Source organism: Euphorbia lathyris, chromosome 10 (assembly GCF_963576675.1).
Source record: "Euphorbia lathyris chromosome 10, ddEupLath1.1, whole genome shotgun sequence".
In the NCBI taxonomy this organism is placed as follows: Eukaryota; Viridiplantae; Streptophyta; class Magnoliopsida; order Malpighiales; family Euphorbiaceae; genus Euphorbia; species Euphorbia lathyris.
Window position 1 is genome coordinate 45,855,665 of NC_088919.1, and position 72,089 is coordinate 45,927,753.

The 72,089-nt window shown below is 35.2% G+C and overlaps 3 protein-coding genes across 3 annotated transcripts; 1 reads left to right on the forward strand and 2 right to left on the reverse strand.

The window, feature by feature from the left end:
- Positions 1–12,774: 12,774 nt before the first annotated feature.
- On the reverse strand, positions 12,775–19,806 carry LOC136208420 (beta-1,4-xylosyltransferase IRX9). The gene is made up of 4 exons (XM_065999281.1): positions 19,286–19,806; positions 17,272–17,577; positions 15,851–16,106; positions 12,775–13,079 (listed from the first exon to the last, which is right to left on the reverse strand). Exons 1-4 carry the CDS (start codon positions 19,663–19,665, stop codon positions 12,918–12,920), a joined length of 1,104 nt encoding a protein of 367 aa, XP_065855353.1. The 5' UTR covers positions 19,666–19,806; the 3' UTR covers positions 12,775–12,917.
- Positions 19,807–24,328: 4,522 nt separating this feature from the next.
- Positions 24,329–32,957, reverse strand: LOC136209756 (importin subunit alpha-9). The gene is made up of 11 exons (XM_066001339.1): positions 32,731–32,957; positions 32,339–32,564; positions 31,067–31,220; positions 30,600–30,702; positions 30,059–30,243; positions 28,147–28,226; positions 26,406–26,556; positions 25,828–25,909; positions 25,680–25,738; positions 25,292–25,597; positions 24,329–24,892 (listed from the first exon to the last, which is right to left on the reverse strand). Exons 1-11 carry the CDS (start codon positions 32,780–32,782, stop codon positions 24,728–24,730), a joined length of 1,563 nt encoding a protein of 520 aa, XP_065857411.1. The 5' UTR covers positions 32,783–32,957; the 3' UTR covers positions 24,329–24,727.
- Positions 32,958–52,111: 19,154 nt separating this feature from the next.
- Positions 52,112–57,071, forward strand: LOC136209573 (lipid phosphate phosphatase gamma). The gene is made up of 2 exons (XM_066001072.1): positions 52,112–52,930; positions 56,750–57,071. Exon 1 carries the CDS (start codon positions 52,252–52,254, stop codon positions 52,918–52,920), a length of 669 nt encoding a protein of 222 aa, XP_065857144.1. The 5' UTR covers positions 52,112–52,251; the 3' UTR covers positions 52,921–52,930; positions 56,750–57,071.
- Positions 57,072–72,089: the final 15,018 nt, after the last annotated feature.

Sequence of the window (72,089 nt, forward strand, 5' to 3'; positions counted from 1 at the left end):
AAGTCACAATGGGAAGGAACCTAACACACAGCAAAATGAAGTGCTGAGGAAAGGAGAGAAAACGTCCACTAAGGGCAAAAAAATCTATTTTCATAATATATATATATATATAACTTATATTAATTAAGGGGGTAAATTACATCTATGGCCACTTAACTTTATCCATTTTAACATTGTGGCCACTAAATTTTAATTCTTAACTATATGGTCACTGAATTTTACATTTTTTAACATCAGTGATCATTAAATTTTTAACTAACTCCTCAAAATGACTGTTAACGGAATCAAATTGAAAATATTCAAGAATTAAAGTTGTTCAGGACGATATTTACCATGAAACCACGTTTTTTATTTTCCAAAATCACATTTTTTGGAGATTTCTCTCTCTAAAAATTCACTATCTCTCCTAACCAAACAACACCTAAATGACTTCAAAACGAAATTTTTTAAAAATTAAAGTTCCTTAGAATATCATTAACTCTTCAAATTTTTATTTTGAAGCTGTCAACGGTCGTTTTGAGGCGTTGAGTGGCCACCGGTATTAAAAAGTGTAAAGTTCAATGGCAATACCGTTCAGAATTGAAGTTCAGTGGCCACAATGTTAAAATAGATAAAGTTCAGTGACTATAAGTGTAATTTACCCAATTAATGAGTAAATTATATACATGGTCACTCAACTTTACCAATTTTCACGTGATGACGGTTAAACTTCAAAACGTAACATAATATTAAAAGTATAAAATTAATACCACAAAATAACAGTTGATAATCTCAAATTAAAAAAATTCAAAAATTGCTTATAATTTAAACAACTTTAATTCTTTTAAAATTTTAATTTTGAGATCATTTAGGTCGTGGAAATTATGATTTTGAAAAATAATAAAAATGGTTTCATGTTAAATGTCGTTTTAAACAACTTTAATTTTTGAACATTTTTATTTTGAAACATTAGTTAAAGTTTAGTGGTTATAATGGTAAAAACTATAAAGTTGAATGGTTTTATGTTACATTTTGAAATTTAATGGCGATATCGTGAAAATGAGTAAATGTTCAGTGTCAAAAAGTGTAATTTACCTATTAATTAATTGATGAAATGTAAATATTGCAGAGTTTATTGAGAAGAGGGATGGCCTTTGGATTAGGGTATCATAATTATTTTATGATATTTTTTCTTAAAAATATCATTTTATGCTAATTAATACTAGTATATTCAATGTAACTAAGGTTTTCCTTAAAAATAATGTTTGTTTTTAAGAAAATTCCTTAAAAGGTCTTGTTGGAAAAAAAAATCAAAGCTCATGTCTGGATTGTTAGAGATGAAGTTAATATTGGGTAGAGTTTTTTTTTTAAGTAATTGTTCCATTTATAAAAATAATATTGCATTTCGATATAAATAATTAAAAAATTATAAGATAAGTTTGAATTTGCATGTTCAATATCATAAAATAAAGTAATGATACTTCTTCTTTTTTGAAATAATAATGCATTAATGAGTCATAATTAGGTAAAAAATGTTAATTACATCAGCTAAGAAACATGGTAAATTCTCAAAAACAACAGAACTAATAGTAAGGCGGAACTCTCTAACTAGGATATGAGCAATCATGTTTGCCTGTCGCCGAATGAAAGTGACCAAAAAAGAGTCATGACTGAGTTCAGGTGGTAATACTTTCCTTTGCTTCGGCATTTCTTGAGTTTAGGTGGGTATTCAATTCGTATTCTATTGTCTTCGATCCAAAAAATAATCTCTTTTTTAGGAGAATTAAAGGTGACATTAGGCTTGTCCCTTTTCTCCCGAGGTTTCTGAGGATATCTTTAGTCCTTATCTCTTGATGACTTATCATTGTTAGGACTTGGCTCTCTTTTAAGCAACAAATTCAGTTTATGCTCGTCCCACATAATGTAGCTTATTGCGCTTTGCATTACCGCTTGAAAATCTCTGGGTCTGGACGTAATGATGCTTTGCTAGAGCGTCCAGCTTTGTCAACTACTTATCATGATGTCAATGGCTCTGCCTACACTGAACTCCTTGATTCGGATGGCTAAAGCTTGGAATCGCTCGAGAAACTGGGCTAAGGTTTCGCCTTCGGTTTGGACCATTTGGTTGAGGTCTTGTATTATTTTTCCTTTCGGTATGGAAGTTATAAAGTGGTTTACGCATGATTCTACCATTTGATTGAAGTTGTGAATGGATTCAAGAAGGAGTTGCTTGTACAAAAAGGTCGCTGACTCCTTCAGAGTTGTGGAAAGAGGCGATAAATAATGCATCTGTGACCGTAGTGGCCTCCACGATTCGTCTGAAGTTTTTGACGTGGTTCACCACATCTCCACTACCTTCGTATTGGTTGAAGGTAGGGATATACAACCCTCTAGGCATCGGCTGACGCTGGATTTCTTTTGACAAATGCGTGCATGTGTCTGATAGGGTCGAAGGATCAATGTATGTACCAGATCTCTCTAGAATCCCCTTTTTGAGGATCTCGTACATCTCTTTCAAGCTGATGAATTTATCCTCATCTTCTTCCTTCGGTTTGTTCGTATCAGTGCTGATAACTTGTAAAAAATCCTTGATCGAGGTCCTTTCCCTGTGAGGTGCCGTTAGGATCGGTGGGGGACACTCCAATGCCAAAGTCAGTATATTATTTGAGAATAATAAAAATAATAGATAAGAGTGTGTAGGAAACAGTAAGTGTACCTCGAATACCTCAGAGTGGAGGTATTTATATAGGTTTTTATAACCTTTGGCATTAATTATGGTGTATTTGAACAATTAAGTCTGTACTACCCTTAATGGCTATTAATTGCCATTTAATTGTATTTATTCTCATTCATGGATGGTTATAAAGGCGCATTTTGGTATTTTTTAGAACCATTGAGGCATATGTACTCATCAGACGTATCTTGTTATGACGTCTCTCGTCATGGTCCACGTGGCGTTGCATAATGCTAGAGACTCCTTCCTTTTTCTTCATTATTTCATATTCACCCCTGCATTAATTATTATTAATTTCACATTAATCATACATTAATCATTATTAATCGTCATTAATCCCTCTTCTAGAAGGAATAACGACTTGCCATAGTTTCTATTGATTTGCCCTTATTTCTAACTCTAGAAAAATACATTTGGGTTGTTATCAAGCGTGCTTGCCATGAGTTAACTGATGCTTATGAGGAGATCGTTTTCTACTTTTACTTTTTCCTCCGAATGACGTCTGTGTTTATTTTTTGGATCTTTTGATCTTTCCCTTCGCCTGGAGGGGCTTCTAGATCGAGAATATCTTCTTGTTGTAGATGGGCTTCTGGAGTGTTTTTTGGGTGTTCTTGTTGATCGATGACTGGATTCTGCAGTGTTGTTGAGATTGTTTCACATACTCTCTTCAGCTTTTCTCAAAATTTGCCTAAGCTCCGCCATCTCTATCACGTGTGCAGCTTGTATGTCATCCATCTCCTTTTGCATCGCTCCTAAGATTTTCCCAAATCAGTGAGAAACTTCATCCACTAGCAGTTTGTACCGGGGGTCCAGCTGTGGCTGACACCCAGACTCATGAGTGGATTCTTCTATGTTATTTCTATGGACTTCTGACTGGATAGGATTTTATTCTTCCATCTCTGAGGTGTCTAGTTTCATACGTGTTTTGTTCGAGGTCCACGCTCATTGCACCAATGATAACCGTGTATCTGATCTTGTGACTAAGAGTCTGGATGTCTTGCCGAGTCTTCTGAAATCAACCTATAAAACAGAACCTAAGGTCATAGAGGGGCCGAAATCCAGCGAACCCGCTCTGATGCCTAAGTTAGAAGGTGTTTAAGAAGGTTTGAAGAATAAGGACTAGTTATGAGATATTAGGGTTAACGTACCGTAGAATATGGCAATATTTGTTTATTTATAAGCCCGGGTCGAATCCCTTATCTTCTAGGAATCCTTTTAGTATTAGGACACATTCTCCTATTAGGAATCTAGTTCTAGGAGAAATCCTCCATGATGTGGAGTCTTCGACCTAGCCGTATAAGGGTTTCTTTTAGAGGAGAAACATTTCATGGAAGTTTCTTGATAGATCTGAAGGTCCAAATTAGAACATGTGATGACAAATCTGAAGGCTTCTAAAACGCCACATGTCTGATTCGTTTTGTACAATATCATCGACATTTGAATTTATTAATTCTAACTAAATATTTTATATTTATTATTTAAACTAAAACAATAAAAAATAGCTAAAAACACAAAAATTAGTTTCTTATTTAATCCAATCTAATAAGTTAAAGAGTTGTTTTCCTAATTAATTTTATCCAAAACCTATATTCTACCTTTAAAATTACATGACAATCTTAATTGCAAATTAGTAGCCGTTGAAAGCAAAGTGAATAATAATAGTTCAACAACTATGAGGCATGAGCACATGGTCATTAAGATGTTAACCTAACATAATCCTTTTCCTATGCTATATTTTTAAGTTTAAGCTAATATAATTAGTGATATAATAATACAAGTAGAGTGGGGCACTTAATTATTAAAAAACAATACAAAATCCAAATTTGTAAGACATGATCAAATTACTTCTAATGAGTGGATTCCATGTCCCTAAATTGCAACAACTAATTTGATTCCCTATTTGGGTTATTATTATTATCATTTTGTAGGGTCATATTTGTTAGCAATCTCCAACCCATGAATATGCATTTCACCTTCATCAATTTTATTTTTATGTATAATTAAATTCCAATGAAGAAGGTCAATTTTTTAATTTAGGCTTATATATAGTCAACTCAACTTGTTTCGGCCTTTTTAATTTTGCAAGCGTGTTAGAAATTTTGTCGTAAATTTAAAACATGTGTGTCAAATTGGAGTAATTGTGATGAAGACATCAAGTGGACCAAAACTGTCAAAACGGGTAAATGAGAGTTGAGACAACAAGAGAGCATCAAATATCATCTCGAGTTCATTAAACCAAAGAAAAGTGCTCAAATGGATAATCATAACGCTCAGGAGGATGGTAGAGTGTTTGGAGTGCACTAGGGAAGCAACATGGAGAAAAATGTGCACATGGGAGTATTTTCAGTAACATTCTTGGATTTACTTTCTTTTTGCAAGGAATCTGAATGACATTTTTGGACCTAAAATCCAAATACCGACACCGATCCTACCAAGTTTTTCGTTTTCCAATTGGACTCTGAGTCCAAACAGTACCACAATGTCAGGACAGACCTCTCGCGGGTGAAGCCCATCTAAGGTAGGTTTTGTCCATGCTAGCTGAGACTCCGCTAAAGCCTTATACTCGACCTCAAGCGAGGAAGTGCATATGTTTCTCCCATTAATTTTGTACAACTTTTAGCTCCTTTTTCAGCAGAGTCATTGTCTGCTAAAATTGCTTGATTTCCCCACCTTAATCGCTCAACACTATCACCTTGGCATGTAGCGATCCCTGCACAAATGCAATAGCCTCTTACGCACCCCCCACCTTACGTGTCACCTGCTTGTTAAGCAACTATCTGAGATTCTTGACTCTCTTTGAGGGTTTTCTTCTCATACTCTAAGTAGAGTTCGATCAGACAGGAATTCATAAGAGTATGCAACCGCGAAAAATGAAAAAGGGAAAAATCAGCACAAAGATAATAGCTTGGAATAAAAGGAAAGAAAGCAAGAAAAAATGCTAACCTTGGTAGCACTTCTAGCCAGATACGAGGCGAAAGAGCTAAAGGACTCTCCCTCTAAGCGATTAAGGTCCCCAAGTAGTAGGAATATCCTGGCCATATGATCGACCAAATCGTTATTCAACACCGTGTCTTCGATACGAGCCTCGTCCTGCAACCACTCCTAATAGGATTCCAAGTCCTCCTCTAAGTGGGACAACACTTATGGAGGAAAGAGAGGATAAGACGCCCACTACTGTTGAAGCTTGTCGAACTTCTCAACCATTTAGACCATTCTTCACCTATAAGAATTTCACGACCCTCGCCTAGGTGACTCAAAAAAGAGGCATCACTACTAAGAGTCAGGAGAGAGCAAGAGGTCCCAATGACTTCACGAGGGATAGCTTATAGCGCACCCTCTATCACCTCCTTTTCAAACATTATCTTAGCACCACTAGGGCCCTCGGGTCTCCCACACCCTTCTCCACGACCAATGAAAGCACAATGACATCCTCGACAACTAGGCTAGGGTCCTTCCTCAATTTCTTGGATGATCTACCCTCCATTTTTTCTCATGCTTCCTCTTTTTCTTCCTTTTCTTTCTCTACCCTTCTCCACCGTGAGGGGACACATGATCATCCCCGAAAGATGCCATGCGCGCACCATAAATGGTCAACACCTTTGCGCTCTTTTTGGCTTTTGAAGTAGTCACATCTTTGCCATCCCTCGCAACTTCCCCGACGACCTCCATGCTAATATAAAAAATATGCACGTCATCACTATCATCATTATCATCGTCCTATATTATGCACTTACTTAATTTGGTATGCACAGAAGTCCTTGTGTACAAAAAGAAAGGCATGTGGACAACTTGAAAGAATAAAATAAAAATCCCAAAGAATAAGGATGCATACCTTCCATAGCATTGTCGCTTATCTCCTCCAAACGGTCACGTAAGGATTCTAGTGCCTCCCCAGTCAAATCTCCCTAGTTGGGTTCTTGAATAGGAGGCAACGCCCCTTCAACTAAATTATCCAACTCGACCGAATGACTCAACCCAAAAGCCCAGACCTGGGTTCGCACATATCTTCCCCATCAGGTAAAGTAAAGTCAGTCTCAGTCAAGGCAATATCGGGGCACCATTCAGCTTTTCTCTCCTCGGATATGGCACATTAGAGTAATCAATAAAGTAAATTAAGTAAAGCACAAATAAGCATATTAATAAAAGGATACGTTCAAGAAAATAAGGGGCCAAAAGTTAAGGGGCTGATAAAATCCCCCATACTCCATCTCTCTGGGGTATATCTCTTGATATCTACCCTCAACAACTCAAAAAACCTCACCCTAGCAAGGGGGAATTTCTGTTCTTCAAGCAATTCCCTTGCTAGGTCCTTATTCAAGCCTTTAGCAAGGGGGAACTTATATCCCCTCCAAACCCAGCTGAACTCATATATAAACTCTAATAATAACTCAGACACTAGCTCGGCTCGAGGAGGAGGCACCATGTAAGAACCCCACAAGAAGGCATATAGCTTATGCTCAATACTCAGAGATGATCGCCCTAGCATACAACTCGTTACACTCTTAGGAAAAGGGCTTTAGTAGGACGAAAATGGAAATGACATCTTCTTTTTTCAAACTATAATGAACAAATCTCTCCATTCCCAGACCTTATTAATATCATTATCTAGAAAATTCAACTTTTGAACTTTCCAACTCACATGGCTAGACCTAGGATCCTGGTTAGGCTGAAAAATTGATTGAAGACAAGGATAGTAAGTCGATAACCCTTTTTGCGGCAGTACTGATAGAAAGCCACCATTTACGCCACATCCACCAGCGTAAGCTGGCTAGGGGGAAGCCGCAGATCCCGTAGAACCTCCCAAAAAAGGTAGACATTGAACTTAGAAACCTTGAATAAGGTGTTCCTAGTATATAATAAAAGCATTAACGAGCATCGCGTTGTTAGCTCGCATGTCCGAACTAGGGGCTTCTAATTCATAAGCGCCCTGACCATATATAGATGGAGATCATAGAAACATCCTCAGGATTCATGAAACTCACCATGTTATCCATGAGATACAATGCGTATTCAATTTAGGACACACTTGGTGTTCAAAGTGACTCTTCATTTTGGTCCAACTATACTCATATGTCAACCATAATTGATCCCCTGGCCTCCCTATATAATTCCTTAAGAGTGACATATGCCTTGAAAAAATCAGGATGGTTATGCAACTCCTTGGTGTAATGATATTGCAGGAAAAAAAGTACGCCTATAACTAAATACGACTTCAAGCTACTTATGCTTTTCAACAGAATGACTCTCATTAGTCTCACCAAAATCACTGGTCCAAGAAGCATTCAAATCTGAAGAAAGTTTCAGTATCTCCATTTAATGGAACCCTAAGTATGGCTTTGCATTCGACAAACTAACAATAGAAAGTAAGGAAAGAAATAACAAAGGATGCGAATGAAAAATTTACATGCCTTATAGCCTCGTGGAAAAATACGGTCAATAAAATCTCATATGTTCCGAGTTCTCTAAGTCTTTTACAAAGGCAAAAGAGTTCTTCCTCACTTATTCCAGAGCTTTATACTCTTTCATTGTTATACTATAATAAATTATCTATAAATTACAACCATCAATCACTCATGAAATGTCGGTTATCCTTTGAAAACGCACATCGAACAACAGACATTTAATCTTTTTTTATCTCACATATAATGATTCAAAATATACATGTGGGGGAACATATGTTAGTGATCCTCTAAATTGAAGACCCAAGATCAAATGAGTTTGAAGCTCTGGTTTATCCCTCTAAATGGATCCAGAAAGCCCTCTCGTCCAGCACCGACCTACAACCACCGTTTTACCCAAGGGAAGCAAGACAATTTCACCCCTTGGAATCCCCTATAAAATTGTACTTTCCTCTCTTTTTAAGACAATTTTTACTTTCCACTTAATGATTTTAGTATTGGAGTCTAGGATCCACTTCAATACAGGTCAATCTCTAAAAACAGAGCCAACGATCGAACTCTTTGGGCTGATCCAACATTATATATAATGGATAGAAAGGTAAAATGTAACTTACATAGAACACAACTATATATATATGGATTAGTTTGCAAGTCTAATTTGGGTATTTATGATGAAAATAATTGCTTTAACTAGATATAAAAATTATTGAAATTTGTTATGGTAATGTCAAAATTCTTTAACTTTGAACAATCCAATAGCAGGTAACTTTCTATTATACAACTAATGAAATTAAAAGTTTAAGCCGGCTTGAAGTGTGTACAATACATGCTTATATTACTAAAAAAAATGTTCTTATACCATTTTATGGAACCAATTGAACTAAAAGTTTAAGCTAGTAATTAAAACTCCAATTAATATTTATCGAACATCAATAATATTCTAAGCAAAGTTAATTATTGAAATTTTTGAATTTGAAATCATTTACGTGTTGTTTGATTAGAAAAAGAAAGTTACTGTTTAAAGAAAAAAAGCTCCAAAAATAGTAATTTTAAAAAATAAAAACATTTCCATGAAAAATACGATTATAAACACTTTTTAATTCTTGAATTTCTTTATTTTGGAGACGTAAATTATCATGTTGAGGTCGTTTATTTTCAGAAGAGATTTTTAAATAAATGGCAAAGTTCAAAGATATTTAAGTCCGATTTTAAAATCAGAGACTATAAAAAAAGTAAGATAAAGTTGAAGGGCCATAAGTGTAATTTACCCCATTAAAAAACATAAAATAGGTAGAGATTTAAAATAAATAAATTTCATTAATTTAACAAATTGGATTTCATTTTCAGATTTTAAATTTTACCTTTATATAATTCCATACAAGATGATACATCCCTATCATACAATACAGGATAGTACTTATGGAAAATGACAGGATAATTAAATTATATATATTCACTATGTTGATAGTTTTTGTCTTATTTTGTAAAAAATGGAGTAATTAGGTTGTTAATGTCCCATTAATAATGAAGCCTTGGCCCAAGCAGATTTACATATGATTAATTATCACTCTACTAAAGCTGGAATATTCCTTCCACCACTTTTTGAGTTTTTGGCCCAATCTATAAAGGGTAGACCTATAAAGGTAGACCTGTTCATGGACCGAGTTTTGACCGGATTAAACGGTTTTTATCTAAAAACGTTCAACGCAAGCCCAGTTTAGTCCATTATTAATTTAGACAGTTTGGGTCGGATTGGGCCTGGGTTCAAAAATCAAATTCGAAGTCGGTCCCATATAAATCTACCTAAATATATATATGTATAATTTTTAATAATAAAAATAAAAATTTATATTTAAAAATAAATATAATATATAAATTTATTGATTAATATTAATAGGGGGGCCAGACAAGGCCAGACCGGACTATTTTTATAAATCTCAAACCCGTCTAAAAAAATAGGCGGTCTTTGATGGGCCTGAGACGGACTGGGACTAAGGGCAGTTTTTCTTGTCCAAAAGATGTGTCTGGACAGGTCAAGGGGGTACCTAGACCCGTGAACATGTCGTATAAAAGGTAAGTATAAAACTACCCCTAAACACCCAATTTTTCTCTGTCAAATGAAATTTAACTTATAGTCTCATTAACGGTATAATTGAAGGCTTAATGTTAGTAAGCTGGATCAATTTTAGCTATTATTGAAAAATACTCAAATATTTTGTTCACATGTTGTCCACCATTTGCATATTAATTGGTTCATAAAGTAAGAATGTTGTGTTTTTTGCGTTTTTAGAATAGGTTTATAGATGGAAGGCATTTAAGCTCGACATAATCTTTAGTTTTATTTTTTCCCAGCACATGCAGAACACAAAAAGAATTCAGACAAGATAGGACCACATAATACCATATACATACACATGTTTTTGATATGTTACTGTTATGTGTGATAACACACATTTAGAATAGAATGACAAGATTTATGACCGAGCAGAAAGATCTGTATAATATCAAAAATTAATGTAACTTATCATAGTTAGACAGTTGAGAAAGAAACTCAGTTCTTTTTTATGATCTTTGCCCGTTTTGTAGGAGTATTTTCTATGACTAGCTATCTTAAAAAACGTAATGTTGTTTTTGAAAGTAACGAGTATAGGAAGATTTAAAGGGGTACATACGGTGAGTCTGCTAACTTCTTGACTTAATTATCCTTGGCTTAGTTATCGATAATTATTGAACGGTGAAATCACATTGTGCTGAAGGGGAAGGGATCAACCCCCTTAATTTTTTTTTGTAACAAAATAAATTATTATTTATAATTTGTTATCAAATTCAATTACTCTATATTTTTCTCCTTATTTTGGGTTAATATCGTGTTCGCATTGTATCAATTATGGGATCAGTATCAAATATGTTAATCCTAAACCAACTCAAAAAAAATTGTGCCATAATCGTATCAAGCTAATCAGGATAGGTAGTGTCAATTTCTTGTCATGTTTCCAATCACGTGTAAATTTACTATATACCTATGTTAATCGTGAGATTTAAAAATATAGGAAGAGATAGTAATATTTATAAATATTCTATGTCATTTTTCGATTAACAAATTAATCCTAACCAGCCAAAAATCCGCTAATATCATGTTGGGTTCGTGTGATTTGTTTATGGTTCATATGTAACTTAACTATTTCTATTAAGGATGACATGTAAAAGTATAAGAAACTCTAGTGGTGTTTATAAGTAAAAATTATAATTTTATTACCTTTATTAATTAAAGTGACAAGTAAAACATAAGAAATTATTATAATAATTGTAAATATTTATTATATTTTGAGTTAATGGATCAACTCTTATTAACTCCAAAAATTTACATATTAATTTCGTATAAACCCAAAAATAATTCATTATCTACTAAACTAAATCTAAAACACTATAATTACGTGTCAATTTCATATCATATAATCAGATCATGTATAACTATTCTTGCGGATTCACCACTGGCTATAATAAAAAATTTATACAATTTAAAATTTCTAAGCAATATAAATATTTTATGAGAAAAAAACTAATTGTCCATTTGTTCTTTTACCTTCTTTTTATTGTTACGCCTATACATTAGGCTAATTACAAATCTAATCCAACTAAAAGGGTCCATTTACATATCTAACTCACTTTGCTTCTATCTCACCAAATTAGACATTTTTATCCACTTTGGACAAGAATACCCTTATTTCGATTCATCTTCTTTCTCGGACTCTCAACGTCTTCTTCACCATCCCAAACCGACGAAAAGACGGTGATTTATAGAGAGAAGAGATCATGTTTCGTTCAACCTTTGAAAAATTAGTGTCTGTGGAAGATGATTAGGATGAAAATCTCAAAAAATGAGAAAAAAATAACAATTGAACTGCTGCGATGTCGCATTTGTGACGAATTCGTCACAAATGCGACACGAGTTATCGCATTTGCGACGAAATGCGACAACTATTGTCGCATTTGCGACGAGATGCGACAACAATGGAGGAAAATGGAGGAAAATGGTGGAGAATAAAGGAAATTGAAACGATACCATTACAGATGAAGAAAGAGGCAAAACCAGCGAGAAAAGCAGACATATAAGCTAAAAACATACAATTTCTAAGGAAAATTGAACATAATACTTCAATAATCTCAAAAATCGCTAACGATTGGTATCAGAAATTGAAGAAGATGAACCGAAGAAGAAGTTGAAACGAAGAAAAAGTTGAAACGAAGAAAAAGAAGAAGAAGAAGAAGAAGAAGAAGAAGCGGATGAAGCGGAAGAAGAAGAAGAAGCAGGAGCAGATGGATCGATCGAATAGAACTAAGCGTATTTTTTTTTCTAAAGTGGATGAAAGTATCTAATTTAATGAGATCGAAGTAAAATGGGTTAGATATGTAAATGAACCCTTTTAGTTGGGTTAGATTTGTAATTAGTCCTATACATTATTTGGTTGGAATTAAAAAATAATTATTCACAACTATTTCGAAAGAAAATCAGTTAATATCTACCCGTTGTTAATAACATTAAATAACTAACAATAAAAGTAAATAGATAGTAAATTATGACAACGGAATTTAAAAAAGGCGCTAATACAAATATAATTTTTTTTTTTTAAATGATAACTAATTTCATACTTGGATAAAATGAACAAAGGAAATAATGATGGGATTAAAAAAAATTACATAAACCCTATAGAAAAAAAAATTGTATTTTCTTTTGTGAATTTCCTCTTCACAATAGCAATTAAATCTCTCTAACCCAATTTTTTTTTCAAAAAAAAATAATATATTCATCTCCTGGAGGCTATATTTAGGATATTATGAGATAATTGTTTTCTAAAAACTGGAAAATGAAGCTGCCAAAGCATGATTTTTGAGCATTTCTCTGGTGGAATTCCTTTTAGCTTTGTCTCATCTTCAAGAGCTACTTCTTTCACAAATTTTATTGAATTCTGTCAATCAAGCAAATTAATCAAGTTAATAAATAAATAAATAGCTTCTAAAAAGTTATAAACAGAAAAAAAAATCAATATATAGATTAGTTATATATATATATATATATATATAATTTGCCGATTTCTCGATTCGAGACTCGCTATGCACTATTTAGGTAGGTCATTTTCTAATTAAAATTTGCTGCATATGCTAGGATTCAAACTCGAGATCTAATTTCAGCGACGTACTCAAGTTAACGTTTTTTTTTTTTTTGAACCCAAAAATCAGAAATCTCATATAACAATAGGATTCGCATCCTCAATAATAGTGTTTGACAACCATTCCGGAATTTCAGAAGAAACAAAATCACTAGCATTGGAATAGGCCTGCCTAGCTACCAAATGTGCAGCCCTATTCGCTAAACGGGGAGTAAATGATAAATTAAAATCGGGATTGGATCCTAGAATGAATTGACAGTCATGGATAAAAGAAACAAACTCCGAGATGTCTATTTTGCTCGACAGAATCGCATCCACAACTTTTTTCGCATCAGACTCAAATTCAACATGTGTGTAATGCAAAGCCATCAACCAAATCATACTTGTTCTTAGTGCTAATGCCTCGACCACACGAGGCTCCCTATACCCTGCAACACAGCTACTGCTACAGAATAAAAAGGTTCCCGTTGCATCCCATCAACAAAGATTTTTTAATTCTAGAAAAAAATTACAATTTAATAATTTTATTGACAATTAAATTTTATAATTGTAGCAAAATATTATTAATAATTAAATGATTGTCTGTGCATTTAATTCGCACAGCATAAAACTAGTAACTTAATTCATATGATTATTCCTTTGTATAGAAAAAAACATTTATATATATCATTATCATCAAATATATTACCTAATGTATATAATTCTAATTTAAATAATGATTAGAGGTTGTTTAAAGAAAAATTAATAATGATTAGAGGTTGGCCAAACGTCTACTAACCCAAAATGCATCATTAATTTCAAAGAAAATAGTACGATTGGACCCCACTATTATCAATTTATTAATGAGTACATAAACATAAAATATATAATTTCTTTTTAAGTTTATTGATTAAACTCGTATACCAAATGGAATCGTCGAAAGTTGTTCATTTTAGTCACTTTGAACCAGAACTTAAAGGATAATTCATTAGTCACTTCAACTTCTTGAAAATGATAACATACTTTTGATTTTTCATCAATCAGAGAAGATGTTGACCCGTGAGGACCACTCGTTTTTCGATTGACTTCCTATATAAAATGTGGCTTTTCCTTTTATAAACATTTGTAACATGGCATTTCGGAATGATATTTCAAAGTGTTTATGATTTTAGAGACACTATTGTAAAAATATACTTTAAAAATGGGTAAAATTTTTATGAAGGGAAAAGATACATTAGATATGAGAAGTCAACCGAAAAGTGAGTGGTCAAAATCTTCACTGATTAAGGAAAAATAAGGAGAGCGTTATATCGGTTTTAGGGAGTTAAAATGGCTAATATGTTGTTCTTAAATTCGGAGGCAAAATGACCAAAATAAACAACTTTAAAACTATGTTTGTTTTAAGTCATTAAAGTCCTAAGTTTTTTATTTGTCACACTAAATTATTGATCAATTATAATTAAATATATTAATTCTCTAGTTATAAAAAAAAAATTGTAAATATCAAACTCGTTAAAAAAGTGTTATTCATATAATTTTCGCGTACGTCTTTGCTGAAATTAGATTTTTCTAAAAAAAATTATAGTTTTGTCAAACATATTTCAAAAAGCAATTTGAAATGCGGATGAAATTACTAGTTTTTTCTAGATAAATTTTATTTTTACAACTAATTTTGATGGTATTAGAATTTTAATATATGGAATTATATTTAGAGGTGTTCATTTATTAAAAAAAATTAAAATCTTAGATGTTTGATTAGAGAATTACTGTTTATCTTTTATACATTAAAAATAATTTTTTTTTTCCCAACAACATGCCATTCCCGTTTTTCCAACAGCAATTAGCAGATAAACTAAACAGACCTTTAATTAGGGATGGCAACGGGTAGGGCACCCGCGGGTAGTGTCAATCCCAATCCCAAACCCTTACCCGTTTATTTTTTAATTACCCGTACCCGTCCCATTACCCTAACGGGTATATTTTTGCATCCCATACCCTTCTCATTTAATTCGCGGGTACCCACGGGTACCCTTACCCGTTAAGAATCAATAAATAAAATAAAAAATATTACAAATTTAACAAAGTATCAATTTAATAAATCGTTTGTCTAAAAATTGAACAAATTGAACCTTAATCAATAAGAATAAGTAGCTGAATAGTATCACTCAATGGTTGAAAAACAAAAGGTTGTGGTTTAAAAACTCAAATATTACATCTAAAAAACAATAATTTTTTTAATATATAAAAGAATTATGACGGGTAACGGGTACCCTAGGGGGTATTCCCATAGCCGTCCCATTACCCTAACGGGTAATTATTTTGATCCCAAACCCTTCCCATACCATTTTATACAGGGTACGGGTAGTCCCATTAGGGTCGGGTAGTGCCGGGTACCCGCGGGTACACTACCTGTTGCCATCCCTACCTTTAATCGATATAACTTTATTTTCTTAATTTTTTTTATTATTGAGCTAATGCATGATAATTAAGGACATTTTCTCAATATATGATAAATTTAGAAAAGTTCTATTGTAAGTAATTTAATGTAATTACTAGGGGACTAAATTGAAAAAAAGAAAAAGTGTATGTACCTGAGTAGCATGTGGAATTGAAGAAGGACGACCCCATCTTTCAGGATCCCAAAGGATAGAACTATTGAAAGCAAAGCTAGAAATATGAATTGGGGGCCTAATTGCATTTCCATCTTCACTTTCATTATTATTGTAATTTATGTTTATTTTCTTTAAATGCCATCCAATTACTTGTGAAGAATCACAAACTGGTCCTTCAATTATCACTTTCTTCTTGTTTGCTCCAACTAATGCCATTGGCCATGTCCCAAATCCCCTAATTCATCCACAACAAACACTATTATTCCTTTATTTTCCTAATTTCCGTTGTTTGCTGATCGATATTAACTGATTTTTCTTTCAAAATAGTTATCAGCAATTGTTTCTCAATCCTAACCGAATATCTTATATCTGGTATGTAACGTGTTTAGTTAAGATTGAGAAACATATGCTGATAGATGTAAGATATTCGGTTAGGATTGAAAAACAACTGCTGAGTACCTATTTTGAAAAAAATAGTAAACAACAAAAACGGAAAGAAACCGACCTTAATTCAATAAAAACTCAAACAATTGGAGAAATATATCATAGCTTTTTTTTTTAACATTAGTATGATCATATTAACCAATGTAATTTGTGAAAATAATAATGAATCAAATATATGTAAAAGAGCTCATATCATTAAGAAAAATGAGGAATTAAAGATTTAAATAGCTCTCAAGTTTCGCAATCAGAATCAATTTAGTCCGAATTAAATTGTAGATGTCAACTCGGTCATCAAGTTATCAAATTTTGACAAATTGAAGAGTTAATTACAAATAGATATCATGTGGTTACACGGATTTGTAGATGAGTATTTGTGGTATTTTATTTACAAACGCAACCATGTAGTTTGCAAAATTTTGTATTTTTTTTACTTTTCCAAATTTAGCCGATAATGACCTCAAAATGACAACTCTCAAGAATTAAAGTTGTTTAGTATCATATTTACTATGGAACTATATTTTTAATTTTTCAAAATTATCATTTTTGTAGTTTTCTCTCTAAACATTAATTTTCCCTCTCATAAAAACACACGTAAATGGCCCCAAAACTAAAAACTTGAAAAATCAAAGTTGTTTAAAATATCATTTAACTCTTCAATATTTTCATTTCGAGATCGTTATTGGCAAATTCTAACAAAGTTCACCCAAATACCAAATTTTGCAAACCACATGGTTGCGTTTGAAAAAAAAATACTACATGTACTCATCTGCAAATCAAGGAAACCAGAAGACATCTATATGTAATTAATCTAATTTTTTTTATATTAAAACTGTTTGTATTCAGATCAATTAGTCAAAAATTACCAATAAATTTCGATTTTGACTAAATTGATTCTGACTGCCAATTTTAACCACGGTTTTGACACGTATTATGAAAAATAAGAGAGAGAAACATACTCAATTTGTCTAAGCTCATCAAAGAAGGAAAGATCATAGACATTATTGAGGGCAGCAAAATGAACAATTCCACTCAATTTATGTTGTTCAATATGCCTCAAAGCAACATTTCTCTGATGATCCATTTCTTCTTTTATGTCTGTAAAATTCTGTTTGGACACCAAATGTCTGTACATTATTCCTGTTTTTCTTAACATCTCCGAAACTTCATTTGACTCTGTTTGACCTTCCACCACTATCCACAACAATGGCGCCGCCACTAATCTCACTGTATTAGCTAATCTCCTCAGAAACACATCTTCATACCTATCAAGACATTATCATAACAATTATTATTAAAATCTTAATTTTTTTTAAATGAAATATTATCAGAAGCTTTTTAATCAAATAAAAATAAATAGTCTGTCCAAATTATTTACAAGAATAGGATAGATAAATTTTGTGGGCCCAGTTTTACACGTCCGTGTATAGAAAAGGAGTTTGCTAAATCGAATTTGTTTAATTTTTTCCATATATATACGTGTTATAATTTGAATGATATATGTATCAATGTTAAACTTCTTAAAATTAAGCTGGATTTGGAGTACAAAAGTAAGATTGAGTGTTTTTGGACAAATATAGAGAAATTTATCGTCTATCATACATTAATCAAGTTGGAGATTGTAATTAAATACAAACTCAATTAGTAATTAACAACTTTAAACTTTAATTTGTAGAAAACATGAGACCGAAACAATCTATGATAGGTGTAGTTCCAACTATAGGAGGGCCGGAAACTATCCATGGTAGTAGGGGTGGTTCCGAGGGTCGGGAGGCCTGGGCCCTCTAGCCCTCCCATGTCTCCTCCCCGAAATGTATTACATTTTTGTAGTTCTTTTTGGTAAACTTAGTGTCTTGACATGGTATCCGACTGAATACCCCAAAAATGTAATATGTTTATCATCTACCCGTAAATAGTTTAGTTAAATGGTCAAAGATTCGAATCATGTGAAGTCACTTTTATTAAAAAAAGATTTTCAACGTATAACGAGATACTTTTATGGAAAAAGTGTGTCAAATATTATAATAAAAAATAGCGATAATGTACAAATTTATTAATGAAAATTGAATGCTATCCTAAGTAGGGGTGTTCAAAAACCGAACCGAACCGAAATACCGACCGAACCGATGGATTTCGGTTTTTTCGGTTCGGTTTTCGGTCTATTAGGTTCGGTTTTGGTTTTAAATATTTAACAATATCGGTAATATCGGTCGGTTCGGTTTTTATGATAAAATAACCGAATTAACCGAACCGACCGAAATAGAGATTAATTAGATTTATAATTTAGGTAGAGACTTTATATGACCTAGAGTTTGCATTTTCTTCCGACCATCCAAATAACGTAACTATTTTATAGTTTTTTTTTTATCAATGTTAAGTCTAATACATTAATATTGTTCTATTAAGAAAAATACATTAATACTGTTCAAACATTACACTAATATTGATCAAATCAATAACATTAGTGAAAATTATGGTTGTAATGCGAATTGTGGTCGTAGAAGGTTTGTACTTACATTTTAATAAAGTTTTATTTTTAATTTTCAAACTTTGCATAAATTTTATGTTGTATATTACTCAACTTGAATAACTATTTTTTAGACTTTAGATTAAACTAAATTAATTAAAACTTATAAATATTAATTTATTTTTTATTTTAACTAGTTAGCATGTGTTAAAACCGAAAACCGAACCGAACCGACCGAAATAATTAGTTCGGTTCGGTTCGGTTTACTAATATTATTCGGTTAGGTTCGGTTCTCATTTTAGGTGTTATTCGGTTTTCAGTTATTTCGATTCGGTTCGGTTTTTAGACCGAACCGACCGATGAACACCCTTAATCCTAAGTCTAGATATTGTAACGAGTTTAATTTCTCCAACTCTGAGTGTTCTAACAGACTAATAAAATTTGAAATTGCACAACTTTTTCAACGGGATTTAAATTGAACTTATTAACGTTAGACTTGAGAATACCTTTGTTTTGAAGTTGTGGGAGTAATTAAGATTATTAATTTCCTCGGTAAAATCTTGATCCCTTCTTTTTCTTCTTCCCCTTCTCGTGATAATGAAACGACGTCGTTTTGAGTCTCCAAGAATCTCGGAGTAGCTCCAGATTCTGTGGAACTTGGTGGATTTGTGGGAAATGGAAGAGAAGTGTGATTGTGAAGATGAGGAGAGAGATAAAACTGAAACATTTGAAGTGAAGAATGATTTGAGGAAGAAAAGATAGAATTTTTATTATGACTAGAAGGGGCAAAACCAGTGAAAAAACCCATAACAAAACATAAAGAAAAATGAACAGCAGCTTTCTTCCATAGCTGAACCTTCTTTTTTGATCTTTCAAGAGAACCCATCTGAAAAGGAAGGATCTTTATGGGTTTTGGACAATTAATTTGTGGGATTAAGGTTGTTTGAATTGAATTGAATGTTTTTAATAAATTGGAAGGAAGAAGGTAAGGTGTGATGGGAACAAGCAAACACAAAGAAAGAAAAAAGGATTGCTTAATGGAGTTTTCTCTTTAAGTGGAAGGAACATTCAAATATACTGAAGACAGACTGCACCAAATAGTTGTTGAGGGATGGAACCCATCAACTAATTTTACATTTTTTTTTTCTCCAAACAATTTGTTACAAAAGATTAGTTATATATAAAATAAAATAAAAGCCACTTAACTTCTTTTCGTTTCAATAAAGTTATTCGGTAATTTCAGACAAAAAAAAAAACACCCGAATAGTTACGGTCAGGGACGGAACCAAGGGGGGTTAGGGGGGGGGGGGGGGGGTTCGAGCCCAGGCAGGCGGTCGGAGAATTGAGATTTTAGTAGTGGTGTCTGGTAATATTTTGGAGAGAATTATATTGACTCTATGTAGTATTATTTCAATGTTTAAAGGTAGATTAGATGGTTAATGATGTTTACTTTTATTTGAGAGGTCCTATGTTCGACTCCCTTTAACCTCATTTTTTTTTTAAAGTTTTTATTTATTTTTATTTTATTCTGAGAACACTTTTGAATTGATAAAAAAAAAGTAGATATATTTAATATTCATTTTTATTATGTCTTTACCATTAAAAAAAAGTAAACATGCTTAATTTTCTATTAGTTTAATGCTAGTTTCTAAAAAAAAATGATAACATTTTTACAGTTTTAATGAATTGGAGGCTAAAATTTTTTTGCCCAGCCCTAACGGGCTGGACTTTGAAAATTTACCGTCAACCGCATAGTTAATTTCAAATTTTTTTTTTACGTTTTGAAATTTTTTTACTGATATATTTGAGTCTCAGGTCATCCGGGGTCCTGGTTCCGCCACTGGTTACAGTCACGTTCAAAATGTTTGACTTTACGTATAACATGTCAGCCACATGAGACCAAATTAAGAAACACAGTTTAGTGACTTTATTCAAATAAAATAAGTTCACTGACTTGTATGTGGTGAAACTCTTAGCCTATTGGTTGAGAACTTACCTATGATCCTAGAGGTCATTGGTTCGAATCACATGGGTGAGGTGGGTTGAGGGTTACTTGTATGAAATTGATCATAAACTAGGATAACTATTGGTACAATTCACCTCAAAAGTTACATTCATACTGAACGGAAGGACGATTGCTGATCCCGATACATAATAGAATTTCTCCTCATTAATTACATCTACAAAGAGAGTTGAAAACCTTAACCAACCAAGTTGAATTTGTAAAAAATATATGGGTCGATTCTCGTTTTCTTATTAATTACATTTGAAAAGAATTTGATTTCAACTTAACAAATAAGATTAAATACTCTTTTGGTTTCTTATTATTATAAGTTGTTTAAGGTTTTCTAATTTATTCATTTTAAAAGTATGTCATTTTGTATTTATAATATACTTTTGATAGTATTTTCTTAAATTTGCTCTAGTTTGAGAGATTTAGTTATAAAACAAATTATTCTAAAATTAAAGAACTACAATTTGTAAGTAGAGATTTGAGAGAAAAATATTAAAAGAAAATTAATCATTTTAATAATCTAATTAATATTAAATTGTTAACCTTAATCGAAATATAAAAATTAACCGATGGAGTATATAAGTATATATAATATGTGTCAATTTCACAAGGGTACCAAAATACTTTGATAATTGTTGACGAAATTACTTGCAAAACTAGCAAAATTAAAATATGATAAAACCCATGCGAGTAACATTGCACGTTAACTATATTAAAAAGAAAACATTGCACATTTAAAAATAGGCTTGATACATTATTTGTTCATGCAATTATACAAAAAAAAAAAAAAAAAAATGATTGGCTCTGAATTTTTAAAGTGTTTCAATAACCCTCTCAAATTATATAAAATTTCAGTTAGTCTACTGAACTTATGTAAAATATAATCAATTAATCACTCAATTGTAAAAAAAAAAAAAAAAGTTAAGCTGGTAAAAACTTCTTTTTTAATCTATTATGTAAATTATGTAATAACAGTTTAAGGTGCATGCAATATATCTTCAATATGCAACTTATTTTTTTATAACCGAATGATTAATTTATTATATTTTACACAAATTTAGAAGACTAACTAAATATTTTATACAAGTTGGGAAGACTATCGAACACACTTTGAAAGTTTAAAAAGTTGCGAGAATAATGATGTATTAAACCTTAAAAATATTAGGGAAAATTACATAGAAATTCATATTATAAAAAACTATTTACAACTATGTCAAGTCATAATTTTAGATTATGTCAAACTAGTAAAATCAGTACTTTTAATTTATTTTAAGGATGAGAATTTATAAATTAGAAATCTAGAATATATTTTTTAGGATTTATGATTTATGAATTGGAGTCCAGATTTTTTAAATGATGGTGTAAAATCATAATATATAGAGAATAATGATATATTAAAAATTAAGTTTGGTGATATGATTTAATTATAATTTTGTACTTAATTATGAAATACATGACCCAATATATTAACCCATGCGTTTAACCTTTTTCCATTTTTCTAAATGCGTTCAAGGAGCTAATTAACCTTTTCGATTTTTCTAATTGCGTCTAGAGTATTTTTCAACTTTATCCTTTTATTTTAATAACACGATCGCATAAATCTGAAAATAACACGTGTCATAAACATTATTTCTATACATGTCTATTTGTGATTTAAATACATGTTGCTATAGATTTATTTGACACAGACTGATCCTTTATCCTGAGAATGTAGTGAGGAAATGCCATGAAAACCCTGTTTTTTCCTACTGAATTATGTAATCAATTTTGAAGATGCAGTTTTGAAAAATGCATTTAAAGTCTGAAAAAGCAATGATAAACTACCTCTATTTTTTTATTTTGCAGTTCTTTTTGTTTATTCATTTTTATAAATTATTTTATATTCATCAATATTTTCTCAAATTTGCTTGCAAAGAGTAATTAATGCAAATACTATTAATTAAAGCATAATATTTAAGAAAGAATTTTTTTCATATAAAATAGAGATTTAAGAGATAAGTGTTAAAAGTAAATTAGTCAAACCTCGTTAAAATCTTGAAGGTCACAAAAAAAAACTTCCGTATTGTTTTTAAAATTTTATGAGGATGTAATATAATTTAAAACATTCATGCAATTTTCGGGTTTGCAAATCACCCCCTAAACCAATACAAAAATTTCAATCAGATTCTAATCAACTCGAAATAACTAGGATTGTAAAAGACGCTAGACACTAGTCAAGTGAATAGAACCTTTGAAGATTAATCGGAAATTAATCAAGGATTAACCGGATTTATAATTTTTGTATTTTTTATTAAATAAAATACTATATAAATACAATTAAAATATGAATTATACTATATAAAAATAAAAATATTTAGGATAGAAATATATATATATATATATATATATATATATATATATTAATATTATTTTCTTTAATATCCTTAAAAAAATGGATGAATAAAATAACATTAATAACAAAATATGTCAAAATAAAATAAAATTAATATTCTTAAAAAGGCTTAAGGTTTTTTCCTTAGTTTTTTATTATTTAATATTTTATTTAAAATTAAAAAAAATTAACATAAAATTTAAAGATTTTTTTTTCAAAATGGCCACCTGGGACCGCCTAGTTCCGGCTAGGAGACGGAAATCGGTTAATTGATTTATGATGCCCGACTAGTGGAAATCGGGATGGTGTTCTAAAAATCCCCACCTAAACGTCACCTCCACCGATTTTTAGAACACTGGAAATAACACATCCTTAGTTATGTACACAATTGCCACCCCCTACCAACCAATACTTTCCAATAACAGCACTAAATGCCACTCATCAACAGCATAACAGAGGCTTGATGAAGCTACTAAAAAACTTAAGTACCAAATATGAAAAGGCTAATGCTATAACATTTTCAAACCCATAAAGTACAGTGACCACAAAAGTTCACAAAACTGAGGGAGAAATGAAAAAGTTTGAAACTAAAAGACCAACACAAGACATAACACGAAAAGGTAACTAAAACTAAGGACTTCAAAAAAACTCACTTACAATACCATTTACTTCTTCTTGGATCCTTGAACTTGGGTAAAATGTAATCAATTAATCACTCGGTAAAAAAATACGTTAAATGCGGAATATGTATTATACATGTTTTAAATTGTTATTACATAATTCATAAAATAGTTTAACAAAGTTCTTAGAACAACATACCCGACTTTAATCGTTTTACTTTTTTAAAGACGTATGCAATATATCTTCCGCATTTAACTTTTTTTTTTCGCAACTAAGTGATTAATTGATTACATTTTCCGCAAATTTATGGAGCTAAACATTTTATGCAAGTTCAGAGGGCTATCGACACACTTCAAAAGTTCATAAAACCAATCAAACCTTTTGGACAAGTTCAAGTGCAAATAATATATTAAGCCTTTAAATAATTATAAAAATGTTTTTGTGATTGAAAACCTACAAACACAGATGTTATATCCTCTATTAGAAAACACATTTTTTTACTAAAACTATCTAAATTCATCCATGATGCAAATATTCAAAATAAAAATTGCAACCATCTTTCTACACTATTGTACATTTCATAGCAAAAATAAAATATCTTAAAGAAAGACAAAAATAATGACTCAAATTCTAAGCTGGATGCTACATCGACCAAGCTTTCATGCTTTGAAATTTCACTAGGAAAAACTGCATCAGATTCTGCATTTAGGAAAGCAGAAATTCACACTACAAACTCCAATATTCTGCTTGCTCTAACAAATTCATCTGAGATTGACCTACATTTGCCCATATGGCAACTGGTTTTTAGTACCATAATTTACAACACAAGACAGATTTTTTCAAAGTTTAGTTACGATGATTTTTACGGTACACGGGAGGAGCCAAGGTAGTAGTACTCTCATGTGTTTATCCCATCAATCAGCCTGGTATACATCAATCAGCCTATTGATCGAGTCCATAGTCCTCCCCGAAGTATCTATCAACTAAACCATTAGCCATATTTCTCAGATCTTCATTCTCATGGAACTGAAACCTTTCCATTGCTTCAATCCCATCCTCTAGTTCGATGAGCTTCGGGCCCTCGCCATTCGGCATACCCCTCAAAACCTGCAACAAGATATTAGCATCGTAAGGTCTCAAATTCAACGCTCAAAGAATAGTGATTTCACAAGCTGTAAGATTCTTGTAACCCTGAATATGAAAAATCATCACGAACATAGAATTTTATAGCCCAAATCAATTCATTTATCCCCATGATCGTTTTGTCATTCATCATTAAGCACACAAGGCAAACCACAAGATCAAAAACAAATTGCACAGCAAGAAAAGGCTTATTACGGATGAGTTAACTTGCCCATATCAGCACAAATTCAGACAAGTCTGAAATAATTCCGTCCCATGGTTTAGAAGGCTTTTTAAAAGATAGTTCCTGAATGCTGTCAGTATATTGGATCATAGTCTGATATATTAAGTCACAAAGATATGGTAAATAAATCCTTTGCTTACCAGCTCCATAAATTGAAGACCCAGTCTTGCAGCTTCTGTATCTACGGATCTAACCAAGTCAATGAAACCAGGAACACACCCTCTATTGACAAGGGAAACCAAGTTCTCTAAGATCAGGTCCGGCTTTCCATTGCCTTCTGTTGGGGCGACACAGAGATTACCCAAAACATATGCTACTTCTTTTCTTATATCAAATGGTGCAGTTGAAAGAAGACGCAATAACAATGGTACTGCCTCACTAGAATAGATCAACTGCTTGTGCTCAACTGAACCAGCAGCTATATTAGATAACACCCATGTAGCTTCCTACATAGTCAATAAAACTCTTACAACTGAGAAATAACACAGGATTGATGTCAAAAAGATGGAAAAAGAAGTACCAACTTGCCTTCTTCATGACTCTGTGCTCACTCTTCAAACATTTTACGAGCACCTCAACTATATTATCTGAAAGTTTCATATAAGTCAATATTTTGAGAAGCATGAGTGATGAGAGAGGTTCAGAATTTCTCAAGTGAAGCAAGTATTTCACTAACCCATGATTTCGCGTCCAGGAAGAAGAACAGTAGAAATTGTGTGGGGATCACCGGCTATAAGATTACCTAAACTCCGTAACACCTACAAGGGATTACTTGTTAGCTAACCCAAATCAAATATTAAACAATAATAACCCACAGGTCTCGTAAAATCAGTTAATTGCATATGCAGCATAATGTTCATAGGAGCATATGCACAGGCATTCCAAAAGCATTTAACTGCAAATGCCACTTAATTGTACCATCAAGTCTCACTTTTTCCAACACAAGATTGAAGGCTTCCGCTTTCATTTGGAAAGGAACTAAGCCGAGGAACTCATAAGGTATTATTTTCAAGAGCACATTTATGGGAAACTAGCACACACCATTAGAAGTTAGAACCACTCTACAAATTGGTGATTAAATGCTTTTCATATGACTAAGCTCACAACATAAACCAAATTTAAAGTTCACAAACAGAGATATGCTGAAATACATACGGAATATGCAGAATGAACATTTTGGGGAAAGACAGGTCAGCACATCACATAAATAGTCTAACTCAATAAAAGCTTTTAAGCTCTCAAATATCAGGTTACCGGAATGAGCAATTGCAAGCTGTTTGATGTTGCTAATCTTTGTATAAGCAGTTGAAGGACATCTTTTTTCACGAGCATATTGGTGGCAATATTTGAAAGTGCTGAAAGATACACAACAATCCATGCTACTTCAGTTGCTAACTCCTCGTCCCTGAAATCAATAAACATATTTAACTATAGTTTAGACTTTAGAAGAGACTTTTGACCGAGAAGAAAATAATTTTAGAGCAATGATATCATTTTCCAGCCAAAAAAATTGTAAATTCTTTTCACCAAGTAGATGGAGTGCAAAATCAACTAGTTCTCCAGGAATTCTTCCCATGTTAGGTTTAAGTTAAATGACAAGCAGATCCTTAAGATATCGTTAATGAGCAACGCACATGTAGCAAAATACCAGGAATGACACAAATAAACTCAAAAGAACAGGAGGAAAAAGAAAAGGTTCTTTTTCAAAAAAAGCAGCTTCAGATGTACAACAATGTCAACAGGACAATGGTTTTCCATTAAATTTAATGGCAAACTAGGGGGGAGAGAGAGAAGAAAGACGACATACATAAGGAAAACCTGACATTATTAAGCAATCATCATATATGTATTGATGCAAGAAGCACAAGCATGCATGACATTGAGCATTACAATGTCCTACTGCCATAGTTGCGAAAGGCGATCGCCTGGGTCGCCTGAGGCGAGAGGCGGCCTAGGCGATCAAGCCCCCGCCTTCTGTGATGGAAGGTGGGCAAAATTCGAAAGGCAACCTCCTTTCCGCCGCAGGCGAGAGGCGGTCTTCTTTGAGTCTAGAGCTAGTGGAGTGGAAGAAGAGTCCTATAGTAATAGGGCAAAAGGTAAAAGTGTTGTGTCTACATCCGCCCCAAGTACTAGGCCTACAAAGACATATGTGAGAGGAAACACATCTTCTCGGGCAAGAAGAGTCAATCCTCCTCTAGTTATTAGAGATGAGGAAGAAAATGATGATAATGATGATGACGACAAGGAGGATGAGTATAAAGATGAAGATGAATACAAGGATGAAGAAGTGGAAAACATTAATGATGACATGGAGCTTGATGATGAGGATTTGGATTGATGATGATGTTTGTTTGATATGTTATTAGGAATTAGGTTTTATTTTGGAATTAGGTGTTATTAGGATTGATGATGATGTTTGTTTGATGATATCATTGATATGTTATTAGGATTTGGAGTTTTATTTTGTTTTACAACTTTAGAAGTTAAACTAGTCAATTTGAGTTATGGTTTTATTTTTATTTTTTGTTTTTCTAATGTTTTTGTCGCCTCGCCTCAAGGCGATATTTTGCCCTTATCACCTCGGCTCGCCTTTCGACTTTCACAACTATGCCTACTGCAGACAAAACATATCGAAAAGAAGCAATAAGGCTTCAGAATATAATATATATAAGGATAATACCACAACCTAATCTCTTCTCACCAAGTGACTTTTAGGTAATTAGCATCTTCTCGTGATATATTGAACTTATATATAAAAAGTTGGCCTTAAGTCAAGGCTTTAAGTAAAAAGTTTTAGTTTGCATATTAGGAACAAGGTTGGAAAAGAAAAACACACACCAAAACCATATAATTGTGCTCAGTAAAACAGGCCAATCATCTTTGCCAGCAAGACTTAAAAAAACATAAGTGCCAAATCACATACTCTGCAAATGGCAGTCAATTATAAAACTAATGACCAAAAGCAATCCAAACAAATTGACAAGTGTTTACATACGCTTTTCTCAAGTGTCGAAATATTGCATCCAGCACTCCATCAACTTTGATGAGCTCTGTTGCAGCTTTAGGATCTGGTCCCTACATACAAGAAAACTAAAGGTATGTTGTAAATGGAACTTTTTTATTAATACGTAAGTAAAAAGAATCTGAATTGTCAGAGATTAATATAAAAGCTATTATTGGGCCTTAAGTATAAGCTTAAACTATTAGTTCAATTGATTCCATGACATGGTATAAGAGCCCTTTTAACCAAATGATTAAGGGTTTGATTCATGGCAACCCCATTTGTTGATTTAGGTAAGATGGGCATGTATTGTTCACGCTTCAAGCCCAATTGACATTAGCGTAGGTGTGTGTCAGATATTAATATGAATTGGACCTTTAACTGTTAGCTTAAGCTTTTAGTTCAATTGATTCCTTGACATGTTATCAGAGACTCTTAGACCAAGTGGTCAGGGTTCGATTCATGAAAGCGACATTTGTAAATTAAATTTGAACACATGGTGGGATGAACCTGTGCTGTACAGGCTTCAAGCCCAATGGGCATTCTCGTGCGCGGTGCGTCAAAAATTAATATAAAAGCTATTATTAGGCCTTAACTATCACCTTAACCTACTAGTTCAATTTGTTCCATGACATGAATAAATTCATGATGAACTAAATGGAAGTTTTTCATTTTTCCAAGTAATGTTGTCACTACTTGGCTTAGACCCCAAAAAAATTCATGTTGCAACTGGTATCTATCAGCCTGGAGATACAATGGGTGGTAAAATCAGGAGAATATAAATGCTCAAGGCCTTAAGTCTGATAGATATAGAATTGCTGATGAAGAGAATCTCGAAATTAAAAGAGACAAAAGCCAATGAAGCAAGAGCAGTGAATAAAAATAAAGCTTATGCATAAACTTGGACAACATTGAACAGAACCACACCAGGGTTGACTTTCACAGCCTAATTTAATGAGATAGACCAACAGATAAGGGAAAAGTGAATGAAGATACACCATCTAGGCTCTAGCATTACAACACAGTTTCTAGAGATCTCAACATTCTGAGCATTAAACACCCAATTTCTAGGACATCTCAAGATTCTCAGGACATAAATCTTTTAAGGTCTTGCAAATTTATGTTGCGCTGAAGAAGAGCCTTCCAAAATTCTCTTCTAGAACTTACGTTTCTAGGATATAACCCATCTAAGGAGGTACACAAGAAATTAGTTGTGTTATGTATAATGTAGCAACTAATAATATTATCAATATGTGTATTATGTGTCCTATCCTATGTCCTTGCTCATGTGTCAAACTCAATGTGTTATGCCTGACCTTAGAGTAAGTGTCTTTGTAATAAAAACTGCCTGGTCACTTTATAATTGTCATGGAACCAATTGAACTAAAAGCTTAAGTTGGTAGTTAAGGCCCAATTCCTATTAATATCTGACACACCCCCGCACGCGAATGCCAACTGGGCTTGAATTGTGAACAACACATGCTCAACTTACCATGTGTTGAAATTAAATCAACAAATGAGGTTGCCGGGAATCGAACCCTTGATCACTTAGGCTAGAAAGCTCTGATACTAAGGGCTAAGCAAATAGCTTCCTCAAAAGTGCATTTCCCTTGAGAAAATAATTTTTACTCTACTGAAAGAAATGCACTTTGAGGGTCAAACATTGCATCTGTAAAATACAAAACTCAGCAACAATTTTCCATGAGCTGTCATCTGGGGGCTGAATTGAAGTTTTAAGTTTGGTTTTCAACGCCCTTCTTGATTCAAATCATCAATGCATAAGAGATCAAACACAAAGTATACTAGTATCTCCATGACAAAGTAGACTGTACAATTGGACCAAGAGTCCTCACCACACCAACTCGTGCACATGCATGAATGAGAAGTTCATGAGAATGTTCAAAACCTTGATAAGGTTCGATAATGCCCATGCAGCAGTTCTGACAGTTGAGCCTTTGTTTGGCAGCATCATTCTGGAAAGAGGGAGTAAGGCTCCTTGGGATAGCAAAACATTTCTCAAATCATCTCCTTCACCGGCAACATTTCCCAAGGCCCATGCACACTGCTCAGCAACAGGCGAGGAACTTTTTTCTGCAGGGAATGCAAATATAAATGCAACACCGAATTTAGCACAGTTATCCACTGAAGTTCTAACTGATCACGGCTCATAAAAGAATGAATGTAGATGCTGTCAACAACGTGACAAAACCTTGAACTAGTTGCCCAGATGTGAAATTTTTAACAATTGTGATCTTCATAAAAGATAAAAGTTCAGGAAAAAAGAATCTGCACAATCCATTTAGCTGTCAGACTTAAATCCAAACAAATGGTTTCAAGTATGTTCTCACATTAATCCAATGATATTACTTGTATGCTAAGTATTTAAAAGAGAAGGCATGGAAAAGGTTTTCCTTGGTACTAAAGTAAATGAGCAAGCCATCACCAACCTCCAAGATGTGCAATAAGCAATGGTAATGCAGGAAGTAATGCCTTTGTTTCTTCGGGTTTTCCAGCTGCAATGTTTGTAAGGCACCAAGCTGCTTCAAGCAACTGCAATATTACAAATCGGAAAAATAGATTAAAGAAAAAGAAAATTGCTTTCTGTTCCTATTGCCCAATTTAACGCAGCCATAAAGTAAGGGTTTTCCATATTGTTCATAGACCATAACAAAATTTATTGCGCATCACAGCCATTACTTAAGAGCAAAATGCATCATCTGAATGTAGGGTGGAATCATGAAAATGCCAATTAACAGATGCAGAACATAAAAGTGGCACAAAGATCCACGCATCTTATCTTCCCCTATCACCTTTAGCTAAGAAAAGAAAGTTATTTTGTTGAACTAATTCTATGCAGATAATTGCATACAAACAAAAATAATTTGGGATTGACTGATACCTAAAAAAACATCACCTGTTCATCAGGAGAACCAAATGAAAGGCATTGAACAAGTAGGGGGATTGCTCCAGCGTTTAGAGCAGCCTGAATGGGAGGGAATTCTGATCTTGACAGCAAACGCCTTAGTTCACGAAGGGCACTGACTTTCTTCTGCATTGCACCTTTTCCCCTAACAATTCAAGACCATATTACAAGCAAATGAAACATCAGGTAAATACCCCAAAACAGACCAAGCATCAATCAAAGTAGATGACAGTTACAACACATATTGATATCATGCATAAAATATGCAGAAACAATAAGAATTCGATGGCCATAATTGCGATTAGTACAATATACGAAAATGATATTCTACTGATATCTGAAAATCATATCTGACTCCTTCCCAAATCATGGCATTTTCCTGCATTAAGTTTCTCATAGTTCTATGCCAACTGCAGCATGCACCTCTCTAAAATCCCTTCTGATGACTTTTGACTAACTACTTCAAAAGCACTATCTTTATCACTGGTAAGAGAAAATATCATGGCCCTAAGTGGATGAAGTCCATAGAGAAAGTCATTTATGCGAGTATAATAGACAAGCTAATGCAGTAAAGACACCACCTAAAGTTTAATCACCAGATCAAAAATAAAGAATTTTAGTTGTAAACACAGACCTAACTCACCCCAAAAGGTACCTCAAAGGATGAGGATTGCTGCATATACATAAGGAGCTATATAATATAGCTCTCTAATTAAGCAACATGGGATATCTAGCACACACCCCTCATGCCCAGAACCATCTAGAACGGGAAACAAATATTCATAGGTGGCCCAAATTGAAAACCAAGCTCCGATACCATGTAAGCAAAGGTCTAACTCACTCTGAAAGTACCTCAAAAGAGGAAGATCGCCTCATATACATAAGGAACTATATACCTCCCTCATTAAGGGATCTGGGATATCTAACACTAGTTCATAAATAAGAACAAAGGAAACCATCCCTCCACCTAAATTAAATGCTTTTATGCCTTACCCTCCCAACTAACAAATATTAAAGAAAATTCTCTTACTAATTGTACAGGAACGACTGCAAACCTACAAGTTTTCAACAGCCCAGCTGATACATGAAATACCAAAAAGTTTATGTCATTCCTCGTGAACTTCAACTTCAAAGAAAATGCAAAGGTAAATGATATACCATTTCTACTTTTCATATCCAGAGAATACGGGAAGCAGCATGCTTATTTATGCAAAAACAAACGTTTCACAGATGGTAGGTGATAACATATAGAGAATAACATACTGAAAAGCAATAGAAGACTTCAACTCCTCTACAGCAGAAGAAGTTTGAGCCTCCAGAATCGACTGCTCTTCATCAATCATCATATCACTGTCAAGTAGAGTATCACTATCAGCATCACCACTAGTTCCTACTCTACAAAGACGCTTTGCCCGCATCAAAGATTCTCTCCTTTCCTTCGCCACTGCCACAGCATTCTGCCGCCGCCTCTGCGCCGCAACATTCCCCACTACTCGCAGCAAACACAAGAAAGAAGCATTTATTATTAAGCTCGCCAAAAACCACAAATAGAATCGTAGTCACAGTGCAAAACTATAAACAAATAAACAGAAACGAACTCTTAGATTGCTAATCCATAAAACATAAAACCTAAAGTAGCAGAAGGAGGAGCATGCCTGAAGACTTTATAGGATCTCTTCTATGAGAAGCTAATCCATCGTCCGCCATTGCAGAGCGATTTTGTGCTATACTTGAATTTTGAACGGAAGAGAAGGAGAGCAGAAAGAAAAGCCCCTCGAAAATGCAACTTTGGGAGAATTTCTGCAAATTCACGCTTCAATAGCTAAAATTTGCCGCCTACTTGACTTCGTTATTGTCACATTGCAGAGAGATTCTTTCTCTGCACCAAATGAATTCAGTATTCAGTTGAGTAAAATACACCTATGCCCCTCAACTTTGACATTATTAACATAATGACCCTAAATTTTAAAACCCGAGATAAAAACTTTTCCATTTATATCAACATAAAAATCTAAGTGATCATTAACCATTGCTAACATTTAACCACGTGAATTGCATTTCAGGTAACAAAATTCATCCATTGAACCCCAAAATATAAGCATATTCATATATTATTCAAGTTCATGTAAGTGTTTTTTCTTCATTTTACATACACATTATTCAAATACGCAGTTAATTAATTTAATGTTTTTACATTAAACCCGTCATTTCCAGTTTCTCCATTTCTCTCACCATGTCGCATACAGTTGTTGTAAATGCAACATATATTAGACCTATTCTCCTTTTTATGGATGTTGGCAGTGGTAACTTTCAGATCTCTCTCATTAAAACATATTCTCCACCATTAAAAAAAATGTCTTTCATCTTAAGTAATTGTTTCACATTTTCGTGGTCCATAATTTTCAAAAAGTTCTTCAGAGAAATTGTTTTCTAAAAAGTTATTCAAAATCCAATATATAGTTCCTTAAAAAAAATCCCAGTAAAATGATTCTCTTTGCAATCGTTTTTCTATGAAATAGTTCTCATCGAGAAAGGTTTCCTATAGAAAAGGTTTTCCCTAAAACATAGCTCTCCGTGTAAAAGGTCTTTGCAGTACTCTTGCTTATTTCTTTGATAGTAATGTATGACCATAAGGCAACATAATGAACTTTTCTTTAGAATAAAGTTAAAAAGCTCGCGAGTCTTTGAAACATCAAACTTGGATCGAGTAGAGTTATCATTGAAAATTTTCTTTGATGTCTCATGTCCTCTAATGGGCTGGCATACTAAAGGGCATACATGAGTTTCGGTATTTTTCAAGTCTACCACTCTAAGCTTTTGATTATTATTTTCTAACATGGCATATTTCTTTCTTTAACTTTCTTCTCTCATTTTATCCTCGTATTTTGTTACTAATTGTGATATTTTATCCCTATCTTTAACTGTTTTTAGAGTCTTTTGATTTAGTTTAAGTTGTTTTTCATAACTTTTTTAGTTAAAATATATGTGTAAACTCATTTTATGAATTCAAGTTGAAGTCCTTAAGTTTTAGTAACTTTTTGACTTAATTTTACTCACTTTCAGTCACTTTCGTTTTTCCTAGTTTAGATTTTTTTATTGAAAGGTTGGTTACCGAGGAGAGAAGCGAGAGCAGCTAATCCCAACTAGGTTGGCACCAGCAGGCAGACGCAAACAACCCCGAACCAAATATATTAAAATAAGAAGAAAAAAGAGTTTACAAACAGAACAAGCAAAATCGAAAAGGAATCAAAGTTTAACAAATTCCAAAGTATTCAGTTTTTTTGGCATCTTTATAGACAAAAGATGCACAAAAGTCCGGGAAATAGGTCCACCAACGTGGCTCTGAAAGTGATAGCGGATGTTTAGAAAGACAGTCAGCAACTGTGTTTGCCTCCCTATAAACATGAGAAATTCGTATGATTTGTTGATGGCATAGCTGCAAACAATAAAACCAATCCTTTCTAATTTCCCAATGCACATCAGTGGATCACGAAGCAAAAAGATTCACAACATAGACCGAATCGCATTCCACCCATAGAGGAAACCAATTATAAATTGCTACTTTTTTAATTGCAAAAATCACTCCCTTCAATTCTGAAAACCAAGCTTCTTTATTTCCAGGAGGAATAGCAGAACAAGCTCTAGGGAGGCCTTTACATGTTCGAAACACATCACCACAGCCAGTCACAGTCGAACTAGCGGCACCATCGGTGTTAACCTTGGTCCAGGAGGTCGGCGGGGGGCTGCCAAAAAAATGAAATTACTCTGCTCAATGGGCGAGGAATGCCAGAAATGTTGAATTTTCCTAAGATCTCCTTGTCCGAAAAAGAACTTCCAATGCAACCTTTCCGAAAAAAATCGATTTCTTTAATAGACTTCCAAACCAAGTGGAGAGCCATGGAAATATTAGGGTCAATGCTATTAAAAATTGCATCATTCCTAATACGCCAAATAATCCAAATTGCGCTAACAATTGCACCACACCAAAGATTTGCAATCTGAGAACTAAAAGGAACAGCCATTGCTTTTAAAATTAAATTATGAATATTGGAAGAGCAGTCCAACCTTGCACCAAAGATCCTCCCAATAGCAATCCAAATCTGTCTAGAGAATGGACACTGAACCATGATATGATCATGAGTCTTAGCATCGTTTTTGCAGAGAAAGCAATATGAAACCAGACTGAGCCCGCGTTGCTGCAAATTTCCCGCAGTGGCAAGCTTGCCATGAATAGCTTTCCTAGTTTAGATAATTTTTTATTTCTAGTTGTCATTTGTGTGATAATTTGAATTAATGAATTAGGAGTTATCCTTTAAAAAAATTGGTTTTATTTTGAATTTGATTAGTTGATTTAAGGATTTTTCAGTTAAGGGAACAAGAAAATTGTCAGACATGGACTAGAGACCGGCAAACCCTTTCTAATGCTTAAGTCGGTAGTGAGAATACGTAACTTGAAAGCAGTTCTGTATGAATGTGCAGTAAAAAATTGTGTACCTATATTGATGAGTTCCACGCTATTTATAGATAACCGTTTACATCTTGGTTTGTGCCTTCGTACACGTGTCAATATATGATTGGTTTGGAACTTATAATTCCGTAATATACTGAAGTGAGCGCGTATATTGAAATCCGAAGCTCTTTTCCCTTATTTGTTCCGGAAAGGTCTTTCTTGATGGATGATCTGGCATGATATATCATTTAATGGGGCTGGGCTTATTCGGTTAAGCCCATGACATTATTTAATACCATATCAATATATATTTGTCACATGTAATATATAAATCACCAAAACATAATATACACAATATAATTACAAAATAATAAATTATCACATTAATAGCATTTCATAATTAATACTACAACTTCATACACGTTTTCATGTTAATTTCTTAATTAATTAACTAAGAGTCCTGGTTGCGAGGTAGAAGTATACCTAATGATTTTCCAGCCATTCCAATCTATCACAATCTCAATCTTATCATAACATACAACACATGATACCACTCCCCGCCAGGTATCCTCGCACTGTCACAATACGTAGCAAAACAATACAAAGAATCTCCCGCATTCTGAGATACTTCGACACTAGCCTCAATGACAAGTTCTTATCAATCAATCTCAATTGATCCATATATACCAACAAACAACACGTAAATGAAAGAACCATTGAATATCCACCAAGGTAAGATATTAGTTTACCATTATTCTCTATTTGTTAAGTCTATCTCCCAGCACAACTAATATTATATAATCAAGCACCGAATCTTTACCACTGTTCGAAACGAAGGCCGCGTGGACCACCTAGGTCCCACCTAGACGCTCAAAATCGAGAATCCGTCCCGATTTTCTACGATTAGTCCCTCTAGGCATTTTACTGAGTCCTAGGCGATTTTCAGCCGCTTGGGCTTCGCCTAGACCGCCTCGACACCGCCCAGGTATCGCATAAGCAACAATGAACAAAAGCATTTTTAATTGTAAATTTATTTGTTTGCTTTATTATAATTCACTTTTAAGTTATTTCAATGATATTGTTGTTGAAATGTTGATGTTTACAAATATACATGTTTTCTATATTAAATAATTTTATATTATTATTTTTAGATAGTATAATACACAGCTCAATTGAATTTATATAATAATTTGTTGATTAATAAATAAAAAACACAAAAATACAAATCAATTAATCCTCGATTAGTCTCCAACTAATCCCCGATTAATCCTCGAGGGCCCCGTCCGTCCGACTAGCGCCTAACTTTTTCTACAACCTTGATCTTTACACATGTCCATAACATCTATAATTCATATCTCAACTCAAAGCAACATCATAAGAAATTGAGACAGTCAAATTTACACAACACATCACATCACGTACCCTTCAATTTCAATTTTAGTGTATAAATAATGATATATAAACACAACAATCAATGCATTAAGCACATTGATATGAATATACACTTCGTTCGTGAGAAAATCGCTCGAGATCAAGTATGTGTCCTACATGTTCTTTCATGCTATCAAATTGGTGATATCTTCACTAAGGGTCTTCCGCTGCAAACTCTTTGATGATTTCCAAGACAATCTGATGAGGGCATCTTATCCCTAGACCCGAGCCCATAGCAACGAGGAGCTACTCGAGAGAACCCACCTAAGGAGAGCAAAGACCCAGCCAAAACAGAGGGCACGCGGGGCGTGTCTAGCAGGATGCCAAGCGTGGGGAGTGTTGTCATGGGAGGAGGATCAAGTAATGCAGGGACGCGGGGTGCCACCATTAACACGTGGGGCGTGGATAGCAATCTCGAGCAGGAAGCTTCCCAGAAGGTCAAACACGCAGGGCGTACGCCTTGGGCGCCACGCGTAGATTCCCATCCACAGAGCCATCAAACTCAGGAGCCTAATGACGCGGGGCGTATTCCGCAGGACGCCACGCATAATGAGTACGAGCAAGCACCTCCAAGTTCAGGAGCGCATCTACGTGGGGCATAGCACTAGGGCGCGGGGCGTACTTGTCCAGGAGAATACTTCTCCTCCAAGTTCTCACCTCGAGGGGACCAATTTCTGTTACTCTTCATTTACTGTTTTGCCATTACCCTCTTATTACTAAACTGCCATGGACTCTCCTATTTTCCTATTATACCCTTATGCACATGTTTTGGGCAAAACCCTATTCATGGGCTTTTGGGCTTTTCCCTTCTTATTTGGGAGAGTATTTAAGTTCCTCTCTTTGTAATGTTTAAAATTTTTTAATGAATATTATATTTTGAAGCCTCAATTGGAGCAAGGATTCATTCCTTTGGGTTTATTCAACCTTCAAGTTAAGCTTGAGAAGTTTGTAATCTTTGTTGGTTTACGATTAAAACCTTCAGATCGATTTTATCTACATCAGTTGGTATCAGAGCCGAGTCGTTTTCCTTGACCGGAGACTTTTTCTCGGGAATGGTTCAACCTCGTATCACAAACGAAGCCACTAGATCCATGAAGCAACGAGTTGAGTCACTAGAAGGCAATATGAAACATATCACGGAGTCTCTAAGAACAATGGAGGAGAAACACGAGACGAGTACCCGAGATTTGCACCGTCTCATTGAAGAACTCACAATAGCAACCCGCCACAATAACAATCTTCTAACCGGAGAACCTCACCGGAGACAAGAGGAACAAACCTGCCATCTACTTGAATGGCAACCGACACCACCACCAAGGATAGCTTATGCACCCCAAGCAATGGACCCTCGGGTTCAAGAGGTAAGGCGGACTAATCCCGTAATCATTAGAAATGTGGATAGTGACAGTGATGGGGAGTTATTTGATGATTACGATATGCCTAGGATTGCTAGGAATATGGGGATTAGGATGGATGATAATGCCATGAATGATAGACCTAGGCATGATGTGCATGTAAATGATGCTGTTGGTCCCGCGCATGTGCGTGCCGGGAATATGGATATTGTGTATAATGATGTTGTAGGTGGTTATGAAAGGGGAAATGTTGGTTTGAATGACCCGTATGGGGGCCGAGGTAATGAGAGGGGCGGATATAGAGACGAACCGAATGTGAGAATGGGGTATGGAGGAAATTTTGATAGAGATGATGCCTTCAAATTGAAAGTGGACTTACCGTCATTCGAGGGAGAACTCGATATAGAGGGTTTCCTCGATTGGTTGCTTGAGGTAGAGCGGTTCTTTGCTAATGCGGGAATACCAGAAGATCGGAAAGTTAGGCTAGTAGCTTACCGGTTGAAAGGAGGAGCTTCAGTTTGGTGGGATAACATGAAGGAAGGGAGAAGAAGAGGAGGAAGGGAACCGATTAGATCTTGGCTAAGGATGAAATCGATGTTGCGAGAGAGGTTTCTACCACCCGATTATGAGCAGTACATTTACAGTTCCTATCGGAATTGTTCCCAAGGTGCTAGGAGTGTGCACGAGTACACCTCAGAGTTCTTGCGGCTTTCGGCAAGGGCTAACTTGTCGAAAATCGAAAGCCAAAAGACTTCAAGGTATCTTGAAGGGCTGAGATACAACATCCAAGACCGGATTGGAACGCAAATGGTGATTCGGGTGCAAGATGCCCGTAATTTAGCAATGAAGGCCGAGGCACAGTTGAGCTTGAGGGGACGTGAAGGCTATAGGAGAGCCGGGGTTGAGAATACTTATGGAGGGAGAGGAGCTCTCAAGGGAATTGACAAGGGTAAGGGAATCGCAAGTTCAAGCGATCCCAAGGCGCCAAGTGCGGGAAAGACACCTAGTGGAGATGTGAGGCCTTTTAAGGCGACACAACCCCCTAGGGGCAATAACCCCTATGCTAGACTGGCTTCATTTAAATGTTTTCGATGCAATGAGCCGGGTCGCCGTTCCAATGAGTGTCCCAAGAGGAGAAGTGCCAACATGGTTGAGATGTACGAAGATGATTATGAGTATGATGATGAAGGGGATGTTTGTTGTGACCCCGTTGATGGTGAGTACGAGGGAGAGTATGATGGTGGGCAAGCCATACATGTTGTGAGGAGACTATTGGTTTCAAGTAAAGTAGAATCGGATCAACGACATCAATTGTTCTGAACCCGATGTCTAGTGCAAGGGGTGAAGTGCAATGTGATCATTGATAGTGGGAGCCAAGAGAATATTATCAGCGATACCGCAGCTAAGAGGCTTGGGTTAGAGATTGAAGCGCACCCTAGTCCGTATAGTGTGGGGTGGATCAAGAACGTCGGAGAGCTGAAAGTCACTCAAAGGTGTAGGGTTCCTCTTGAGATAGGGGAGTACCGGGATGAAGTTTATTGTGACGTTGTGGAGATGGATGCTTGCCACCTACTGTTGGGACGCCCGTGGCAATTTGATAGGGATGCTACCCATGCCGGAAGGAAGAACACTTATCGGTTTATGAAGGACGGCATTCGGTATGTGCTAACACCTCTATTGGGAGAGACCAAAGACAAAGGAAAGTCTACCTTGATCATTTGCCCAACTCACAAGGCGTTTATTAACGAGTGTGAGGAAATCCAAATGGTCTATGTAGTGATAGTGAAGTCGAGCACACCGACGCATGGGGTAAGAAGCGAAGCTGAAGAAGTTCCGGAAGATGTGGGAAGATTGCTCAATGAGTTCCGTGATGTCTTTCCAGAAGAGTTACCATATGGGTTGCCACCTCTACGGGACATCCAACACCACATTGACCTAGTGCCGGGAGCTAGCTTTCCTAGTCTTCCTCACTACCGGATGAGTCCCAAGGAGAGTGAAGTGATGAAGGAGAAGGTGGACGAATTGATAAGAATGGGATATGTTAGGGAGAGCATGAGTCCATGTGCGGTGCCGGCTTTGTTGACGCCCAAGAAGGATGGGTCGTGGAGGATGTGTGTGGATAGCCGAGCCATCAACAAGATTACCATTCGGTACAAATTCCCGATTCCCCGACTTGATGATATGCTTGACCAATTGGGTGGTTCCAAGGTCTTTTCGAAGATCGATTTGAGGAGTGGGTACCACCAAATCCGGATCAAGGCGGGAGATGAGTGGAAGGCGGCGTTTAAGACGCGTGACGGACTATATGAGTGGTTAGTGATGCCCTTCGGGATGACCAATGCACCGAGCACTTTCATGAGGTTGATGAACCAAGTATTACATCCGGTGATTGGGAAGTTTGTGGTGGTCTACTTTGATGATATTCTCATCCATAGTAAGACGCTAGAAGAGCATGTGGAGCACTTGAGGGCCGTATTAGTTTTGCTCTGGGAAAACCAACTCTTTGCCAACACTAAGAAGTGTGACTTTGTGATGGAGAGCTTGGTGTTTCTTGGGTACGTGGTCAGTGGGAGTGGTATCCGAGTGGATGAAGAGAAAGTGAGAGCTATCCGGGAGTGGCCGACCCCGAAGACAGTTGGGGATATTAGGAGTTTCCATGGGTTGGCTACATTCTATAGGCGGTTCATCCGAAATTTCAGTGCTATCGTGGCTCCTATGACCGAGTGTTTGAAGAAGGGTAGAAGATTCAAGTGGGGAGATGAGCAAGAGAGTAGTTTCGCCTTGATTAAGGAAAAGCTAAGTACCGCTCCGATTTTAGTGTTTTCGGACTTTGAGAAGCTCTTCAAGGTTGAGTGTGATGCGAGTGGAGTCGGAGTTGGGGGAGTATTAATGCAAGAGAAGAGGCCCATAGCGTACTTCAGTGAGAAGTTGTGTGATTCAAGACAAAAGTGGGCCACTTATGATAAGGAGTTCTATGCGGTAGTGCGGGCTCTCAAGACGTGGGAGCACTACCTCATCGGGAAGGAGTTTATGTTGTACCCCGACCACCAAGCCCTCAAATACTTGGAAAGTCAAAAGCAACTCCGGAGCTCCATGCATGCTAGGTGGTCCGCTTTTGTGGATAAGTTTCCTTATCGACTTCTCCACAAAGCGGCTCAACAGAATAAAGTGGCGGATGCCTTAAGCCGAAGGATTACCCTCTTAAAAATAGTGGCCTTGGAGTTAGTGGATTTTGAGCATATTAAGGGAGAATACGAGGAGGATCCGGACTTTGGGTTTGAATGGGAGAAATGTCGAAGAGGCACCGAAGAGGGAGGATATCAGCTTGTGGATGGGTTCCTCATGAGGGGTAACCAATTGTGCCTTCCGAACACATCCATACGGGAAAGAGTGATCCGAGAGGGAGGATATCAGCTTGTGGATGGGTTCCTCATGAGGGGTAGCCAGTTGTGTACACCAAAGCTCCGAACCATTTGCTTGATTTGGGGGAAGTTCCGAAGGGAGAGAAGAAGAGTGTCGCGGCTCAGAACTTGGCCAATGACTACCACAAAATGCACCAAGAAGTTCGGCATAGCATTGAGGAGAAAAATAGTAAGAACAAGGCCAAATTCGACGAACACCGAAGAGATGTGCAATTTGAGGTTGGGGATGAGGTGATGGTGTACTTAGGGAAGGAACGACTTAGTCATGCCCCGATTAGAAAATTGAGTCCGAGGAAGTATGGCCCCTACCGGATCACAAAGAAAATCAGTGCCAACGCTTACCAACTAACCCTTCCCAATTGGATTGGGAAAATGTCTTTTTCTTTTAACGTGCAAGATTTGAGCTTGTGGAAGCCGGAGGGATCGTTGCCAACTAGGGTACCCGAGATGGAGCCCGACTCTTTCAAAGAAGGGGAGAATGATGAGGGCATCTTATCCCTAGACCCGAGCCCGGAGCAATAAGGAGCTACTCGAGAGAACCCACCTAAGGAGAGCGAAGACCCAGCCAAAACAGAGGGCACGCGGGGCGTGTCTAGCAGGACGCCAGGCGTGGGGAGTGTTGTCATGGGAGGAGGATCAAGTAATATGGGGACGCGGGGCGCCACCATTAACACACGGGGCGTGGATAGCAATCTCGAGCAGGAAGCTTCCCAGAAGGTCAAACACGCGGGCGTACGCCTTGGGCGCCATGCGTAGATTCCCGTCCACAGAGCCATCAAACTCAGGAGCCTAATGACGCGGGGCGTATTCCGCAGGACTCCACACGTAATGAGTACGAGCAAGCACCTCCAAGTTCAGGAGCGCATCTACGCGGGGCGTAGCACTAGGGCGCGAGGCGTACTTGTCCAGGAGAATACTTCTCCTCCAAGTTCTCACCTTGAGGGGACCAATTTTTGTTACTCTTCATTTACTGTTTTGCCATTACCCTCTTATTACTAAACTGCCATGGACTCTCCTATTTTCCTATTATACCCTTATGCACATGTTTTGGCCAAAACCCTATTCATGGGCTTTTGGTCTTTTCCCTTCTTATTTGGGAGAGTATTTAAGTTCCCCTCTTTGTAATGTTTAAAAACTTTTGATGAATATTATATTTTGAAGCCTCCATTTGAGCAAGGATTCATTCCTTTGGGTTTATTCAACCTTCAAGTTAAGCTTGAGAAGTTTGTAATCTTTGTTGGTTTATGATTAAAACCTTCAGATCGATTTTATCTACATCACAATCTCAACGTACGTCCTCCTCCCATTTCGAATACATCGGTGTATTAGAATATGTCAATAATCATTTATTTTTTAGCAATACGTATTTTCAATGTATATCTTTAATATGATCAGTGTAAGTTGATCAACGTAATTCAATATGCATCTTTAATATGGTCAACGTAACTGTAGCTGAAATTGTAGTCATAATTTTCACTTGTAATCTTGTATATATATCTCAGTCAAAGTAATGAAATAATCAAGCAATTAGTTTCTATCATCAACCATCACTTACCGGGAGATCCAAGTAACTATAATGAAAAATAAGTCATTTTAAAAATCAATAATCTAATAATTTAAGCATCAATAACACCCATAAAATTAGAACGAACAAATCAAAGGTGATGAGTTCAAAGAAGTGTTCGAGAGACTGCAAGACATCCAACGTCAAAGTATGTTTTACAGTACATAATCGAAAACTTCACAAATGTATCAAAGTTCAATTGAATGACGAACTTAGTTCTACAGTCCATCAAACCATAGTGCAAGTTTACCAGTAAATTGTTAGAACGGATAAAATAAGAACAATTAATTAAAAAAATTTATAATTATAAAAAGTGAATTAAATATTAAATGCATTATCCTCAATAACTAAATTTTTTTTTTTTGAAACTGAGGTGAATAATATTAATCAGAAAGGTTCAATACAGAGCTAAGAAACGAGGGAGGAAACAAAAGCCATTCTCCCCTGTTATTAAAGATAGATACTGCCCGTGCAAGGGCATGAGCCTTCGAATTGTGTATTCTACGAATAAAATGGACAGAACACCGAGGGATTTCCTTTAACAAGGAAATGCAGTCTTGGATCAGTAGGAAGAACGGGGACGTAGCGCTAGCAGCTTGTTCGATAGCCAGTACTACAACCTGTGCATCCATTTCGATCAGAACGCTGCGCCAATTACGGGCCTTAACCCATGACAGGCCTCACGTAGCGCAATTGCTTCCGCCATCGAAGCATCCACCCCGCCTTCGATTAAGCCATTCCTCGCTGCAATAAATCTGCCGCTGTCATCCCGCGTCAAGCACCCAAATCCCGCACAATGGTCAATCAGGAAGGTTGCCGCATCAACATTGATACGGACAAAGCCAGGGATCAACGGAACAGGCGTCCCCGAGCGTACCGACACTGCAGTATCAAAAGTGGCCAAAACTTGCTGTGCCTCTTTCCACGAGTCCAATAGCTGACAGGCTGTCGAGAATAACACCGAATCGGGAGCACTCCGGCCATTCCAGGTATGGTCGTTCCTGTTTTGCCAAATTCTCCAGCATAGCATGGCTGCCTGGGCTATTACCTGATCTGCTTCAGCAGCAACACAACACCAGAATTCATAAAAATTTGTGAACTCTGCCGCTCTATCACCAAATCGTGATCTTCTCCAGACCCGTCTCGCTTCCTCGCACCGGACCAAGGCATGAAAGCCGTCCTCTTCCCCATTACCACACAGCTGACATAGACCTGGCACCCCTACACGACGCAGCCACAGGGCCCTATGAGATGGCAGACAATCTGTTAGGACACGCCATATCAGGTCGCGGACCTTCGGCGGAATAGCTAACCGCCAGGTTTTATTCCAAATTTCATCCTCCAGCAGCTCATCAGCCCCTCTGTAGTTCCTTATCAGCATACGGTAACCACTTTTAACAGTATACAGTCCTTTTCGCTCCTCAGACCAGTACCAGCTATCGACAATTCGTCTTCTACTCAGTGGGATCTTCGCAATTAGCCTCTGATCCCCGACTGTAAACAGCCCAGCAATTAATCCCCAATCCCAGCATCCGTTATCAGTATCGATCAGATCTGAGACTTCCATAGCTTCCACTCCATCAATCCGGGGACTTTTAATAAACGGATCTGCAATATCAGGGAGCCATGGGTCATCCCAAATACGAGTTGTTACACCAGTACCAATTAGGCGATGAGAACCTTTCACCACGAGGTGTTGGCCAGCAAGTATACTCCGCCACACATAACTTGGGTTGGAGGAAAGAGATGCCTCTAGAAATGAACAGTCCGGGAAGTAGCAAGCTTTTAAGACCTGGGCAACCAACGACTGGGGATTTGATAAGAGCCTCCATCCTTGTTTTGCAAGTAGTGCAATGTTAAATTATCTGAGCTTCCGGAATCCCATGCCACCAAACTTTTTGGGAATACAAAGCCTATCCCATGACTTCCAGTGAATACTTTTCTTCCCATTCTCACCCAATCCCCACCAAAAGGAATTTAACATTCTTTCTAGCTTAGCACACATCATTTCAGGCATTAAGAACAAACTCATAGTGTAAGATGGGATCGCCTGTAATACAGATTTAATTATAACCTCCTTCCATGCTCTAGAAAGATATCGCGCCTTCCAGCTCCGTACCCTGCGGGTTATCATATCTTCAACATAACCAAATACCTCCGCTTTGCTTCGCCCTACAATGGACGGCAAACCAAGGTACTTATCAGGAATAGCAACAACAGATATCCCCAGAATGTCGCTGACATCATTACGATTTTGAGGTGGGCAATGTTTATTGAACGAGATGGATGACTTTGAGAAGTTAATCTGTTGCCCTGATGCAGCTTCATAATCAATCAGACATTGTTTAATGGCCCTTGATTCTGTAGTTGTAGCTTTAAAGAAGAAGTAACTGTCATCGGCAAAAAACAAATGTGAAATTGAGGGAGCAGATGGAGCCACTTTACAACCATGTAGTATACCTTGATCCTCAAGCTTTGACAGAGAGAGAGATAACCCCTCCGCACAGATTAGGAATATGTATGGGGAGATAGGGTCGCCCTGTCTAAGACTACGCTGAGGGAGAATAGGGCCCACGGAATGCCTGCCATTCACCACTATATATCTTGCTTTACTCACACACTGCATAATCAACTGGACCCACGCCTCGGAGAAGCCCAATTTTAGCATCATCCGCCTCAAAAAGTCCCATTCGACCCTGTCATACGCCTTCGACATGTCCAGTTTCAATGCTGCCACACCAGTTCTGCTCTGTGACTTCTTGTGAAGATAGTGGTTTACCTCATAAGCTAAGATGACATTATCTGAGATGAGCCTGCCAAGAATAAACGCACTTTGGGAGGGCGAGATAATGAGATGTAGGACAGTCTTCAACCTATTTGCCAGAATTTTACTGATCACTTTGTAAATTACATTACAGAGCGCTATAGGCCTCATGTCTGAAACACTCTCTGGTCTGCTCTTTTTCGGGATTAGCACGATGTTGGTTTCGTCAGGGAGTGAGCCTGAATTAAGCCAGGCAAGACACGAGCTCGTCACCTGTGGACCAACAACATCCCAATACTTCTGATAAAATCCCGGATTAAAGCCGTTAGGGCCAGGGCTTTTATCCGGATGCATGGAAAAGACAGCTGTCTTGACTTTCTCAGCAGTAAAAATACTAAGCAGGTCCTCATTATGGGTAGGAGATATTTTGCAAACTACATTATCAATTATTCTATCAGCCTGGCACCCATTAGAAGTAAATAAATTCTGGAAGTAATTCATGATAATAATATCCAAACCTGAGCCCCAATCATGTCAGGTGCCTGTGTCTGACCTTAGTCTGTCAATAGCGTTCTTCCTCCTCCTATTATTCGCAGCCGTATGGAAAAAACGGGTATTCCGATCTCTGTCTCGAAGCCAATGTTTTTTAGACCTCTGACGCCAGTAGCTTTCGTTCTAAGCAAGCAATCGGTCCAGCCTCACCCTGACCACCAACAACCTATTCTGCGAATCAATATCATAATTTTTCTTCCATCGTTCAATTTCCACCCGACACTAACGAAGTTGTTCACGGAACCTCAACCGAACCTGCTCGCCCCACACCAGCAGATTCTCTCCGCACAGTTGCTGTTTCTGCACTAGATCAGCATTTTCACTTCCATTCCAAGCCATCTGAACACGCTGCCGGCAATCAGGTTCGCCAAACCACGCGTTTTCAAATCGAAAACGGTGGTGCCAATCGGCCCTCAACTGTACTGGCGACAATAGCAGCGCCGAGTGATCTGAAGCGTGCGCTTCCTCGTTCGACACCTTAGCCTGCGAGAAACAGGTCTTCCAATGCGTATTGGCTAAAGCACGGTCCAATTTTTTCCTCAATACAATTCACAGTCCCACGGCTCTTCTCCCAGGTAAACGGGTGGCCAACCATATAAACTTCGGACAAATCACAGTCAATTAAGGCATCAGCAAAATTAGAAAGCAATTGATGAGGATACGGTCTACCTCCTCTTTTTTCATGATGAGCTAGGATATTGTTGAAATCCCCGATAATTACCCAAGGTAAATCCGATTGATTTTTAAGGGTTCTGAGAGTATTCCAGGATTCAAGCCGACGAGCTCTCTCAGGGAATCCATAGAAACCGGTTAATCGATACTCCGGCAAACCTTGAACAGTGATACGAGCATCAATATAATTATTTGAATACCCAAGAAGATTGACAGTCCCATTATTTTTCCAGAAAAAAGCTAAACCACCTCCACAGTTAATAGGATCAACAAAGAATAAACCGTCAAAATTCAGTCTGCGTTTTATTATCTCAATCTTATTTCTGTTACATTTAACTTCCATTAAGAAAACAAAGGATGGGCGAAACCTTGACACAAGGTCAAGTAGCATGCGAACTGACCGGCAGTTGCCCATACCCCGGCAGTTCCAACTTAAAGTACTCATGGCAGATGACGGACTGGCTTCGGGCCCACCTTAATGTTCGATGTTGGCAGTTTTGTATCTCCAGTGTTACCTAAGTCGCACTCCTTGAGATTATCCGAGAGGGGGTTATCCTTATTATCTGTCTTCTCACCCTTTCCTTGGCGCCGTCGCTTATTCTCACCAATCAACAGCTCCTCATCAGAAGTACCGGATTCAAACACTGAAACCTTTGCCGAAACAGAAGACTCAGCTGCCATCTTGTTTATCTTCCCCTGCAAACCTGTATTTTCGCCATTCTGGACAACAGCAATTTGCGCAGTAGGCGGAGCTGGTAATAGCCATTTTGATACCATAGGGGCCGTCAATCTGTGGGGGAGGGCACGAAGCGCGGTACTATATGGTCGCTCGGCCTGTTCTGGGGATGGGTGGTCAAGCAAAGTCGAACAATATTTATCAGCGTGGCCGATTAGACCACAGAAGAAGCAGAACGTGGGGAGGCGTTCATAGCGGAACTGTATCCATGAAAATTCACCCTCTGCCTTACCGATTTTCATCTTCCTTTTCAATGGGAGTAGCACATTCATAACAACACGGATTCTCATATACGAGTGCAGCTCACCCGTGAAATTTTTCTCATCAGATTCAATGAAACCCCCCAGGTAATTCCCAATGCTAACAGCCGCTGTTAGACGAGGTGCCGCGGCCTAATCTCCCTGGCGGACCGGGGGGTGGACACCTCATGGCGATGTAAGCGGTGATTGGCGCCGAAAGCAACCAATCGTGGAATCAAGCTGCTCGGCAGGACCGGAGCTCGGAGATATGGAAGAGTCGCCACCCACGAATGGGAAAATGAACACTGATCCCTTGCGGGAGACCGGTGTGGGTTCGGGAAACTTAGGTACGAGCCGAGAAGGCTAACTCCTTTCTGGAGAAAGGCTACTAGGCACCCCAACATCGCCCGGTTATGAACCACCGGCCTCCTACTCAGCATGTTAGGCGATAACGGACTAATCGTATACTTCTTTAAGTTTAAAATTCATTTGAAACCTTTTCTTTCTCTTTTTAGAAACCGTTTTGAGCATATATTATTGAAAAGAATCACCCATTTACACCAGTTTAATATTCATACAAAGAGAGGGGGGAAGAAAGAAGTGATTTAGTTACAACGTGATTTACATGTCGTGTTGCGTGTTAATTCTATGCTAACTTATTTCCCCAAAACGAATTTATTTTCATGGTTCGTACCTTAATCGCCGTTGGAACGATTTAGGTGCGTTTTAAAACCCCGTTTGATGAAGTTCACCCGAATTGCCGTTGGACGACTCGAGTGTTTGAAAGCGTTTGAGATAAAAACCTTTGATAAGAAAACGTGGTTAAACATACAAATCAATTTTATTTTGTACAAATCATTTAAGAAAACGATTCAAAACTTCATTATTTACAATGAAAACGATTTTAATTACAAGGTTCGCTTAATCCGTCGTTGGAACGGACTAAGGTTTTAAAGCGTGATGTTTTGGGAAACGATTTTGAAATGTCAAGAAAACACTATTTATTTACATTAGGAACTTCTAAAAACTCATTAGTTTAAATAATTAAATTGAAAACTCTTTTTGTGATTTATTTTCCCATTTTTCCTTAGTGGAACTACTTGTTATAATTATAATAATAAACATATTTAAATCAAAATTCACTCCCAAATAAAGCCCATTTGAAACATGGACCCCTAAATGGCCCAAAAGAATAAAGAAAATAATATAAGCATATATATATATATTTTAATCCAAAAAAGGAACATAAAAGGCAAATAAATGAAAATAGATTATATTATACTTATATGAAAATACTAAATATAATACATTTTTGCTTCAAATATGTAAGAATAGTAAATAAAACTCCTAGATAAGAAAATAACATTTATCCCCCAAAATAGTTTTATTTAATAATAACTAATATAGCCCAAATATCCCAAAACTATATATATACATAACTAATGTAATTTTAAATGTCAAAATAATATCTATTCATCCACTAATTAATCACTCCCAAAACACCCAAGTAAATATTCTTTTAAAATGAAATTCATTACCATTTAAGTAAAGGAAAAAAAAAATATATATATATACATATACTTATATTTAATGAAAAATGATATATAAACATTCTAAATAACTATAGGTACCAAATGTCTAAAAATAGTTTGAAAAGTATATATTACATAACTATATATATGTATACCAAGGATCAAAAACTTAAAAGTTGAGAAAGAGGGACTAAAACAACATTTTTTACATTCCAGCAGATTTACCGACGGAAAACCGTCGGTAAACAGCAATTAGTGACAGAAATGGCAAATTACAGCAGCACTCCAATTATTTCCAGATTTATTCAAAAGCTTTAAATTAAATCTAATTCAATCGTTTTGGATTTCCGAACTACCAAAAATGGATCATAGTCAATAACGGACGTTCCTAAAACGACGTTTTTATTTTAAAACGTTATTTGGAAATTCTTTAAATTACAACTTATAATTACAACGTCTTTAATACCCGAACTACCTTTTTATCGGATCACGGTTCGTATTGGGATATCAAAACGAGGTTTTTTTATTTTAAAACAAAACCAAATTTTATTCAATACGAGACAAAAATTAAATAAATACGCTAAATTAAATAAAACGTGGTAAAATAAATGAATAACTAAATAAATAAAAACTATAACATAAAAATAAATAGAAGAAGGAAATAAATAAAATAAAATAAAAGAGTCTAGTCCTCGGATAATACCTTAAATTCGGTATCTGACGGTCGGAGCCGATTGATTCCACGAGTCGTGATTTTCCGGTTTTTTGTGTTTTTTAGTAAAAATTTAACTTTGGGAAAATTTGGATTTTTTTGGGAAAAAAAATATTTTCTCCAAAAAATTGACTTTCTCTCTCTAAAAATGTTTAGAGTGAGAAAGCTCCAAAGAATCTCCCCCTCCTTCTTTAAATGCATGGGGATCCGTGCCTTTTATAGGCAAACGGGTCCCCGGACAAATGGACGACGCCCGAGTAAAATCGGGCGTCGCCCAAGGGGGTTGGGCGGCCGCCCAAAGCATGTTGGGCGGCCGCCCAACCTTGCGTTGGGCGAGCGCCCAACGCGAGGTTGGGCGTGCGCGCCCAACTGCCGTTGGGCGTCCGCCCGACGCGGTTGGGCGCTCGCCCAACAGCCGCCGGGGCGCGTCTCGCGCCGCCGGACGTGCACGCCCCCTGCGGTCGTCGAGCTCACGTTCCGCGCCGTCGGGCGTCCACGCGTCGTGACCGCCGAACGTGTGTTCCGTGCTGCCGGGCGCACACGCCCCGTGGCCAATGAGCGCGCGCCTCGCTCTGCCAAGCTCGTGCATTGCCCGGACGTCGAGCGCGTGCTATTCCTGGTTGGATGCGTGCGTCCGACGGGCGTCGAGCGCGCGCTTTGCATCGTCGAGCGGGTGTCCGACTGTCGTCGAACGCGCGCCGGCCGCCGCTAAGTACTCGCACCATGCCGCTAAGCATTCGCGAGCCATCCAATCAACAACAGCGACCCACCGTAACTTATTTATTTTATTATTTTTTTTCGAAACTTCCGGAATCAATCGCTTCCACCGTCTTGTTTTCAGGTTTTCGTCACAGGTCCTCCGACTCGGTGTCTACAGCCGCATTAACAGACATGAAACCCAGTGGCAAGTCATGGACCTGTACCCAAAATTCCGCCATTCATAAGGGCTCATCAATCCCCATATCACAGTCTTCCAGACGTTTCGTTAGGAGCATGTTCTGTTTGAATGTCCACGGGCCACCTTGCACCACACGACTCCTTTCCAAGGGATGGAAAAAGTCGAACCGAAACAGATTAGAGCCTAGCACTTCTACGAACAGTCCCCGTGCAGGCCGCCATAAATCGGCCATGTTATTTTTCATAAAGGGTATCTTGACAGGGCGATCAGTGAGGAAACGACCCAGCAGGCTCCACGATGGGGGCTTCGTGTGATTCGGTTCAACGTCCGCATGAACCACAAGTTCTGAATTCTGCTCCTCTGCAAGGGTGATTCGAGCGGCTTGATCCAGTATGGAATCCATGTTTAGGGCAAAGGGTAAGATACGTGGGATGATGGTATGATTGTGGCTGCGGAATCATGGAAGACGGCAGTAAACGACAAACCCTAGGGACACTCGTCAAAAGCGAGACATTCTTACTCGTGATTATGAGGTATATCAATAACTAAAAATTTAAGATTTCGTTATTTGTGATGAAAAAAAAAAAGATTTCATTATTTGTTACGTGTAGCCTAATTTTTTTTATTAAAATTAGTAAAATGAGAATTTATTGGATCTTGTTTTAGTTGATGTTAAAAGAAAAAAAAAAAGCCTCTTCATTACTGACGCGTGTCCTATCAGTATTTCCCTCCTCTACACTCTATTCTCTCCTTCCTTTTTGAACTTTCTCACGTCAACATTTTCCCGAGAAACAAACACGAAAAACAGATTCAAACTCTCCAGTCTCCACCGGCGAGATCTACACTACTATGGGCCATCCGCCACTCAGAGCCGTCACTCTCACCCACGTACGGTACCAAAAAGGAGACCAATTAGGCCATTTCCTAGCTTGGATTTCGCTAATTCCAGTCTTCATAAGCCTCGGTGGATTCGTCTGCCATTTCATTTTCCGACGCGAGCTTCAGGGCATGTTCTTCGCTATCGGCCTAATTATTGCTCAATTCATCAGCGAAACGATAAAGAAATCCGTCCAGCAAGCCCGTCCTGAGACATGTATCCTCCTCGAGATGTGCGATTCTCACGGTTGGCCGTCGAGCCATTCTCAGTATATGTTCTTCTTCGCTACTTACTTCACTCTCTTGACCTTTAAAGGAATTGCGTTAACAGAGGTTAAAAACAAGTGGGCGGCGAGTTTTTTGCCTTGGGTATTGGCGGTTTTGACGATGTATTCGAGGGTCTATTTGGGTTATCATACGGTGGGGCAAGTGTATGCCGGTGCTATTATGGGGACTTTGCTTGGATCGTTGTGGTTTTGGTTTGTGAATTATCGGTTGTTTTATATTTTTCCGATGATCGAAGAGAGCGCGTTTGGGAGGATGTTTTATGTGAAGGATACTTCGCATATAAAGAATGTATTGGAATTTGAGTACGAGAATGCGAGAAAAGCTAGGAGGGAAATGGCTGCCAAATCCAATTGATCATATACTGGTGAGTTTCCATTTTCAATCTTCATCTGTATTTATTGCAGAAATTGTTTATTGTTTCACTGAATCTAATTCGATAATTTGATCCGATAATTAGCTTCTAATTGTGCCTCTTACAGTCTGTAGAATCATAATTTAGTTGAATTTTTAATGGTAAGCCACTGAATTAAGAAAAAATAGGTACAATCACTGAATAAGTTAAGCAGTCTGTGATTTTAACTAAAGATGAATTTTCCAATGTCTGATCAACTATCTAGTTTGCAGTGGTTATCTTTTTGGAATTTGGAGCAGGTTACCCAGTTCTATTGTTCAAGTGATATGAGTTCTAAATAGAAATTATGCATACTATTGTTCATTATCATAAAATGATAACAAGAAATTCTAACCAAAAAAATAAAATAAAATAAGAAATCACTGGCTAAGAGGTAGAGTAGAGAACAACTGAGTATGAACCAGTTCAAGATTGATGTTTCCATGAGAAGCATATACCCTATAAAATGGCAATGGGGGCGTTAATGAATCGAATCCCACATCGGAAATGGAATGGAAGTGATTGAGCTGTATTAGTAAATTATGTTTTCAATACATGTAACGCTTTTAAAACCATGACGCTCAAGGAATGTGACCTTGTCTAAAGCTGACAATATCTACATGGTATTGGACCATGTTGTTACAATAAATGCTTCTATATGTATTGAAAACATGCCTTACTAATATAGCATAGTCATTCCTTCTCCATTTCCGACGTAGAATTCAATTTATTCATGCCCCCATCGTATCCCCCTAGTGTTGCTCAGGCTTCCTATAGCCGCGTCACTCCCTCATAACCGGGTACCAGGGTCATTACACTTTGGTTCTTGAATGCCTGCCTTCAGTCATAAATTACCTATTGGACCATGTTGTTACAATAGGAACGTGACTTTAAAACGCTTCTATAGCACATTGACATTCATTCATTCTCCATTTCCAATGTAGAATCCAATTTATTCATGCCCCCATCGTTATCCCACACTCCTTGCTGAGGCTTCCTATCCCAGCGCCTCTCCCTCATAACCGGGCACCAGGGTCGGTACACTTCCTATGTTATGTGCCCGCAAATAGGATCTCGTCACAGGTCTGTTCACCGGAAAATTCCTTCGAATTCCCTTGTTGCTCCTGTTCTTCGTAGAACCTATTTTGAAAACTCGATAGCGATTTGTGAGAGATCGCTAAAACTCCCTGTATCAATTTCTGATTTAAAATTCTCGATGATCTTTATCGATAGAAAATCCCCTTTTATAAAGAGGTACAATGATTCCTAATGATTCCTAAACACCTAAAGTATCCTTAGCCAAAAGGATCCTACCACAATTAGGATTCTACTACAACTAGGATTCTACCAAAATTAAAAAGATAAAAGCCTAATAAATACTACCAGCAAATAGATGCAAACTGACCTAAATAATAAGCATAAAATAATAAACATTAAATAATAAAAGACTCCTAAATTTTAAAGACTCTTAAATAAATAAAAAACCCTAAATAATATAACCTAAAATAAGACAACCGTAACATGTCATCCCTCTTCGACCAGAGCTTGTCCGCAAGCTCGAATTTAGGAAGGAAATCATATTTGTCATCCTCCTTCATCCTCCATTTCGTCCATCAAAAGGCAGAAGAGTTTCTTACACTTATGTCTTGGTGAGTAAAGTTCATCACAATTAAAACATAGCCCTCGAGCCCTGCGGTCTGCCATTTCAATTTGGGACAGCCTTTTGATTGGAGGCGGAGTGTTGTTACTCGTGTTTGATGTTGTTGAGGTGTTACTGGCACAAGTCTTTTGATCGATGACTGTGGTTTGAATCGAGGGTGATGACTTGAGCCCCTTTGAGACTACCCATGAAGAAGTGGTCTGCCCCATGCTTAATCCTTGGCTGATTAACAACTTTCTCTCAAAAGCCCTGGCAAAATTCATGGCAGTAACAAGATTTGGAGGATTTTGCATCTCCACATCCATCCTTAAGGTTTCAGATAATCCAGCAGTAAAGAAGTCTACTTGTTGCTCAGCCCTCACCGACACAGCCCTTGCCAGAAGGGTCTGAAACTGTTCTTGGTACTCTTCCACGGTTCCCGTTTGTCGGAGGTTAGTTAATTCACCTAATGGATTACTGCTCAATGGTGGCCCAAAACGCAGTAAACAATAGGACTTGAACTGATCCCAAGTGAGTCCGGACTCCTCTTGTTCGAGTCGGTAGTACCATAATTGTGCTTCTCCCGTCATGTGAAAGGCAGCTAACCCTACCTTCTCTCTTCCGTCTGTATTTTGATTGCTGAAAAATTGCTCACAGCGGTACAACCACCCTAAAGGATCCTCCTTTCCATTGTAAGAGGGAAACTGAAGTCGGGTATATTTTGGAACGGTGTTTGAATTTCGGTGACCTGTTGTCTCTGATCCTTTGCTCCCAGTTGCAGCTCCACCTTCAGGCTCCTTTCCCTTTCCCAAAAGGTGTAACTCCAACATACGTTGGATTCCTTTCATGCCTTCTTTTAACTCTCGCAACTCGTGGCTAAATTTTTTTTCAGATTCGGTTAGCCGGCGATCCAGATCCTGAACCTTGGCCGTCCATTGCTCAAAATCACCCATGACGATAGGCTCTGATACCAATTTGTTATGTGCCCGCGAATAGGATCTCGTCACAGGTCTGTTCACCGGAAAATTCCTTCGAATTCCCTTGTTGCTCCTGTTCTTCGTAGAACCTATTTTGAAAACTCGATAGCGATTTGTGAGAGATCGCTAAAACTCCCTGTATCAATTTCTGATTTAAAATTCTCGATGATCTTTATCGATAGAAAATCCCCTTTTATAAAGAGGTACAATGATTCCTAATGATTCCTAAACACCTAAAGTATCCTTAGCCAAAAGGATCCTACCACAATTAGGATTCTACTACAACTAGGATTCTACCAAAATTAAAAAGATAAAAGCCTAATAAATACTACCAGCAAATAGACGCAAACTGACCTAAATAATAAGCATAAAATAATAAACATTAAATAATAAAAGACTCCTAAATTTTAAAGACTCTTAAATAAATAAAAAACCCTAAATAATATAACCTAAAATAAGACAACCGTAACATCCTATTTTCATAAGAATGGTTCTTTTCTCAGCATTGGGCTGAATTTAGCCATTAACCATTCATTTGAGTCTTAGCTGATTATTTTCATCTGTCTATATTTAATTGTCTTTTTCAAAGGCATATTAGATAGCAGGTGTGTCTCAGATGCTTCTCTTCAAGAGGCGTGCGCCTAAGCACGCCACACCTTTATGAGCCTATTGCCTTGCTGGAGGCGTGCCTAGGCACAATTTTATATGCCAGACAGTTTTTTTTTCCAAGTAATAAAAGTGGTTGCTTCAATCTCAACCCTTCAATGTTGAAGATGATGATAGTGTGGTGATGACTTTGTCGAGTGATGAATATATACTATGGAGACTTTAGGCTTGATAAAAAGTAGTTATTAGACTATTAGTTAATTAACTTAAGATTTGTTGAACTTTAGTGTTTAAATTTAGAATCTATTATTATGAATTATGATTATGGAATGGAAGAGTTAATAGTTCATTTTTTAATTTATTTCATGTTAGAATTATGATTAAGATTATGAATAATTGGATATGATTTAGTATTTGACTATTTTTTGTACATATGGTTTGATATATATGTTATTTTAGTTCCTTCAGGAACACGCCTGTGTCTTGCGCCTTAGTGCGCCTCGCATCTTTGGCAACTATGCCTTAATGTGTATATTGATTGTAGAAACTGCTTTTGTCTCCATTTTGCAGGCGAGCCCCAAATCTGCATTTTTAGGATCTTGTTCTCCTGTATTGGTAATATCATCATGAAAACCACAACTTGTGTTTAATTTACCATGTATGGAAATGGTAGCTGGAGGAGTTTAGATTTTAGCGACGGAATCATGATTTGTCACACGCTTTAGTGCTGAAAATTGTTACAGGAAACATTAATCTCTTAACAATAAATGTTTAGCAATGTTTGTAAAGGGGCAGATTCTTTTGTGGTGAGACAAATAGAATCTGTTTACTGAAATATTCTATGATACATTTTCCAGATTTGGATGGTTTAAGCAGATGATTTGTTCTGGAATTTCATGTTCTATTTTGTGGTGTTTTTGAAAGATAAATCACATGCCGGACAGATTGTATCATATACAGTATCGTCCAAACAACAGATTATGTTAATGTTCTGTTTCGAAGTCTCCAAATTTGAGGGATGTTGTGTTAACTTTGAGGAGCGACCGGAATTTTTATAGATTGCATATTGATCTATCGGAAATTGCTTTCAAGGAAGTTTCATTTTCATGTCACAATCTTTCAATTTGATAAGTTGTTCTTTCTAATTACTCTTTTGTTTCCAACAATATTGATGCATGAAAAAGTTGATATGTGGCATCTGTTAAAAATTGTATGTGGCGTCTGTTAACAGCTTGGCTGCCTACAATATCTAATCTATCATATAGGCATAGCGGTCTTGCTAAACTCTGTCCAATTTGTGATCATGTTGGTGAAGATTAAAGTGATGCATTTCTTGAGCATTTAACGGTTATTCTCTGCTTGGGGGATATTTTTTTGGTGATAATCGAATGGAGGCAATTGGAGAGGTTAAAGACTAGTTGGGTAATATGTTGTTATTAGTTTCGCCAATTAAGTTTGCAGAGATAGCAATGTTTATTTGGATGATATGGAGAAATCGAAACGCGTCGGTATAGGAAAATAAACGGCTACAACCAGCCCAAATAGTCACACCTGTCAGGCGGGAGCATAGTTTTAAAAGTCGAAAGGCGAGTCAAGGCGACAAGGGCAAAAAATCGCCTTGAGGCGAGGCGACGGCCTTTCGCACGTGAGGCGACAAAAAATAGAAAATCAAATAAAATTAAATTAACTCAATAAAAACTATTAGTACTTAAGGATAGTTTAATTTCTAAACTTATAAACCAAATTAACTTAAAGTCTAATAATAAAGTGCTAATTCTTAAATCCAAATAGCATAATATCAAGCATCTTTATCCCCCAAATCCAACTCCTCATCAAGATCTATATCCCCATCAAGTTCTTCCACTTCATCATCCTTATATTCTTCTTCTTCATCATCTTCAACCCGATACTCATCATCATCTTCATCCTCATCATGGACCTCATCTCTAACAACTTGAGGAGGATTGGCTTTTGACCGGGAAGAGTTTCCTCTAACGTATGTCTTTGTGACATTAGCACTTGCGGTAGGGGTGACACTTTTGCCTTTTGCCCTAGTATTGTAGACATCTTCTTCCGCTCCACTAACTATACTAACCATAGTCCATGGAAATTCGTCATCATCCTCAAATACACGATCATCATTGTCATTATTATTCTCTCCCTCCATTCTACCCGTCAACCACTCATTGCAATCATCAATATCCTTCAAACTAATGGTGTCCTTAACCCCTTTTCGATTCTTCAAAGATCGATTATACTTCACATAAACTAAATCATTCAAACATGTTTGAGCTAGTCGATTTCTTTTTTTGCTATGAACCTACAAAATAATAATTAAGAACAACATTAATGACTAACATAACTAATATTAAAACATAAAAAAGCTTATTACAATTATTTTTATTAACTTACATGTTCAAAGAAACTCCAATTTCTTTCACAACCCGATGCACTACAAGTGAGACTAAGCACTTTGATGGCAAATTTTTGTAATTGTGGAAGACTTCCTCCAAATGATTTCCACCAATCAACTAAACACAAAAAATTATAATGCTTATTAAAATGCAAATGCAAACAATGAACTTAAAGTTGAAAAATTCAAATGTCCAAAGTTATTATTTACCTGGATCTACTATTGTTCGTTGCCTAACCGCCATCTTCATTCCAAATAAATCATTCGGTGTACTATTATGATATCTAGTCAACTGTGTATTGATTTGGTCTTGCTCTTCCTCACTTGGAACCAATCTCTCCAATGTCTGATAAAATCCCTTTCTAACCTCATCATTCTCATCCGCTGCACCAAAAAATGCTGGATTTAACAAATAACCAGCTCCATGCAAAGGTTGACGGAGTTGTTTATTCCATCTCTTGTCAATTATTTCAAAAATATTATCATACTTATCTCTATCACCATCGAAAGTCTTCGCTATCGTCGTTTTAGCCATATCCATAGCTTTATGGATATATCCCATAGCAGGTCTTTTCTCGCCATCCACCAATCGAAGCACGCGGACTAAAGGACCAAAGATCTTTAAAATGTAAAGAGTGTCCGTCCAAAATGCCGTTAACAATACATAACCAGCCACTGTCTTTCCTCCATTTTCTTTTGCCCACTTGCTTTTGGTCCAATCATCAGAGACAAACATCCTTCTCAAAAGATTCTTCACCGAATTCATACGGTAAAGTGTGAGATAAACAGTGGCAAATCTTGTGATACCAGGCCTCACAAGCTCTCTTTGATTAGTGAATTTTCTCAACAAATTCACTACACCTGGGCGAGTATAAATGTAGGAATTCAACTTCACTGCCCTCTTTACAGTTCTCTGGACAATTGGCAACTTCCCAATATCTTCCAATATCAGATCAATGCAGTGAGCTGCACATGGCGTCCAATACAAGTTTGGCCTCTTTGCTTGCAAAAATTTGCCTATATGTTAAAAAGGTATGATAGCCAAAATCAATTAAAGATTGCAAAATAAGATAATCAATTACAAGCATAAGTTCAAACCATATCTCAAAACTATAAATTTTCACAGAAATTCGGCAGCATAACGGCACAATTACATGGAAAGAAAGAAAGAAAGTATAAGAAGAAAGAAAGTATAAAAAGAAATCAAAAGTGAAAGAAAGAAAGTATAAGAAGAAAGAAAGTAAAAAAAGAAATCAAAAGTGAAGAAGAATAAGAAAAACCCTAAACCTAAACAGCAAAACAGAAAAAGAAGATAAAATAAAGAGGAAAGAAGAGAAAAAGCATACCTGTATGATTGATGACCGGCTGCCGGTGAGTTGAGAAGCAGAAACTCGGTAGTGTGTGGAGGAGAACTATCGGCGATGAGGAGGAGAAGAAGAGAGCCGTTGGAGTTGGGGGCTGTATTGTGTCTGTATGTTTCTTTTTCTTATAGGCTCGTGCGTTTTCCTTTTAATAGAAATTAGGGTTTTATTTTATTTTATTTTTTTTAAAAAAAAAAGTCTAACTTATCGCCTCCCCTTCAAAAGGCGGCCGCCTCTCGCCTGAGGGCCAGAGGCGAACGCCTCTTGAAGGTAAGCCGCCTTCCATTTTGGAAGGCGGCAAGGTGATCGCCCCTGTCGCCTCTCGCCTGAGGCGACAGAGGCGATCGCCTTTTAAAACTATGGGCGGGAGTTTTGTGGACTGACAATCCGCACAAATGTCCCACTCGAAACCTCATTTTATCTTCGGTCTTATTTCTGATAAGTGGCAGAATCCTCCAACGGGTTCCTTGTACTACAATGTGGATGCTTCCAGGATGTACTGAACCAATTATTACAGAGGCAATAGTGATTCGGGAAGCACTATTGTGGATTAAATTGTCAGTTATGATAGTTCAATCGGATAGTCTTTCGGTTGTTCAAGCCATTAATAAATCGGCTCATTATTTATCACATGTGGTTTAGGAGTGTGTCAATTTCATTAAAGAGTCAGGTAACGTGTCAATTTCTTTTGTCAATCGTTCGATAAATTTTGCAGCCCATTGATTAGCTAAGGCGAAAGTTCTGTATCTGTTTGTGGAGTGCGAGAATATCCACATTCTTTTGATAAATGTATTGGGTTCAGATTTAATTTCAACAAGTTTTGTTTAAAAAAAAAAAAAACTAAATTTAATAATGAATCTACTTGAAAAAAAGAAAAGAAAAAGTCATAAATAAACTTTGTATTTTTTTGGATATGCATTAGACTGTTAACTTGTTGGCGTTTTTAGTATCCAATTTCCAATCCAAGCCCAATAGAAATTGATGGGATTACTGAGTTGAAAACAATTCATTTAAAAAAAAAATATGCACTACCTTAATCAATTTAATCTATTATTACAATTTTGTTTGATTTAAATATTGTTTATTATGTGATGTGGTTGATAATTAGTAAATATTAATTATTATTTTTTAAGAGGGTGTTTAGGAGCTCATTTTCATGTTTATGTTTACCTTTTCAATTCAAAAGGAAGAGCTTTAGGTGTTTAGTTAATGATCTCCCGTTTGCATTTTATTCCTGAAAATAGTTTTTTACAAAATCAGAGAATCCATGCTTTTTGAAAAAACAGATTTTTCTAAGAATAACTAGTAGGTAAAACAAACGGGACCTAGATAGCTTTCAGTAGTTTTTTCCTTCAATCCTAACCAAGAACCATATATTTTACTATTTAGAGTCGAACAATAAAAGAAAAATAAAAAAAAAACTCAAATGTATATTATGTTTTGGTACCTATAATTTTCAATTTTTGTTATTTTCTACATGACATAATTTTGATAAGTTATCATCTCCATAGCATCTTCCATATATGTATTTACTGATTTATGAATTAAAAAAAAGACTAAGATCCTGTTCTTTTTTACTTAAATTCAGCATAAGTAAGTTCAGTTCAGTTCAACATTCAATTCAGTTCAGTTCAGCAGCATTCAGTTCAGTTCAGTTAATTTAATTTTAGTAATTATCATTATTTATTATAATTATAATTATTTATATATAATTTATTATTATAATTATTTAATTTGATTTACCTTATTGGATTCGCCCCTGCTCAGACGGTAATATTGGATTTATTTAATTTGTTGTTTACCTTTTTTTACAAAAAAAAATTGATATTATAAGTTAAAAATTACATTGAAAATACATTCAACAAATAAAAATAAATTATTTAAAAAAAAATAAAATAGATTAAAATTCGAATTAATTATTTTGTTGGATTGATATTTTTTATGAAATTAATAATAAATACTGAATTAATTATTTTATTGGTAAAAATTATTAATTATATATTATTAATAATAAAGATTTACTTCATTCTCATCGATTTCATTTACACAAAAAAGTTATACAAATATAACATTATAAATTGTAATTGTCATTTCACAACTAAAAGAGAGAAAACGAATCTAACATGTTATTTAAAGAAACTATAATAGAAGTAACAAAGCTTTGTTACTTCCACTTGCCACCTAAGCAAAAATAACATCACACTATAATCCTTCCACTTGCCACCTAAGCAAAAATAACATCACACTATAATCCTTTCTAAATAACACGTTATTTTTTTTATAATTTATCTGATTTTTCGGTTTGAGACTCGTCAAACACCTTTTGAGTGGGTTCTCTTCCAATTGAAGCTTTCTATGTTAGTCATGTTAATATCAACTTACATTTTATGTTAAAATACGTATTAGTACAAGTGATATAATTGATGTGATGATATAAATGGTAGAGGTGTCAAAATGGATCATAACCCATTTAACGACTCGTTTAACTCGTAATTAAACGAATTAGGGTTGACTCATTTATGTGTTGAGTCATAAATGAGTCGACCCACCTAACTCATATAATAAATGGGTTGGTAGGGTATATTGATTCATGAATATTGTAGAAGGGATATAGTACGGATAAAATAATCTTTTTATATATAAATATAATAATATAATTAAAATTAATATATTATATATTATATTATATTTTTTATTAGTAAAAAAGGAGGAAGTGACACCTCAACTCCACCATTACTGTTTTATATCATGTATAGATATGCAGAGAATTAGAGAGATTTTAGGGATTAATTTAAATTCGGTAGAACTCTTAGATATAGTACGGATAAAATAATCTTTTTATAGATAAATATAATAATATAATTAAAATTAATATATTACATATTATATTATATTTTTTTATCAGTAAAAAATAAGGAAGTAACACCTCAACTACATCGTTACTGTTTTATATATATAATAGATAGGCATGCAGAGAATTAAATAGATTTTAAGGATTAATTTAAATTATGTATAACTCTTACAGATAGTACGGATAAAATAATCTTTTTGTAGATAAATATAATAATATAATTAAAATTAATATATTATATATTATATTTTTTATTAGTAAAAAAAGAGGAAGTGACACCTTAATTCCACCATTACTGTTTTATATCATGTATAGATATGCAGAGAATTAGAGAGATTTTAGGGATTAATTTAAATTCGGTAGAACTCTTAGATATAGTACGGATAAAATAATCTTTTTATAGATAAATATAATAATATAATTAAAATTAATATATGAAAGACTAAGTGATATATTATATAATGATATAATTTCGTATTTACTGATTTATGAATTAAAAAAGATCAAGTGAAACCATGATTATAGTGATGAATTTCTCGTTGCTAGTTTAAAATTTATAACATTTTTATTGCATTTCTCATAGTTTTTATTTAGAAGAAGCATTTCTTAGAAAACAATAAACATAGTTATTAATAGCTCAGCACAATACGAAATCTGACAGATCAATTAAATTTGGTAACTTAATTTTATATTTAGACTTATTAAATTTAGAATTAAAACTTTTTAATATAATTTTTTGAAGATTAAAGGTTTTTTGAAATGTTTGTATTGTTGTGTTAAAAGCTGTTGTATTTGCAATAAATAAAGCTTGGTATAAAGGTTGGAATGATATTTGATTCGAGTGTGAATCTATGTACGATGTTGAGTTATTGAAGGGGAAGTTGACTAAGATGCTTTGACAAATAAGGTAAGACTGGCTGCATTATCTGCGTCTGTAACACACTGGTCCAATACCATATAGATATTGTCCGCTTTGGCCCAATTCCAACATCTTGGGCCTCACGGCTTTTAAACGCATCTGCATGTATTGGATTATCATCTTACTAATAAGCATCAATCACTCCCTCTCCATTTCCGATGTGGGATTCAGTTCATTCTTGCCCCATCGTCATCCCTTAAGGCCGCTCCTTGCTCAGACTTTCTACTCCGGCGCCACCCTCTCTGGACCGAGTCATTACAGCGTCTTTGGTCATCCATTCGAGTGGTGGTTTGTCACATTTATGGAGAACGAAACGGTACTCCTAATACTCTTGTGATATTTGTTTTATCCCTACTGTGAATTTTTTTCTCTTCTCAAAATCTCAAAAGGTGTTGAGTTGGAATCCTATTCTAATTCTAACTAAGGATACTTGGAGTTCCGGAGGATCCGGTTACAGGAAAACCAGGAATGGAGAGCTTTCTCTCTTTTCGCCCACTCTTTGATCTTAAGAATGTTGGTTTTATTATATTTTTCTGATGATGTTTTTGTTTGTAAGGATTTTAGTGGATCAAATAATTCGGCTTTGTATAATTTCTATAAGGTGCTGATTGTATTTTTTCCTTTTTTTTTAATAATATTTGGATCTAGATATTAAAGCGATATATTGAAAGTGGCAAATTAGTTAGAATGTGGATCTCTTGTTCTAGTTTCTAGCCTCCACTTTTATTAAAATATTTTTTCATAAGAAGTTTGCCATTTTTTACAAGCAGCAATTTAAGAAGAATTAGAACCCATAAAAAAATTCTAACAAGTGAATTCATTATGGGATAGATAGTATAATAGGCTAAAAGAAAAACTAGAAAAGATAAAAAACATTTATGAATTCATTATAGAGTTGTATAACTCTTTATATAGGGATTAGTAAGGGTATTTTTGTATTTTCACATTTTTAAAAACAAATCTTACACAATCCGTATATAATCTTCCACATTTAATTTTAAACCATTTTTTAGGATAAAAACAATTTTTATTGAATCCAATGTAATCCAAATTTTAAAAAAATAACAAATCTACTTAGCAGCGATTGAGTTATTCAATGCTTAATTTTTTCCTAATTTGTGTTGACTGATGAGAGTGTGTTAAAATGGGGATGCAGGGGCCAACATTTGGGGCTATGATGATATCAGGTCAGAAGGCAGCTCATCTTGCCCTAGGGGTACTAGGATTGCCAAATGCTCTAAATGGAACATTCACTGCTTGTAAACGATGGTAAGCTTCTTGGTATGCCATTTTAACGTCTGAACTTTATTTTGGATTAATTCCTCAATCTGTACTTTGTTGTTTTATAGAGATAATTGGTGATGTTTTTTTTACACAGATGACTTGTGGTTTTGGTTTGCTGTTATTATACGTAATTGTTAGAGCAACTGTAGTAAAAGTAACAAAGTTTTGTTACTTCCACTTGCCACCTAAATAAAGATAACATCCAAAATAATATCTCACTATAATCCTTTCTTAAAGCAACTCTAATGCTACTTAGTTTGATGTTACTTTGACCAAAGAATTGTTACCAATCATTAAACATAGTAGTGCTCACCTGGATCCTGAATGACCAAATGGATCACAATTAGATCTAAGCATTTTAGATGTAAGCCTTAGAAGTTTGGATCTAATGGTGAATGGCTAAATTCATTTGGTCATTTAGAGTCCAGGTGGATACTACTGTTATTAGACATATAATATAATTACTAGAACTGGTGAGTTAGTAGAATTTGTAATTCCATCCATATGTTTATCTAGTGGGCCATACATGTTTGTAATGATATGTAAAATATTGGGTTTTTTTAAAATTTTTGTTTACCTTTTTAGTTTATCATAATTTATGTTTTTGGTTCTATATTATAACTGTAATATTGATTTTATTTAACTTGTGTTTTTTTTTTCAGTTTTATGTATTTATGTTTTTGGTTCTATATATTGGATTTATTTAATTTGTTGTTTACCTTTTTTTCAAAAGAATTAATATCATAAATTAAAAATTACATTATAAATACATTGAAAAAATAAAAATAAATTATTTAAATAAATTAAAATAGATTAAAATTCGAACTAATTATTTTGTTGGATAGATATTTTTTTATGAAATTAATAATAAATACTGAATTAATTAATTATTATAAAATTAATAATAAATACTGAATTAATTATTTTATTGCGTAAAAATTATTAATTATATATTATTAATAATAAATACTTACTTCATTCTCATCGATTTCATTTACACAAAAAAGTTATACATATATAACATTCAGTCTTGATCACATGCACCTTAATAAGCATATATGCACCTTAGTGAACATTCCTGATATAACATTATAAATTGTATTTCACAACTAAGAAAGAGAAAATGAATCTAACATGTTATTTAAAGAAACTATAGTCGAAGTAACAAAGCTTTGTCACTTCCACTTGCCACTTAAGCAAAAATAACATCACAATATAATTCTTTTCAAATAACACGTTATTTTTTTTTATAGTTTGTCCGATTTCTCAGTTCGAGACTCGTTAAACATCTTTTGGATGGATCCTTTCCCAATTGAAGCTTTCTATGTTAGTCATGTTAGTATCAGCTTAAATTTTATGTTAAAATGTGTATTAGTACAAGTGATATGATTGATGTGATGATATAAATTACGGATGCACACAAAAATCCACAAAACCGAAAAACCAAACCAAAACCAAACCGAAAATAAGATTAACCGAAACCGATGGACTAGTGTACTATTTTTAATTTTAAAAATAGTGGTTAATGGTTACGGTTACGGTTTTCATATTCTAAAAACCGCGGTTAACCGAAATCGACCGAATTCAATTAAATATATAAATAAATATTTATTTATATATTTATACATATAATTAGATATTATCTCACTTAAAATAAATACAGGGATCAATAGTAAAAGTTTAATAAGAAACACTAATTATTTCCGGTGATTAAGACTCAACGATGGAATACTTCGTCCCAAATATCATCGTACTATCAAATTTGTCACAAAGTAGATAACTAGTGAAATTAATATACATGGACAGAGCTTAGTTGGTATAGTACGGAGGATAATAATCATGGTCCAAAAAACATAGTAATTTGATGCCTTAAAGAGTTGTTGTAATAGGAAAATGCAGTGTCAAATCCATAGTCCACACGTAAATAATGCACGCACATTTCCATCTCCGTCGTTATTTTTTCAACTCGCAATTGACCCGCCGTCTCACGCACAATAAAAATCAGAACTTTTTTTGTTATTTTTATTTTTATTTACTAATGGTTAGAAACCGAAATAAATAGGTTAACCGACCGAAATAATTGGTTAACCGAATTTAGGGGACTAGTATATGGTTAATGTTTTTTAAAAACCGATAAAATAATTAACCGACCGAATTAACTTTAATGGACCGGTTAACCAACTACGTGTATCTCTAATATAAATGGATACAAATGGTATGAATTTATTGGTAGGATATATTAATTCAGGAATATTGTAAAAGGGACAATGTCCAAATATCATTTTTGGAAACTAGAGATTTATCACATATGTATGAAATGATGTACAAAGAACATTAATTTTACCTTTACTTAACAAAAAAAATTTAAACAGAATAATTTAATATCATTACTTGTTATTTAAATTCCAAATCACATCTTTCAAATATCAATTATGCTCAAAATATTTATATTATTACCAACACCGCTAGCTAGGAACAACTTACAAAAATATAAATATTTAAGTATATTCCGATACAAAATTGAATACAATGTTTACTATGTTATTAAAGTACGCTACAAATAAATTTGTATTATTTTCTATCTAATAATGTGAAAAAAGTTGGAACATGTAGTAGACCCCTTGCATTTTAAGGGTAATAAATTAAATACATTATTTGTAATTATTTATTTTAAGTAATAAACAATTATAATAATAATGATTCTTTATCTCTTGATTCTTAATTCACGATTCTTTTATTAAAAAAAAACAATCACATTACTTTCTCTCAAATTTACCTTTTTATTAGATTTAGAGGATAATGTTATCAACAAGATGAAAGATAAGAGAAAATCCAATTTTCAATATATTTATTTATCATTTGTTAAGGTTTAAAAAAGTAAACAAATTCAAATTTTCATTATATTTTAATTAAAAATATACATCAAATCATATTAGTATTTAAAAGGGAAAAGTATAAAAATATACCATGTAGTTTGGGTCATTTTTAAACATAAACTACGCAGTTTAAAAGTTTGCAAACTGATACCTTGTGGTTCATTCTATTAGCAAAAGACGGTCCAAACTGACTAACAATGTTTAAAAAAAAATCAAATGTCAAATGGTAAAGAGCTATTTTGATGTTTATATTTACTTATTTTATAAATTAACCTCCTTATTATCTACTTATCACAAACAAACCTTAAAACACACTCACTTCTCTCATAACTCTCTTGAATTTATTTTCATTCTCTCTCTAAACACACTCACTCTCACTCTCCCTCTCTGTTTTCTCTCTCTAAAATATATATGTAAAAATAGATACCATTAATTTTTACAAACCCCTCCCTCACGCTAATACACACATTGTCCTCAATGTAAAATAAAAACATACTTAATTCTTACAATCCAGAGTACAAATAATAAATAAAATCGAAAACTTCCCTAAAATTTCAATTTCAGTTTGAGGTTTGGTGATTAGTGCATTCCTTCATCATCTTGTCATTTACACTTTTCAATCGATCACCAACTCTAAAATCCAAAACAAACCATTTAAAGTGAAAATGCCCAAAGATGATTTTTAATATTGGTCATGTTTTGGTAAAAAGTTTTTTGGAATAAAATTAAGGAATTTGTTTTGGAGGTTTCAGAAAAGGTAAGAAAAAGATAAGGTTTCATTCTTTTTTGTTAATGTTTGTTTTATTAATCCAATCATTCCCTTTACCATCTTTTAGTTTTGAGTTTACCCTAACTCATCTTATCTAATCTTATTCCCCCCGACCCCCTAAAGTTTTCCATTCTCTTTCCCCTCTCTCACTAATTTGAACATTTATGCTCCTTATAAAATTTTATTTTAGTCTCTATTTTGTTTTTAATTTTTATTTTGGTCTATATATTTATTTATTTTTACTTTTTTAATCCTTGGATTAATTTCACTTTGGATTCTTATATTTATATATTATTTATTTATTTATTCTCAAAAAATATTTTTGACTAAATTTTACTTTTTGATTTTTATTTTGATACTTATATGTATTTATTTTTATTTTTAATCCCTAGACTAATTCCACTTTTGATCCTTATACTTTTTTATTTTTACCTTTTTATCCTAAAAAATAATTTTGACAAATATTTTTCTTTTATCATATTATTCAGTTTTGGTATTTTTTTAATAAGGTATTTATTTTTAATTATTTAAAAATAATTTTTTTAAAAATAAAATATTTATGCATTTTCTTTGATTTTAGTTTTATCGTCATTTGATTTTAATGGTTGAATAAATTTATTTTCATTCTTATATTTACATGTGATTAATTTATTAATACAAACACATGTATGTATAGAAATTATTGTTAAAAACACAACTCTACTTTATTACCTTATTTGAACCAAACAGCCACAAGTAGAATCATGTGTATATCATTCTCTTTGTGGAACTGAACAATCAGACAAGAGAATTTAGGGCATTCCATTTCTTTCTACTTGTTTCCCTTATCCTTATTTCATTTTAGACAAACAGCTAGCATCACTAATGGTTAGTAATAACCATTGTTACTTTTTGGGGGTGAGTAATAGAGAGAAGTAACATCCCACTAGGAGGGATTAATTTTTGAAAATTTTATAGGGTAAACAAATAATAATTAATTAATAAAATGGACTAAAATTGAATTTATCCAGGAGTAAAGAGTATTTTGCACAAAAAGCTGAAGGCCACGCCTGGCACATCAGGCGCCAGATCTGGCGCGTGCAGGCCATGTGCCAGAATTGGCGCATCTGGCCCCTGCGTGGCCTTCAAACAGTTTATTTTTGGATTTTAGGGAGACAATTACGGTATGTTACTAATATATATATAACAAACTAATTTTTGTAACAAAGAAGTAAGGAGCTCTCTAATGGTTAGTGGTAACTTATCTCATTTAGTAACAACAAAATTAGGACCATTAGAGATGGTCTTAGCAATCAGCTAAGTTTTACCAAACAAGTTCATACAATCCGCTAGTCAAATCAGCTAGTCAAATCCGTTAACAAAAAAAGTAATAAGCTAACAACCAAGGTTGTAAAAGACGCTAGGCGCTAGTCAGATGGACATGGTCTTTACTGATTAATCGGAAATTAATTTGTATTTTTTATATTTATTTTTTTATTAAATAAAGTATTATATAAATACAATTAATATATGAATTATGAGAGGTAAAAATAAAAATATAAAATATTTAGGATGGAAAAACATATATATTTTAATATTATTTACATTAATGTCTTAAAAACAACAACAAATAGATCAATAAAATAACATTTATAACAAACTGTGTTAAAATAAAATAAAATAAATATTCTTAAAAAAAATTAATAGTTTAAGGTTTTTTTTGTTATTTAATATTTTTTAAATTAAAAAAATCGATATAAAATTTAAGGATTAATTTTTTCAAAAAGGCTGCCTGAATATACTTAGCTACATATCTGGTAATTATTCTATTTTAATGTTTCTTAAAAAAATGAATTTTAATAGTCCGGTCCATGTTTCACATGGTTTGCTCGAACTATGTCATCTGATTGTAAATGGTGTTGACCTGAGACCGCTTAGGAGCCGTCTAGACCCGCCTAGGATCCCTGAGACTGCCTAGGAGATAAAAATTCGATCAACCGTTTATGCCGCCCGATTAGTGGAAATCGGGACGGTGTTCTAAAAATCCCCATCTAGGCGGCCACCTTGATCGATTTTTAGAACACTGCTAACAACTAATATAATAACCTATCAGCTATCAACTAAACGCTAATTGAAAGACCAAATCTCAACTCAATCACAGGCAGCCAAGCATTTAAATTTTCAAGAATCAGAATGTCAAGATTAGGAAGGAAATTAAAGTTCAGTAGCTCAATAATCTAGATTTCAATCTGACAAAATCTTAATGTCAAATTAAGAAGGAAATTAAATAGATTTCAATCAGAACAAATCTTAAGATTATCGAATTGAAGCACAAATACTCAAGAAATTCAATGAACCAAAATCTAGCTAAGTTTGGCAGTATCAAATATCAGATGAATACCATAGAGTTAATTAAGGAAAATCATTAAAAACATACCTGAACCTCTAACGGAATTACAAAATAGAAACCTCATAATGATGGTGGCTCTTTGTTGATTTATTTTGGTGAGGCTGCTGATTTTGCCTGAGTTTACAACAGATGAACCTCCACCGAATAAACCGGTCCGAACGGATGAAACTCACTCACTCTCCCTCTCTAAAATTAGCAGTAAAAATAGATATAGAGCTAATTCTTTCACAAGTATTTTTAGAGAGAGAAAATAGAAAGGAGAGTGGGTATTTTTAGAGAGAAAAATGAAAATAAATTAAAGAGAGGTGTGAGAGAAGGAGGTGATGGTAAATTTGATATTTTGTTTTTATTTTGGAGTTTGTTTGTGATAAGTAGAATTTGCTAACGGAATGAACCATTTAGGGCCGGCACAATTCGGTCCAGTTCGAGAATTCAAGAATCTCCAGGATTGGATTGAACTTCGGAGATTCCTAAAAATGAATTTCCAGGATTGGATTGAAAATTTCGATCCGGTCTAATTCGGAGATTCGGTTCCGGTCCAATCCAGTACAGTTATTTGACGAGTTAAATAATAAAATACTCGTACTTTTACCAAAAATAAATTAAAAACATAATTTACAAGATAATAAATATATAAAATTCATAATAAAAAATAAATAACATGTGTTTACTATACAAAATATTAATTTCAACCTAAATAAAGTAATTGGTGAACCGAATTGCTAAAGAACAAATGGGTAACTTAGTTTCAAGATTAACAATTTTAATATCTTAACACACGCAAATCTTAAGAAATGCACAGCTTAAGCTAAACAACGACAAATTAAAGTACAATAGCAGAAAAAACTTGATCAGATTCTAACGAGTTAAAATTCAATTACAGAAATCAAAATTTGACTAAAGTCAAACACTACCAAATTAATTGATCTATTTTGATTGTCATATGTACACAAATTTTAAGATTTAACCAACAACCAAAAGAAATAGTAGAAAAAACAATACCCAAAATTGAAATTGCAAATAATTAGATTTTACTTTAGAAAGGAAA

Bases quoted from the DNA above. Each gene is read 5' to 3' on its own strand.
- LOC136208420 (XM_065999281.1), bottom strand. From the start codon at position 19,665: ATGGGTTCTCTTGAAAGATCAAAAAAGAAGGTTCAGCTATGGAAGAAA. The intron at 16,107-17,271 runs GTATGTTTCTCT...TGGATGAATTAG, and splicing joins GATGAGCTTAGACAAATTGA to GGGATTTGGGACATGGCCAA. The intron at 13,080-15,850 runs GTACATACACTT...CTTGATTGACAG, and splicing joins CAATTCCACATGCTACTCAG to AATTCAATAAAATTTGTGAA.
- LOC136209573 (XM_066001072.1), top strand. From the start codon at position 52,252: ATGGGCCATCCGCCACTCAGAGCCGTCACTCTCACCCACGTACGGTAC.
- LOC136209756 (XM_066001339.1), bottom strand. From the start codon at position 32,782: ATGGCGGACGATGGATTAGCTTCTCATAGAAGAGATCCTATAAAGTCT. The intron at 28,227-30,058 runs GTTTTGAACATT...TCTTGTATGTAG, and splicing joins CATTATCGAACCTTATCAAG to GGACCAGATCCTAAAGCTGC. The intron at 25,598-25,679 runs GCAAGTTGGTAC...TTGACTATGTAG, and splicing joins AGCACAGAGTCATGAAGAAG to GAAGCTACATGGGTGTTATC.